Raw genomic sequence first — 71553 nt, forward strand, 5'->3', positions numbered from 1 at the left:
CATATCATAAGGCCATGTACGGATAAAGCAGGTATGTAGCCATATCTTAAAACGTATACGTATAATATACCTTATGTCGAGAGTTAAATTCCATCAAAATCCCACTTGTTGGCCAATTTTTGGCCCTCAGGTGGGCGCATCCGCCCACCTAAGTGACCCACCCATGAGGTTACAAGATGTCTTAAAAGGTATAAATAGCTATCATTATGTTTTTCCTTTTTTCTCATTTATGACACTCGGGCGTTTGGTGAGAAGAGTAAAGAGGAGAGAGAAAATAAGGGAAATAAGAGGAAAAGGGAAGGAAGAGGAAGAAGAAATGGATTTTAGCGGCGTCGAGGTTTAATCTTCCCATTTCGATGCTGGAAAAGTGATCTCCAATACGAGATCTACGTTTAGAGGTGAGCAAAGGTTAGGTTCCTTAAACTTTCACTATACCCAAATGAAACCCTTGATTTGGGTAGAGTTTCTTGAGGTCTCGTAAATCCCCCTTGAGATGATGAATCTAAGGTTTAATAGATGGTTTATGTGTTGATTTTGAAGGATTTGAATGAGTGTTTACAAGGTTGGAGGAGCATTGGTGATTTGAAGTGATTTGGGGTTTTGAAGGAGTTCTTGAGCAGAAAATGTAAGATGGCTTTCCATTCCTTAAATCTAACCTAGATCTATGTTAGAACCATCTTATGAGATTGAATGTGTGGAGAATGGGTTTGGAAAAGCCTCATTTGCTTTCCCAAAGGTTAGGGAAGGTTTTGGGGAAGAATGACATTTTTTCGCCAAGACCGGTGGGCCAACCGGTGGGCCGACCGACGGGCCAACCTGCCCGCCGATCTTAGCAGGGCCCTCGGGGCCAATCGACGGGCCCTACCAGCGGGCCAACCTGCTCGTCGATCATGACCGGTGGGTCGACCTACCCATCGGTCATGACTGGTGGGTCATGACAGGTGGGCTGTCCGACCCACCCGAGAGACTCCCAACGTGATTTTTAAGTCCGAAAGGACCCAAAACGGACTGCGACCTTCTTTTAGGATTCTAAACATGATTTTGTCATCAAATCTTGTTAGTTTTGACCTTAAAGTGGTGAAATGCTAACCCCATTCACTCATGATAGGTTCACCAAATCTTACACTTTTCGCATCGGATCTCACCCGTACCGAGCGTGAGTCTTCGTACACAAAAGGTAAGTGGGGAGAGGACGTTTGGCCTTGTTTCAAAGCTTGTTTGGCATTCATCTAATTGTATCTAGACTAGCCATGTCATTATGCAAATGCTATGTAACTTAGTCATCCTCATATCTTATGCCATGTGTGTTGGGTTTATTTCTCAATGCCAAATGATGATATGCTTATGTGATGAATGTTGACATCATTGTGCATGATGCATTAATAAACTAGATGCCGTAGTCAGCTTGGAAACGAGTGCATTGGTGGCCCGTGGAATGGGACGCGGTGGCACTATGCAATCGTACTATGTCATATAGGAGCATGCGGTTTAGGATTATCATCTTCCCGTGCTACGACCCTTCCCAACAGGGGTTGAGGTGTTGGGTTACCATTTTGGGGGGAAGCAGTGATCGCGGTTGTCGGGTCACTGTGGCGGTTAGACATACGCTCGGCTGGTCATTAGGACAGTCGGTAATTTCGATGATATATTCAAGATGGCCAATCGTACTGTTTTTAAATTGTTGGAGTCAGCACCTTTAATTTCTGTCATTTACTTTATGTTGAGAGTTGGTGGTCGGCATGTTTACTTTTCCGAGTACTCACGGTGGGCCTTCTCCGACAGCCCTATGGGCATATCGTTAGATGGAGTTCGCGACTCGTACCCGGAGTATACGCGCACTGTGGTTGTAGTAGCACTAAACCAAATACTTAGTAATGTTGTTTTGATGGATGTGATTAAAAATGAATTGCATAGCATGTAGTACATATGGTTGTGATTTGTTGTATGGATTGCTGTGCGGTCCTTCTTTTCACTTACTGAGCTAATGAGCTCATCCCACGTGTGTACCTCTTTTAGATGATTTTGCAGGGCATCAACTTGAAGAGCACGGGTCGGGCCCCACGGATGAATTCCCTCAATAGGATTGGTGGGTCCCCGAGGAATTAGAGCACGACACGAATTGCTCGTGCGAGGGCTGTGCTGCGGGACCGCAGTTTTGATACTGAGCTGAGCTTTAGTTTTGATACTGAGCTGAGCTTTACTTTTGATACAGAGCTGAGCTTTACCTTTTGATACCGAGCTGAGCTTTTCTTTTGATACTGAGCTGAGCTCTACTTTTGATACCGAGCTGAGCTGTACTCTGTGTTTTTGATAATCCCTTTGGTGTACTTGATATGTAAATCATATTCTTTTGTGTAAATATCATGCCTGCGGGCCCCCATGTACTTAACTATGTATTACAATTTGGGTATCAAGTATAATGGGAATATTTACAGGTAAATTAAGTCTTCCGCTGAACTGATGAACACTTTCTTAGTTGTGTGTATGCTGTGGTTGGATACTGTATCAGATGATCCTGGCAGGTTTGGGTTAACCGGTGTTAACCCGGTCACCGGTCCGATTCTGTGTGAACGGGGCGTGACAGTGCATGTGAAAGACTAGATAGATTAGACTTTAGATTGATTATATGGTATATTTCACCTACCTCAACCATGTGGTTAGTCATTTAAGAAAAGAAGAAAAAAAATTGTGATATACCACTTATTGTCTTTTCTTCATATTCTGCAATGCAAAGTTGATCTTCAAACCCTTTGTTTTTTTTTTAAAAGAAAATAGGTTGTTTCATGATAGTGATCATAAAGTTCAAATGGGCAATGGCAAACAGTGTTTTCACAAGACCAATGAGTGATTGTGGGACATATCGACTCAGACCCATAACCAGTTGACTCAAACGATGATGAGACAAGGGCTTCCTTCTACTAGGTTACCAACCCCATTGACTTTGTCACATATTACAAGAAGCATTTGGAAAGAAAAACACTACATTAGTAGATAGATAACATATTGAAAAAATTTGAACCTTAACAAAGTTGTCACATGACATATTACTCATTACTCATTGGGACCATCAAGGAAGTTTTGCTACATGTTATATTTCACCTAGCCTCTTCCTTGTTCATGTTAGAGGGAACATTATTATTATTTTTAAAATATATATTTTTTTAATAAACGCATGTGCAACACGCTGTACCTAGAAGTACTCAACTGCCCTCTCTGAGAGAGAGAGAGAGAGAGAGAGAGAGATTAGATATCCTCCTTAGTCATTAGTCACCAGTCACCATAGTATTAAGCGCTTCAAATCAGGGCTAAGAGGTGATAAGGCTTTAAATTACTATTTTTTTAATGTGGGAAACCTTATTTAATAGACAAGATAAAAAAAACACTTGGCAATGTAAGAGTCAAGGAGAGGAAAAAGGAGGCATATTTAATTTTGGAAACAACAAAACATCAATATTCAAGAAGCGAAAAAAAAAAATGATATGGTTTAAAATTTTCCTATGGCATTTTAAACGTGATAAAAAAAAAATGCAGTAAATGATTTGTAGGATAAAAGACCGTTTATATTCACAAATAGTATAATTATATTGCGTGGTGGTGAGATCATTAGGAGAAAATAACATGAAATTATTGCTTTATCCGTCAAATTAACTTTGTTCATTAAAAAAAAAGGGTAGTCAATTTTAATTTTGCAATAATAGGGTAAAAATCATACCGCCAAATACCCAAGTTTCAATTTATAAACACAAGAAATTGAAATAGAAACCGCACCAAATCAACTCTTAGCTCTTAAAGAAAAACACTCATGTGGAGGACAAAAAGCCGAACAAAATGCACCTCTTTTTTTTTTTTGTTGGGGAAACATGGATTTTTTAAAATCATATATGTCCATTTTTACCTTGAGACTCGATCTCATCCACCATGATATCAACATTTACTCTTAGCTTAATTAGTATCCACATTTGACCCATGACATCAATATAGGGGTCAGCATGTGAGACAAAGGAAGAGTCTCAGTTAATTTATAATAAAATTTGGATCCCTATGTAATTAACATTTTTTATATATCTAAAAAAAACATATTTAAATGATAATTACTGAAACTAAGAAGAACCCTGAAGGACTTGGAATAATTCAAGGGATATATATAATTCTCATTACCTATTGCTTTTGTGTACTCGCTATTGAAGAAGAAAAGCACATTTGTAAGAGTATATTAATAACATTAAATTTAGATATCTTTGCAAACTTATCCTAAGTGCTTTTCCCCCATTTTTTTAGAAAATGGCTATCAGCAATGCAAGCATGTAGGATATTCCATTGATGAAAAGTAAGAAACAAATTGGATATCCAAAGTCCTTATGTGGTGAGCCCTAACCATAATGAGTGATTGTGCACTTGTGGCCTTGTGCTACTATTATGAACATTACTAAAAAGGGACAATCAATGCTATTATTTTAGAACTTTATTTATTGGTTTAAAAAAAAAAATTTAGAACTTTATGAGTCAACTTGACAATATTCCACTTATGCTGATTTAAAATCTCAAGTAAAATATTCATTTAATTCAATGCCAAACAAACAGTATTGGATTGGTTGTACCGGTTGATTTGTATTGGTATTCATCGATACATTATACATATTGTTCTTTTTTGAAAAAAATACTATTTGATTTGAAATACAATTCAATATCATTAATAAATATAAATATCAATATCAGCAATGACCAATATCGTGAATCAAAATCCAAAATACATACATTTAATTATTGATTTCCAAATAACTTGGCAACTCAATCATGTTTTTGATTTTTCAAATACATAATTTGATAAATTCAAATTGTTACACAATTGCATAAGTACTAGCTCTAATACGATAAGTACTACTGCAGCCTATCTGAACCTTGGGGTAGATAACATGTTCATCTCATTGGCAACAAGTCAAATTTGATTGCCAAGCTTAATCATACGTTCCACTTTGCTTTTAAGATTTAATTTTTTATTTCCACTTGGAAAACCGGTGATTGTGAGGCAAGGAGGGGAGGCGAATCCAAGGTCCATTGGCGTAGGAAATTTATAGAAGGAGAACTTCTTGAAGTGACCATGGGCTATTTTTCTGTTCGGATTTTGACTACTTACTGACTATAATTTTTTATGTATAAATTGGAGATATGATATCAACGGCAGATGAACTTAAGGCTTACAGGGCTATGCAGGACAAATGCCGTTTTGTAAATTTCCTCTAATTTCCCTTTAAAGTCTCTCTTGTTTGAAAAAAAAAAAAAATTCTTAAACCATCTTTGTCTTTTTATTGACTTGTTTAAGAATTTCTCAGTGCTCTCTTTTGCAACGTTCCAAGGTCCATTGGGCTTGAAAATTTTAATGGTCAAAGAAGGGGGTATGTTCTACAAAAAACGAAAAGAAAAAAAGAAGGTAGGACTTGTTAAGTTTGTCTCGAATTCTTGACCCATTTTGAAAATTGATCCGATTCGATATATTTTGGTGGTGATTAGAATGGAAAATTTTCTGAGATCTGTGATGGAAGCAGAGGGATTAGACTGATAGACCCAAGCTCGGAGCCCATCATTGATCTCGTATGGGGGTGCGGGGGTAGCCCCATGGTATGGTTCGACCGGATCGACCGTGACCCAATGGGTCGACCCGCGATTTGGAGTATATATAATGTACTGTTGCTTGTTGAGAAAGTCATTGTATTTTGAGATTTTTCGAGTTAGGGTTTTAAGGCAAGTTTTTCCTCGCTGCTACTAGGGTGAAATTTTTCTTTTGAATAGTAAATCATTTTCTTCTTTGCTCGAAGACAAAGCACACCACCCTGGTATGTGAACCTCGTTAAATTTCTGTGTCGTACAAATCTATTATCTCTTTATTATTCATGTTTCTTGGTGTTTGATCTTACAGGATTTATATGTGATCTATCTGAATTGAGATCCTCTTCAACTACTCTCTAATCTCACACGAAGATTGTATGTTGATCACTTAAAAGATTTTGTGTACCCAAATATTGGATTACGCATGTATGAAAAGTTAGAAGTGGAATTAAAAGGAAAATTGTTGAAGAGTATCCAAATCCTTTATGAGGGGGAGTGGGGGAGGGGGGGTGGCGCTCCTATGTGGTGCAAAAGAGGTGGCAACACACATCCGACGGCCTAAAACACCCTGACACACACCAATATATTGGGATTTATGTCCAGATATTTTAAGCCATCGGATATGCGCTGCCTCCCCTGTTGGGTCACAGAGGAGCTGGATCCCTCTGTTTGTGCTTAAAGATGGCCAACACTGCGAGTGGGTACGGCCCTTTCCAATTCGAAGAATGGCTTACCGTCCACAAGTCCACAATTGAGTGCTTGAAGTTAGGAGTGCTAATTATGACGGATTGGACCTGATTATCAGGTACAATTTTAATATTAAGTCATCTCGGTGCGAAAACCCAAAGGAAACCAATCAGTTGATTTACAGTAAGGCAATTCGAAGTATATGAGAGGGATAAAACTGTATTTGCATAGTTCGCATTTCAGAACGACAAGTGGATGAAAAGCATAAAAGTCTACGTGGCCTACCTCAATTCAAGTTCCTTTACTGACAAGTCAGGACGCGCAGCCTAGCCGCGTGTACTACTCATCGTTAATGGAAGAATCGACGAAAGCTTCGGCAGCCGGCAGTCGGCACCAAGCCGTGAAGTAAATCTGAGTAGCTTGCGAATGAGAAAAAGCTAAATATTCTTAATTAAATCCACGTGGCTAAAAAAGAAGAAGAAAGAATTGGATACGATCATAAGAGCTATAAATAAGAATACCAGACAGGGATCGTTTCTTTGAGGTCGGCCTTCTAAGACGACGAAAGAAAACGGAGGACGCAGTACTGGAGAAGAGGAGAGGGACTGCGAATGTGAATCTCTATTTTCAGGTTCTCTTTACTCGCTTTCTCATATAAGAAAGAGTTAACTGCGCATAGTTCGAACTCAAAAGGTACGCTTCTTTTTGTCTTTAATCTCTTCCTTGATTAGATCTTTAATTTCTTCCTCCATTACTGTCTTTCGAGCTGAAATTAGCTATTCATAGTTCATTGTTCATAGTTCCATCACTCGATGATCATATATGATTCAATTCTCAGGTTGCAGTATAATTTTCCTTTTTGTTCCTTTTGATTTCTAGTTTTTAGATGATTTGTGCTTTATTTACCTGAGAAAATCGCAATGACTCGTTGCTTCTCTGAAATTTCATGGTGCCGTTGCTGTAAATATCAGAACATAATTACACTTTGTGAGGCATGGCGAACTTAGGTCATTGGATCCCAAAGTCCCAAAACATTCGATCTTATGAGATCTGTTCTGCAAATACGAATATCTGATCATCTCTTAACATAAAGAAATGAAAAAAAGAAGAAGAAGAAGAAGAAGAAGAAGAAGAAGAAAGAAACACGGCGTCACGATCCTCTGCAACTACATCGTAGAATAGTTCTGAAGTGACTGGAACAGAGGCAAACACAAATAGTATCTCCAGAGTTAAAGAGCATTTTCGCAAATCTAAAGTACTGAATCAGATTTATTTATTTTGGCATAAATTGATATCTTTTTGTACTGCGCCGAAGGATCCTTAGTTGGAAATGGAAAGGAATCAAGGATCATAGTCATGTGCATAACGGCCTTGTCCACAATACACGTAATGCAATTTGTGCTACTTATGGTTCATCCTTCAAATTTTAAATGTCTCCGACATGGCATATGACTATTGTGATCCAATTCGGCCTCCCAGCGTGGAAGTGCTGCCAAAACTATATGCGGATCCCCTTGGGGTGCGTGGCTGGCCGTAGGATGTATGCTGGAGAGATCTGATCCCTTCCCATGGTAAATTGCTGGTTAACGTCTGATTCCTTCATCGGGAGGTGTAGCTTCCACAGCTTAACTGCCAAATTTTAGTGTTAGGACCTTTGTTAAGACCTTTGTCCTCTCAATATCCTCGTCTCTCAAAAGGCATGTTGTTTGGGAAAATAGAGATACTTTTGAGGTTTCGGAGAAGCAGTTAGGGTTAACAACCCCCTCTTAAGCAGTATTATATCAGTATCGGTCTTAGTCTAATCCCAATTCCGATATGATCAAAAAATGAGGTTTTGATTTCGAATTGGATCGATTCAGCCGACAAATATCGATAATATATTAAGACGGATACAGTTAACTAAAACGTTACATCTAAGGCTATGCTTGTTATGCATTGTCGTAGTCTGGACCCATATGATATGCCAAGTTTCTTAGTCTAACAAAGGCTTAGACCAGCTGGTCCTTCGTATGTTCTTGTTACGAATTGTCATACGAATTGTTATACTGTACCTCTCATTGCAGTAACCACACCACTAACTCCACCGGACCATCGCAATGCCGCACCACGAAATATCTTGCTGTGGATAAGTTTTTTTTGGTAAGGAGAATTTAATTACCGTGTAAAACTCATGGAGTCCGAATAATAAATAGGACTGCAACCAAGATGTCACACACATTAATGACATAGCCTGGGATAAGTAAATAACTAATAAAAGATGAATGTGGAGATTGGAGACGATTTGGACCACCGATAAGCTGAAAATCTCATTAGCTCTTCTGTTGTGAATTGCGATTTGTAGATTTTGTTGGAAGCTAAAGGTAGGGGCTTGGTAGTCGGGGTGTAAAGCGACACGTCCCTGGGATTTGTTGAACAGTCGCTGTTGGACTCGGAAAGTGGGAATTGGCCTACCCTCATCTTAACTATCATTCTGGTGGGAAAAAATGTCTGGCAGAATACTATTATATCCTTTTCCACCACATGGAATATTGAATAATATTTTAATCTAGATTTGGAGGTGAATAAGTCCAAAATATGTTGGAAAATTAGGTTTGAACTAGGAAGAGTCCAGTCTTAGTTGAATTAAAAATTCTGATTATGATCCATGAGTTGGTTTTCTAGTAGGACTGTAAGGAGGTCTGGTTGGGTTGGGTTGGGCTAGCCCCGCCTTGACTTCCCTTAGCTTGCCCTAGAAAAGTTTAATTTTGACCTTATTAAGTGAAAGGCTAGGCTATCTGATCTTGATTGCCCTAACCATGAGGAGAGAAAAGAAAGATGCATGGGCGATTTATGGAATCTATGAATTTTTTTTTCTCTCTCTACGAGATTGGATATTAAGGATTTGTAATTGGATGTAATTTAAGTTCTTGCATTTGGTTAGACTCGCCAGTCCAGGTTGGAATTAATTGAGACCAATTTTGATTTCAGCAGTCCAGGTTGGAATTAATTGAGGCCAATTTTGATTTCAGTTGATCTTTGGCTCATTTACTTCTTATATGGAAGCTATGGATAGGGCATGTTTTCGCTAGTTTCAATCAATTTTTCATTAATCTTTGCAATTCCAATATAATCTAGGTTTTTAAACCTTGAAAGATTCCTATGAATTAATTTACTCTCTAGAATATTCCAAGGTTATTGTTTATTGGATTATATTATATTATTTGGAAAATCAGATTTGATTCGAGTAAGTCACCCAAATTGAGTTAAAAAAAAACAAAAATTAGTCAATAGTCATGACTCATGAACACTTGGGCACCCAAGTGTAAAAAATGATCAAATTAGGTCCGAGTTTTATTGACTCGGTGTTTTTGTCAAAGTCATGTGAAACTCACTGATTCTAATTTTTTATTAGGTTATAATGTTATATATCATAAGTTTGATCTACAACTAAACAAAACCATAGAAATTTTGTATGTTGTTTTCAATATTAACTTTTTTTTCTTGGAAAACAATCATAACCTCAATCACTCCTCAACTCGGAGGAAAAAAAGAAAAATATCAAAAAAATAAATTAATAATTTGCCTTGTAAGCTTTTACTCACATGTCTCGTCAGGTTTTGAAAATAACAAATTGAGTAAAAAATCTGATTTTTCAAACTATGAATTATATGATAAACCTAGTTGTGGCCTTGGCCGACCCTGCCACCCAATGATGTAAACACCTAAGATAGTTAAAAGAAGACGGGCTTGCCAGTTCTTTAGGATGCTCTAGATCAAACGGCTACCATTATCTGCATTATTGGACTTTCTCTAACTAGAGATCTCGAGGTGGTCCCATTTTAATCCTGGTTGGTCATGAATCTCGTGACCCAACATAATAATAATCTATTCCCGCCAGCCACTTGCTTAACATTTTAATGCTATTTCTAAACCTTTATTAACTAATAAGGAATCAGAAGAGTCAACCAGAGAGGGAGAGAGGGGAAAGAAGAAAAACTGGCTCAGCGCTTTCCTTGATTCAGAATGCGGTTGATAAGTTCCCTCGTTTCTTCCCTCCCCTTCCCACAGGACCGTTATTTTGCTACAACAGTGTCTATTTCGTCAGCCTACTCTCCTTCCCTCGACTTCACCAGCCACACTTCTCGTTTCAAGTTTTGCTATCTGTGGTATTCAGATCAGTGAGCATAAAGATAACCTAAGGTGGGCTTTTGCTCTTTGCATCTCTCTACTTTTCTCTGTCCTGCACAAAATGAAGCAGCCCCGGAGAAAACAAGCAGAGGTATTACTCTTTTGTCTTTTTCTCATTTTTGTTGATTTGGATTTCCAAAGACTTTAATGTTGTTTTCTTTTGTCCATTTCCTTTTTTTACTTCTAAATTGGAAAATTGCAGTCGACTTGGGTTGAAATCTTGTGTTTCGGTTGCACCTGCCTACAGCTTTTTTGGCCGAGAAGTGTTCTAAAGAAATGGCTCAACATCAGCTCCAGAGAGTCTGATTTCAGTGCTGATCCCGACGAAGGTGATAGCGGCTCCGATTTTGATGATGAAGGTAAGAGAATAAAAAACAAAGAAGATTACCCAGACCCAAATTTTTTCTTTAATTTGTAATTAAGGCTTGAGTTTTAATGGTTACTACTTCTTTATACAAGTGTAAAAACCCTATTTTAGATTTTGGTTCAATCAAACTTTTATTTGTGCAGATTTCTGTCGTTGGGGACGAGATTCGACCTTCGGAGTCCAAAAAGGCCAGTGCAGTGGTAATGCGTACAATATAATTGTGGATTTTGATTTTTCAATTCTGAGTGCCATTTATGTTTTCTGGTTGGACCTTGGTGCCCTATGAATAACATAATTTCACTTTTTTTTTTTGTGGGGAGAGGGGGGGGGTGTTGGTGGAACTTTTTTACGTTTTTTTAATCCTTGAAGGTTAACTGCTATAAAATTTTGATTTCCAGGAATGAGTGCTTTGTATAAAAATTACCCTCCCCGTTATGAGCATAAAACTACCTTTAGGGGGCCATTTTCAACATTGTTTGCCATTATAGAGGGAGGCATGGATGCTCCCATTTGAGTCTAGTTGATTTTTTATGTATTATTGAAACTAGGAAGGCAAATGGGCTGAACGGAGAAGGAAAAATTTAGTGTTCCTGAATGGACTTAGTGAATTTGAGACAATGCTAGAATCTATGGTGAATCTAATGGAAAGAGTAATGATCTATTCAAGTATATTTGGGATTTCCTTGGCCTTTGGAGCCAGTCTTGCAAAGAAAATTAAAGTCAAGATCTTTGGTATTCTGATAGGATAATAATTTTATTATCCCCCTTCCCTAATTATGTAAGCTTGAGATTCTCTGTTTCTCTTAAATTTCCTGAGTGTTGATGACTTAGGTTTTGGCCTTTTTGCGACATTTGGTTCCTTTTGTCTCCTTACCCTCTAGTTAATAACTCCCATAAAAAAAAGAAGGAAAAAAAGTATTAGTTGCCTTGTTTCCATGAACACATAAGACAACGCCTGTGCTTGTAATCTTATTCTTTTTATTGATATTCCATTAATTGACCCTTAAAATTATCCCAATAATCTGTCTAGTACAGTTGAAGGCTGGAGACATTTTCAATTAAGGGGAAAGGAAGCGCACGACGACAGTGTGCAAATTCTTGTGCGTGGCCTCTCAGATACCACCCATGGGTCCCAAAGTCTCTCTCCTCATTAAATGCCCACACCTATTGGATGATTCGTCACCCTCCCCTCCTACCATCACAAAGATGCATTCTGGTATCGTATGAAATTCTCTCTGTTAAATTAATAAACATAAAATAATTAGAAAGAATTGCTCCCACAACTTTGTCTACGATTACTTACTCATCATTGGAAATACTAGGATGTTGTGTTTCTATTTGGAAGACAGTATCATGTATCTGTTCATTCTCTTAATTGGTTACTTTGCCTACATGTCCACATGATTCTGTGATGTGCTTCCTTATGACTTATATTTAATTTTCTTTTTTGCATGCTTCCTTCTTGTTGGGTTTCTTTCTATTTATTGCCTCCATGGTGTTGCATTCTCCATTAATAACTTCATGGCCTTAATATATAGGGGCCTCTGAAAATCTTCCCAAGTTGAGGAGACGGCATTCAGAAACCCTTCGAGCTCAATACATAAACACCAAAGAACTCAGGCATGTTAGACAGCTTTTGAAGGAAGATGGGGGAGAATCACTTTACTCAGTTTTTTACATTTCATATGTTATGCTCTTATTGCTAACTCCAGTTTTGGAATTATTAGGATTTGTGTTGGGACCTGGAATGTTGGAGGTAAACTTCCGCCTGATGACCTAGATATATCAGATTGGCTAAAAACGGATGAGCCTGCCGATATGTATGTGATTGGGTAAGTTGATAGGCTGCTTCAATGGCAGTTCCATCCCTTCAAAAACTTGTGCCATTATATTTATTCTTCTTATTTTCCCACTTTTCAATTAAAGCAAAGTAGTTATGGCTTTTGTTTGCCCCCTTATATATCACAATCATTAATTGTATATTATTATCCAAAAATTTTCTGATTAAGTCCATTTTAGAGTGACAGTACTTTATCTTTGTAGTTTTCAGGAGATTGTCCCATTAAATGCTGGGAATATCTTTGGTGCTGAGGATAAGCGCCCAGTTCCAAAATGGGAAAATGTTATTCGTGAAACACTGAACAGATTTAGACCAGAGAAGCAAAAGTATAAATGCTACAGTGTTCCTCCTTCGCCATCAAGGTTCAAGCAATCAGAGGATGTCCCTGATATAGAAGATGAAATCCTTGCTGAAAGTGAGAGCGATAGAGATGAGGAAGTCTATCCATTGGATGACGAATTTAATGGTTCTGATGAAATCAAGGATGCTGCCACCACAAGTGAGGATGTATTTGTAAGATCTGAAGATTCAAACTCCAATGAAAATTCTGATATGGTATCATCAAGAGTACAGGTTCCACAAAGGCAGTTTTCTTCCTCAAAGAGATTCGATAGGTTAAATTGCTTTCAGACAGGTGATTCCATGTACAATGCAGAGACATCAACTCCCCACCAGAAAGGAATATTATCTAAAACACTAAGTGGGACAGAAAGGATTGGTTTGAACTGGCCCGAACCACCAATGGACCTGCTAACTAAGCATGTTTTAGAAAGACCAAATTCCTTCAAATCAGTCAAGTCTTTTAAAGCATCTCACTCTTTTAAGACATCTAGGTGTGGGGATTACAGAGGGGCATCAGAAACAGCTTTGCTAACCAATATTGATCTGGAAACCATTGTACGCCACAAAAGATCACCTTTTGTAAGGATAGTAAGTAAGCAAATGGTTGGGATTTTCCTTTCTATATGGGTTCGTAGAAGCTTGCGTAGGCATATTCAGAACTTGAAAGTTTCTACTGTTGGCGTTGGTATTATGGGCTACATTGGTAACAAGGTGAGTTCCTATCCTTGCAGTTTCATGCAGTGCTGCCTCCGTGTTATCAGTTATAACTATTTCCCATTCACAAGTCTTTCTGACAATTCTATTTCTGTGGCTGTAATTGATTGATTGCCTGTGTATATATATATATATATATATATACACACACACACACACACACATATAGTTTGGATTTTGGAAAGGATGATTATATTTTGACTAATAAATGAGAGTTCTTTTTTCTGCCAACTGCTCTTTTCTTCTTTGCCACTCTTGATGCATTAACTTCTCTCGTAAAAAGAATGCCACAGTGACTCATCAAGGTTTAAACAGTAGATGCATGTAGAACAATTATTTGAAAGCCGTAAGTAACTTGACTTGTTGCTTACTAGCAGGAATGGAAGTAGAGATATAGATGTACACGACCTGAACGTTGGAAAAGAATAAATTTTATGGAGGAATGTAACTATTGTTACTTCCTGTTGGTGACATCTAGAGAACTACAAGAATTTACTATGAGCAGCATCCTTAAGAACATAGTTGAATAAATGTAAGACTCCACTGTTAATGAAAATGACTGAAACCTAATTAAAATTTTCAACGTCTAGTCTAATAAGTTTCCTATTCATTTCAAAAGATTTTTTTTTTTTGGGGGGTTGGGGGTTCACCTTTTCCGGATATATTTATTCATTTAGTCATTTTCGAAACTGATCATGTTCCGTAGTGAGACTCGATTGAATTGATTATATTTTATTTTTTCCAATCGATAATTGTGATCTAAGAAGACAGGGCATTGAACATCCACATGCAAGCAACCATTTTGTAAATGTTTAACATCTTTGAAGCATCAGTTTGCTATCTTACATTTTTTCACCTAATTATTTTCATGTTTCTAAATTGACTACATTTCTCTACTAATGTTGATGTTTTAAGTAGTTGGTGAAAAATATATCCTCAGAGCTATAGAATGTTGCTGTTGTCAAAAGAAAATATCATTACAAATGGCATACATTTTAGAGGGTTAGTGATGCATTTCAAGAGAAACATCTGGAAATCATCCAAAAAATTGCAATAAGTAAACACTCCAGGAACTTAAACCCAACCTAATCCTTAACACTGAGTCAGAAAATGCATGACCTGTATAAAAAATGGAAGCTCCATTTTAAAATGGAAACTAAGATATAATGAGAGCAAATTAAGGAATGAAGATGGTAGACAGAGAGAGAGAGACTACAAAATATATCTTTGCATCGCCCTTAGATTTCTTTATGTAGGCAAACCTCCAGACACTTGACTCCTAGATGGAACTAGACCATTTGTCTCCTTGGTTGGATTTCTCTAGTTAGTAGTAAATTCATGAACCTTGGATCCTTTGCACTAAAGACTTTGTGACTAGATAGTTTGCGAAGCAATGAACATATTTTTGGCTTGGAGATTTTGATATTTCACCTTGATTATTAAAGTAAGAGACACACAAGAGGCCAGACCACTGTGTGCAAGAGGCACACTGCTTGAAGCTGAGGCTCCTGTGTATATCACAAGATAATGTGGATTATTAGTATTACAACTGACAAAGTGTCATAAACTCACAATAAAATCAAATGGCTGTTGAAATTCGCAAGCAGTTAGCATTAAGGGAATGACCAATGTGCTGAAAAGAAAATCCGAAACAATAAGTAGGGTTGCTAGGGCCAAACAGACAGAGAAGCTTCTGCTTTATTTGTTGGAAGAGAGCAACCCAGATGGAGAAGGGCACATCTCTGTGCATCACTTGTCTTGCAATTCCCTGGATTATTTTTCCATTTGACTCTTCAGCTTAAAAAGTTCGTTGCTTGCCACATCTTCTAGCATGCTCCATCGTTCATCTTTGGAGAGCATATAAAATATAAAAAAAAATTGAACAACTGGAACACATTGAACTTTTGTTTCTTCTTTAGTGCAAATCTAGTCTAAATGTCCAAAGGAAAGTGTCATTTGCTAATTATACCCATTTTATTAAGAGATTTAGATGGAACCAGACATTTTTTTTATCCCATTCTCGCATGCAACATGTTCTGATATTTTTGTTTGTATGACCAATAGGTTGTTTTATTATTCATTACACTTGAGCTATGTTAAGAAATAGATTTATTGTATGGTAATTTGGTGCTATCTTGACAATTTTTAATATTAATATTCCAGGGATCAGTTTCTGTGAGCATGTCTGTATATCAAACACTCTTTTGTTTTATCTGTAGTCACCTAACATCAGGTGAAAAGGAGGTGGATGAACTTAAAAGGAATGCCGATGTGCAAGAAATACATCGGAGGACACAGTTCAATCCGATTTCTGGTATTGGGTTCCCGAAGACCATCCTTGACCATGAGTAAGAGAAAAGTTCCTTCTTTTCTGCTGTAAAATAGATTATTATTAAGTGGAACTAGAAGGTGAAACCATAAACATGGACTTATACACTAGACTAGAAACAACCTAGACATATATGGATTTTCTTGTGTTCTTAACATGAAAAAGGCTACACAATTTTTTGCATTGGTTGCATTTATTATTAATAAAATTTTCTTTATTTGGAAATATCATGATTTTTTTACATATTTTTTCTTTTCTCTATTCTTTTAATCTGTTTTTTAGTATTACTTTAGGGAGGGGTTGGGCATGCCGCCAGCTTTCAGTAAGCTAGCAGCATGCACCAATCACAGAGCTGGACACTGGAGGGTAAGGGAGTCAAATTCGAAGGGGGGAGGAGAGAGGATGACACGCTGGGCACCCTGGTGGCTTTCCCAGCCATTTCTGATTACTTTATTAGAATCCAATTCATAGCCTCTTAAAAGATATTGGTATTTTTCAGAAGAAACAAGATCACAAAATACAAATTGTTTTCTTAATGCCTTAAAGCTCCCATGCAAGGTACTTGTCCAACAATCTGTCATGGTCATATATCATAATTCTAGGCAAACATGACCAAGGCACAGTAGTTTGACGTGGAGGATTGGCAGTGAACAACATGGCTCAGCCTTCATTAGTTGCCTATGCATGTGTGGGACTTGTGCGTGTCTTTCTTTGGGTCCACATGTTTGCACTTTTTATTGAGTTTGATTCTGCAGTTGTGATCTCTGTGAGTATTATGTTAGCAGATTCAGATAATTTTGATTTGAGGTTTGTTATGTAGATCTAGGCATCTTGGGGGTAGAAGCTTGCTCAGCCACCTATTATAGTATTATCATTTGATGGCTATTCCATGAAATGAGCAGCCATAATAAGTTGGTGAGTGCACTTTAGTGTGTTAAAGCGGTCACTATGGTTTAAAGGCTTGGATGTCATTAGGAAATGTGGGAGGTAAGAGTCTACATTGTGCAGAAAATCCAAGAGGTGGTAGGTATGGATTGACAATAGCATGATGCCATGATACATCGATGATAATCCATACATGACCAAGTGCACTTTTTTTAAGGCCATTGAGTCTCAAATCAGTCTTTGGCCGGAATTCAGCATCTTCCCTTATTGGATTGTATCGATCCGTATTGGTAAATACTATTTTTTTTGTGTTGTAAAATAAGTATCATATTGATATACACCAATACTGATATGTATTGGCCGATGCAATACTTAAAACACTTGCCTATCCATTGGAATATGAGTCCATAACGGGTGGAGGAGATCTCATCCATTCAGTTCTGTCAGTTTTTTTTTTGGTGTGTGTGTGTGTGTGTGTTTTCTTTCTGTCCTTGCATTGAGAGTGTTATGTGACAAACGCATGCCAGTCAAATTGGAGGGAAAATTTTACAGGACAGTAATACGACCAACAATGACTTATGGTGCGGAACGTTGGGTAGTCAAGAAGAGTAATTTGAATAAATTTGGTGTGGTGGAGATGAGGATGTTGAGAAGGATGTGCGACAAGACCAGGAGAGATAGAGTAAGGAATGGTTGTATTAGAAACGACTAGGGGGTTGTATTGATCCAGGACAAGCTCTGCGAGAGCCGGTTGATCCGGTATGGTCATGTACATCTGAGACTTGTAGATGCCCCAGTAAGGCAGATCGACCAAATTCATTTAGAAGGAGCAAGAAGAGGTAGGGGCAGGCCTAATGACTATTAACAAAGTGGTAAGAAAGGATATGCATACAGTAGGGCTCGATCCTAGTATGACTGTGGATAGAGTTATGTGGAGGGCTAGGACTTGTGTAGCCGACCCCTTGTAGGGGATGTTTTTGTGATGCTTTTTTTATTTCTTCTCTTACCTCATGTTACTTCCTTCTACCACCCTCTACTTCCATTTTGTTTTTTTCTTTCCTTATTATTTTTTTTTATACCATATTGGATCCATGTAGCTGACCCCATTTAGTTGGGATAAGGTTATGGTTGTTATTGTTGTCTTTCTGTCCTTGCATAAGAGTTTCTCCGTTAGTTTAAATTTGCAAACAGAGATCTTAGTTTGTTGAGTGTATCATTGTAATTTTTCTGATGCTCTTTTGACTTCTTTTACCTCATGTTACTTCCTTCTACCACCCTTTACTTCCCTTTTTTTTTTTTTTCTTATTAGTTTCTTTATACCATATTGGATCCATGTAGCTGACCCCGTTTAGCTGGGATAAGGTTATGGTTGTTATTGTTGTCTTTCTGTCCTTGCATTAGAGTTTCTCCATTAGTTTAAATTTGCAAACAGAGATCTTAGTTTGTTGAGTGTATCACTGTAATATAGGGATGACTAGACTTTATGTTTTCTAGTTCATATTACATTTATCAAATTCCGTGTGAATGTTTGACAGATTCTTGGATTAGTAACCTCTCAGGCCGTGCTGCTATGACCCCAACTTGGACCCTGCCGCCTTCTAACCTGCCTCATTAGCATCCCTGGTCTATGGGGACAAGTTCTCTCCAGCATGTGCACTCTACCTTACCTTCAATGATCTTAGGGACAGGTCTTGCAACATCATGTCAAGGGATTGTGAATGCCCAGCATTTTCTTCCCTGTATCGTAAGAGGTTAAAAAACATTTTTCCTGTGGTTCCATTAGAGGTGGTAAGTATAAAACTTGATTCAAGTGGATGCTTGTGTGGCATTGGGATCCATTGGACCATGCTGGCATTGGAAACTCTTAAGTGCAGTTAAAGTTGTTGGATCTTATGTTGAATGTGACTCACACAAAGTTGGAGCTTTAGGGCTCCTAGAAGGGCTTGAAATTTCATTATAGGAATTTGAGGGGCCTCTATTGAAGGTGACTCAAGTGGTTGGATGTCTGGGAAGAAGATGGGGCTTTTAACATCTCATTCCAACCGCCCACCCTCCAAAAAAAAAAAAAAAATGGCGTATACATATGTAAGCAAATATACTGTCAAAATATGCAAAGTGCTGTGGGAGGTTCTGGTTACAAAAAAATTATTGGGTAAGAGAATGCAACCTGCTTGTGCGGCCACTGTGCCAGCATACAGACCAATGGGAGGCAGCACAGAGGCATCTGCAGTGCATGGGGTGGCGGGCAGCACAGTCTTTTCACACCTGCCTGTGTCTAGGTGTAGACAGACACAAGCGGGTAGCTTTCTTTTTCCCAAAATTATTATATCAGAAGGTAAATTCCATATCGTAAATGTATATGATCAAAGAAACATCATACAAATGAAGAATAGACTACTTCCCAAAAGAAGCATCAATCCACATGTTTGTCGTGTGTAGCATTCTTGTATTGGAACTAACTCTTGTTGGACAAACTCTCCCACTCATTTTTGTATCAGCAAGGCTTTTGTATTCCAGTATCCTCACCATTATTCTCTTTACAGAAGAATTATCTGGTTTGGCGACCTAAATTATCGTATCAACTTATCATATGAGAAGATACGAGAACTCATATCCAAAAAAGAATGGCCTCAGTTGATTGAGAAGGACCAGGTAAGTTAATATTTTTTTTTTTTTTTTTTCATTGATGATGTCGATTATTCCTATGGTGTACTTCAGTTGTTCTGCTGTTGGAATTGTGTTGAATTGTCACCTGACAGATTTATGAATCACACTATTTGATTTAATAGTTGTTATGAGTACGTTTCTGCATCTTTATGTTCAGGAACCATAAATATTTTTCAACAAATTGTATATAGAGATATTATATGCAAATTTACTGACTTTTTACCAAACCAAGTCACCAACTAAAAAAATTGTCATAAACTCTGAGAACCCACTTCTGTGGAGGAAATATTCTTGATTCTTTTCAAAGATACCTGACACTAGTCATAAGTGTATGAGAATAGGACATATTCTTACGATAATATTGTTTCAGGGAATATCATTTGCGGCATAGACAATAGGTTCAATTGTTTCTTTCGTATTTTCCTTGCCACTCATGCATATTTTGTGCTACGAAGGGGGTAAAAAACTCAGAAAAGAAACTTAAATCATGTGTCTGGACTCTGCACTGATGTCTGCCAACAAGCCAGTGTTCAATATCAATGGGTAGAGCACCCAGTGACCTTGATCATGGAGTAGACAGAGAACCTCTTGGGTCCCAAATAATTTGCCAAATCTGTAATACAGACCATCCTAACTTGGATTCTTAATGCAAATATGTTACTTGTGCCACAGATTTCAAAATTTTCATGCTCCAAAAACTTTGCATTTTGTACAGAATTGAAAGTGATAAATAGGCCACTATTTAGCAATATTATGAAGTCATGGGAGATGAAATAACATTTTCGTTCAAGTTTTTTTGGCACCTTGATAACTGGGTAGTTCAGCCTTTTGCTGATTTGCTTTCTTTGGGTGCAACATTCTATATCGATGATACTAAGGCTGATAGGAGAGTATGGTGGGATCTAAATTCATGTTTTAACCCACTGACAGCATAAGTCTTCTTTATCTTTAAGATGACTTGGAAATGGGAGGGGTTCCAAGTAAGTTTCAGTTTTTTTGTGTGGTCTGTGGTCATAGATAAGATCCTGACCATTGATCAGTTAATGTACCAGGGGTGTTATGGAAATTCCTAAGTGTTTCTGTTTGAGTCTTCAGGGGAGGAGTCTATCCCCCATTTCTTATTGTCCTTGGGGTGTTGTTGCATCTATGTTTGGCTATTTTGAACTCCCTTCCCCAAAAGTGTTTTTATCTTGCCTCCAAGTTAGGACTAGGGCCTCAGCTGTCCAGGGAAGAACTACTGAGCGTTTTCTTTTAATCAGGATCTTGTGGAATTTTCCATCTGCTGTTTGTTGGACCATGTACGTGAAAATAATAGTCATCATGTGGCTTTGGGTTGCCAGTTGTGATGCATGTTGAGAGAGAGATGGAAGTACATACTACCAGTGAGCAAAATAATTGTTAAGATTCTGTATTTGTAGTTGTGTCGATGAGTGTCAAACATTCATTTTATCTATGTTGTGACCTTTTTAAAATCCAGGGTTGCAGATGCTTGTGCGGCTTGCACATAGCCTTGCAGACATCATCTTCATCATGCAAGCCTTGTTCGACTATATTTATTACCCCATGCTCAGATATTGATGACTCTCATGGTTTTATTATTTGTGACAGCTCATGAAAGAGCTGAGAAAAGGTCGAGCTTTTGATGGATGGTGGGAAGGTACTTTAAATTTTCCACCAACATACAAATACGAGTTTAATTCAGAGAAGTATTATGGGGAGGATCCAAAGGCTGGGAGGCGTAATCCAGCATGGTAAGAAATTCTGAATTCTATAATTTGTTTCAACATTGGGTTTGAATTCTTCATCCACTTAATTTTGTTTTTCTTCGCTATTGAATCATCTTTTACAAATGGCATGTCTTTGTTCATAACTGTGTCTGGTTTCTGTTCAATTTTGTCAATGTGAACTTTTCTTAAATAATGTTTTTGATACATCCATTTTGGTTGTCTGAGCCTACGTTATATGAAGAGAAAGGTAAGGACACTCCAGTGATGTGTTTGGAGGCTATTGAGTAGCAGAGTCAATGATCCCAGGAGGCCCAGGAAGTACTTATTGAAGAATTTTAGCTACGAGCATTTGAATAAGCAAATATGTGGTTTAAGATATTCCAAGGGTTCAGTTAGCTGAATCAATTAAAATGGACATGCTTGAGCACCCACAGGGAGTATGGAGGATGCCATACATCCCAAATAAAACCCTCTTAGCTAACAGTAGCTTCCACATTCGTGTTCTTAACACTATGGACTAGAGCTGATATTCTGCGGTTCTTCACTGCCAGCAGCCTTATAGGGCTACCCTTCTGCTTATTTGACCAACACTTATAATGACATCCAACACCTTAGCAATTGCTATGAACATATTACACTTTAGTCTGGCTATGCATATGTATGCTGAAAGTACAAACTCTAAAGATGACTCACACTAATAGTGATAATAAAGAGAGTGGCTTTTATTATGTCCTAGTTCCTGCACTTCAACCCTCATATATGGAAAATCAATTGCAAATGCTTCCAATATTATATGGGATTTTTGATACTCATATATGGGTCATAAATGCGTTTATCTTTCAGGTGCGACCGTGTCCTTTCACTTGGAAATGGAATGAGGCTATTGAAATACAAAAGGGTTGAGCATATGCTTTCTGATCACCGACCTGTGACTGCCATCTATGTGGCTGAGGTTGAGGTCTGCTGTCACAGGAAGCTCCAAAGAGCACTTACGTTCACAGATGCAGAGCTAGAAGATGAAGTTATAGCAGATATGGAATTTGATGTTGGGAAGAGCCAGCAAAGGGTTGAAGAGGTAATTACTTTCAAAAAAAAATCTTTATACTTAATTTCAGATCAATCAAAGCCCATACCCCCACCTCCTGCCCAAAAAAAAAAAAAAAAAGAGTTTTCCATTCTAGGAGGTCTAAAGTAATTTTTCAGCAGTTGCACGTTATTTTGCTCGATTTTATATTTATAATCCCCATCCATGGTCATGTATTAGTAATGGATGACCTTGATGCATTTGTATAACATAGTTTCATTTTTTGCAGTTTTGGTATAGTGAACTGTTCTACCAAAAAAAGAAGAAAAAAAGTATAGTGTACCGTGGCATTGTTATTATTTAATTTTTTTTTTAAAAGTCACATTAAACCCAAGGAAGAAGTAATTCAATTACTGTCTGAACATTTATGCTACAGTTGGTATGCATCCTAAGAAATAACACCAAACACAGCCTTATTCTTCCACCTATGATCTTACATCTGGACCCACTGTTTCTTTAACGTATATTTTTCATCTCATCTTCTCAACTTCAACATTTTGTGGGTTCCAAGCACCCTACTAATCTCAACTTTAAATTGTTGTTAAAGAGACTGAACTATACGGCTATACTTTAAATGAAATCGTACAGTGGACTTTTTGAAATTAAAGCTGCATTTGAAATTATTCCTTGGAATGTATTATCGACTTGGAAAGCATACCAAATGTAGCATTAGTCTTCTCTATCAGCTATTAAAAGGCAAGCTCATGTCTTGTTTGAAAATACACATGGATATATCATTTTTCTCTCTTATGGTACTCTTTTGGGCATCTTTCAGACTTTATCTCGAACACCACCACTCATTCTCAAACTGTATTCTCTGTTTTGTTATGTAGGGTATATCTGACTGGGAGCGATAAGAAACATGACATGCCGTGGAGTGATGACCCTTACATTCTTTAAGAAAGCGTTGGATGTGTTCCCTCTTATAATATTTTCACTCCTTTTTTTTCCCCAATTCTTTGGAATTTTTTGGGTAGAATGGCTATTCTTTGGATTGATTGCTGTAAATGTGTATATTGATTTGCCCAGTGGATAGCCTAAGGGTGAGTGAGAGATTGTCTTCCGTGTGGATGTCATGTATTTTAACTTGTAAAAGTGTCGTCCCATCTTTGAGACCCTCGTGTTAGCACTTCTTACTTGTACGTGTATACCATAGAAAATGTTATTTTTTCGGGGGTAGAAAAATAGAAAATGTATTGAAAAAATAGGAAATTGTGTATCTGATTCAGGCTATACAAAATAAAACCAATCCTCTATGGCTATTTTTTGACTGAAAAATGTTCTCTTTCGGTCTTGTATTCTTGATGAACTCCACCTCCTCACCACCCCAACCCCACTCCCCAAAAGAAAAAAAAAAAAAAGAAAGAAAAAGAGTAGAAGGAAAAAGAAGCTAATATTTAGCCATATAAAAGGGGAAGGGGAGGTGGAGATTTATTTGTTAAACGAAAAAATATAACTGTTTTTAGGAAAGTGTTTCTTATGTGGAGTGGGGCTTTTGTGCAGATACATGAAAGTCAATGAAGCATAATATTCATAAATATATTTTTTTATTTCATAAGAGACGGAACTGATCATTTCGATAGATCCTTGTGAAGGGGCAAGAAAGTCTGCTTGGATGACACTGCACTCTTGGCCTTGTTCAAAAAAAGAAATAAAGACTGGTTCAGAAGTAACAAGCACCTGAAAGATTGCAGCTTCCCAGGACTGGAAATGACATATTTGAGAAGGGTTCTTCACACTAGCGGCCTTGCCCCCCTTGTGTCTGAGCGTAAGGTCACACTTCTCCACACACTTTTTTTTGTTACTTGCAAATAAAGGTTTCTAAAGACTCCAAACCTAGCTGGAAGACTTGAGTAGATCGGAACTATAAATCAAAACTGAGTTTATTGAATCATTTTTCCAGTGGATTTTTAAATCGGATCGCACTAAAACCGATCAACACCAAATAGAACTTGGAAAAACTGAACCAAAACCGAGGTAGAAATATCTCAGAAAAGACCGTACAATGATTAGTTCCGAACGCCATGAACACAGCTCGAGGTGTCCCCTTCTCTCGCTCTCCATCTCTATGATGGCAAGCCCCAATCTCTCTCTCTCTCTCTCTCTCTCTCTCTCTGGTGAGCGTATGTGGATGGCCCATTCATCTATGGAAAGTCGGAAAAGTCCTCACCAATGTCATATTCCGAGCCTTGACCCTTGTGGTTGTGACCCTCGAATATTACGGGAATTGTACACGGAAAGCAAGGAATTTGAAGAAGGAGATGAAGATAGTGGCTGTGTCGTCTTCCACGTGGCAGATTTCGATACACAAAAATGGTAAAATGCAGAGAATGAATATGTAATCATCGTTTCGCGGAAGCTTTTGCAGAGACTGTAAAAGAACCAGGGTGTACGCATTGCGCCAATTGCGCTCGTTAGTGGGAAACTGGACTCCAAATTTCATATCTCCATTCCATTGGATTGCTAATATGTTCCTTGTCAAGGTAAATCATTACTGGGGCTTTTGATTGTATGAATCTTTGTTTTTCTCTCTTTTATTTTTTATTTTTATTTTTTTTAATGGTATTTAAATGAAATTGGGTGTTGCAGACATGGAGATCCACAGCTTTTGGTGTTTTCGGATACTTGAATTTCATGAAATCAGGTTTCAAGTGAGTTGGAGTGGAGTTCTATAATCTTATTCGGCAATTTTTTATGTTTTTCAGAAGTTTTTAGTTTTCTTGGTTCTGAATTTTTCATATTTAATCTAATTTTGCTTTATCGTTGAATGTATTTTATTTCTCTCTCTTGCTGGCCCCCCGATGAGAGGTTTTCCCTATTTGTTAAGATTTCATGTTCTGCATATTATATTTACTTGCCTTTTCAGAATTCAGATAAACTTACTGGAACTCTGTCTTATTCGATCAATAATTAATAGGTTTTGTTAAGTGGGCACCGAACTTAAATATTAGGTCATCCAAACTAATGGTCATATCCTTTCATTAGTTTGCTACTTAATTTACGATTTCATCTAATTATAATAATTTGTTGCAAGACTTTTTGCTTAAATTTTCCTGTGTCGCTAGCTACATGGTGAAAGCAGAACAATCAATTGATTAAAAGTTCTGATCTTTGGAGTGTATAGATAGACAGCTTTGTTATTGCCATCGTTATTTGGTTTCTCTATATTCTTTCATGCATTAACAACTAGTTGGTACATATTTTTCTCTTTCTTTTTTTTTTTTTTTTTAAGGTGTTCATTTGGTTTGAATACCAGTGTATTCACTTAAATTGAATAGAGTATTATACTTGAAATACATGGTTTATAATATTTCTCATGATGTCTACGGACTAAAGATTTGTGTTCACTTCTCAAAAGATTGTTTATCCAGGATGACTTATATTGTACCCATCTTTCAGGGAGCACTCCAAAAAATTTAAAACAGAAGACATGCAAATACAATTGGAAGGGAAAAATTGTGTAGTTACAGGAGCAAATTCTGGGATTGGCTTTGCCACTGCTGAGGGTCTTGCTTCACGGTGTTGGTTTTTGTTCTGTACCACAATATATTATCCATTTGTTCTAAGTTTACCAATTTCCTTTCAGTGAGCACATTTCTGATCAATGTATTTTACTCCATTTTTATTTCCAGTGGAGCAACCATCTATATGGTTTGTCGTAGTAAGGAGAGAGGAGAAGACGCTCTTTCTAAAATTCAGTCGAAGACGGGCAACCCTAATGTACACCTAGAGGTATTCTGGTCGCTTTTGGTTTTTTACTTTTGGAATTTTCCGCACAAAATTTTTTTAAGCTAGGTCTATTATTTTGGTATTTGTAATTTTTTTTTTTTTTGGCTTATAATGAGATTTTGTGTTTCTGGCCTTGATAACCTAGTGACAGTGTTTGCTGGGATTCTGTTTTAAGTTTTGATTGCATATGAAAATTTTCATGCAGATATGTGATCTCTCATCTGTCAGTGAAGTCAAGTCATTGGCATCTAGATTTTCTGCGCAGGGTCAACCTATACATGTCTTGGTAATGCATTCCCGTGTCCTTGTAGATTGACACTGCTTCTAGTTTAAGTGCCAAGGAAATCAATTTTTCAAGTGCAATTAATTTCAATCTTTCCACATGAATTGTTTATTATTAAGCTGGACTAACCTACTAATATTGTATGTATCTGTTAAATGTTTCTATCATAACTTCTGAAATTTCTGCAAAATAATGTATTTATATGTTAAATTACGTGTGGAGTATTTTCAAGCATACACTTTACTGGGTAACAAAGCCTGGTTTCTATGCTTTCTAAGTTCTCGGTCGGTTTATTTAAGATGTTATGTTTATGCAACAATGAGGTGCCATTGCTTAGAGCAATGGTAAAAGGTTTGGACAGCCAGGGTAAATGCCCGGGTTAGATTTTTGAGGACTGCCACTTTGCACAAAAATACCGAAGGTTGGGACCAACTCTAAACTCAACCTTCCCAGGACCCCGGATAGGCTGGACCAGCACTGGCTAATGGCCCTTTTTTCTTTTTATTTTATGTTTGTGCAACAATTCAAATCTGACAAGGTTCAAATTAAGTCTCGAGTTGCATATAGAGATACAGAACTCTCAAACTCAAATTGCTTTGCACTTAATAAATGAAATTAATGGCCAGCATAGTTCGTTTGGGTTGGTGCTTATCATTTTCTGAATACTATCCTGTTCTTGACTCGCTTAATTAGTTTTCAGACCTGCTAAATTGCTATTATAAGAATCTCTTGGACAATGATGGAAACTCTAATTTTGAAAATGTTTTGCTGCATTTAGGTTAATAATGCTGGCCTACTTGAGCATAACCGTATTACTACGTCAGAAGGGTGCATCCTCCATCTCATTCACTTGCAATTGTGTTCTCCCTTCTGCGTTATGAAGTTGATCAGTTTATAGCATATGATTGAATCATGTTTATATCTGGTCTGCCACGAAATTGATACCTTGCCTCCATTTTCCATCATATTACCAGGTTGGAGCTGAACTTTGCTGTAAATGTAGCTGGAACATATGCCATGACAGAATCAATGGTGCCTCTGCTGGAGAAAGCAGCACCTGATGCTCGAGTCATTACAGTTTCCTCTGGTGGCATGTATACAACTCCCTTGACTACAGACTTGCAGGTAAGTTATTGGGTATTTATGTTCACAACTGCAACTTGGATTGCTTGATCTACTTGTTGTTTGATAAAAATCTTGATCTAATTATTCTATTGCAGTTTAGTGAAAACCCCTTCGATGGGACAATGCAGTATGCTCGAAACAAACGAGTTCAGGTTAGTAAATTTGATATCCACTATAAAGCACCCAGTTAAGCATTCTTTGAACAAGAGTATGAGTTCTTTGAGAAATATGTGTTCTACTTATTAGGAAAGAGAAAATGTTCAATTTATTTTATTTTAATTATAAATTATGATTTATCTTAATTTCCATGGCATGTCTTTAGTTTTTGACTGATTAATATTTATGCTTATATAAAAATTAAAAATAAAAACCTTATCAATGATGCCTTTATTAATTGTACATGCAAATCATTATAATAGTTGATTTATGTTGTCTTTAATTATTGTTACAACCGCGTATGCCAAAAGCTCAAGCTGCGGAGGGCCACAATAATTTATGTCAACACAAAATACCTCCCCACATGTGCAGGTCCACGCACATGGCTCTGCGGGTGACACCACCATGTGGCACCAAGGGGGCACAACAACAAATAGCAGAAACTCCTCACACATATCAGGGATCGAACTCCCGAACTCCTAGCTTTGATACCATGTTATAACCATTTATCTCAAAGACCATTTATCCCAAAAACTCGAGCTGTTAAGGGCCACAACAATGAAAATCATCAACACTCAACAATTATAATAATTAAGATTTATGCTTTTACCAATATGATTTGTGGCATTTCTGATTAGAAGACTCGGCAGATTCTCTTATTAATTGTACATCTGCTTTCTTATATTACCACTGCTTGTGCCCAGTAAAATAGATGAACCAGGTAAAGGTAGTAGGAATAAGACCTACTGTATACGGTGTATTTGTTTAGTTATGGAATTTTCCTTTTCCGTACTACATTATTTTGTTAGAATGTGAAATTTAAAAAGGGGAAAGGCAGACCTATTTCCTTAATTGAACTTGAGAAATGATCTATGTTACTAGACTTGTTTTCACTCTGGTTTTTGGAGATCCTTAGGCCTTTGCTTGCTTTCAAGAATGGATCTCTCTTCATAAGTTCTGTGCCAACTTCTATCATTATCTATAGGCTTTCTGTATTGTTCATCGGGTACTTTCTTGTGGAACTTACTCTCCAAAACCTTTTAATTAATTTCATGGGTTATTATGTCCTTGCTAGGAGGCCTAATTAACTGATCAAGCAATACCAAAAATTCCAATTCTCCCAATTAGGAGGGCAGGCAGGCATAATAACCCTGTAGCAGGTCCATTGACATGACCAAGTGAACATATTACATATTAATAGATTCCACCTTGACAACAGAAAATCGCCCTCTAACCATTTGGTAAGTAGGTGCTCAATTGGACAGTAAGAATATAAATATGGCAAACATGAGGAAGAAATTTAAGAGATTAGATGGTTATATTCAATCAATAAGTTCTAATTTCTACACAGGATTTCCCTTGTGGCAACCATCAAATGGGTCACAAAGGGAACCATGGATGCATTATATGTTAACTAGGGCAGAACTAAAAGGATGTAGAGGAAGGTTTTCATCTTATTCTTCTTCTTCTTCTTTTATTTTTTATTTTTTTATTTAAATTATTAATTAAACATGGCTGATGTTTTTTCCCTTCTATCCCCTGTTTCGGATGAAATTTTAATCTATGGATAAAATAATACAAGTAACACATATGATGAGTTTCCAAAACATCCACGCTTCACGTAGAATATTGAAGAAAGAACATATCAAAACTTCTTTGCTTAAATTGTTCTTTTTAACTCCTTGCTTCTTGTCAGGTAGCGTTAACTGAAAAGTGGGCGGAAACCTACAGTAACAGAGGCATTGGATTCTACTCGATGCACCCTGGTTGGGCTGAGACACCAGGGGTTGCTAAAAGTTTACCCGGTTTTTCTAAATCGTAAGTAGAATTTTCCTGGCTAATTGTTTGGCTTACATTGCATGTTTTAGACCTTTACATTCTGTACTTGGCAATGCTTTTTAGATTATCAGGAAAGCTTAGAACAAGTGAGGAGGGCGCAGACACGGTTGTTTGGTTGGCATTACAGCCCAAGGAAAAGTTGGTATCAGGTGCATTTTACTTCGATAGGTCTGAAGCACCCAAACACCTGTTATTTTCTGCGACCAAGGGCTCCCACGCTGTAATCAACTCCATTGTGGACAGCCTTCGTTCCCTATGCAAGCTTTCTTGATGAAAATATGAATTATGAATGACCAACAGGCAATAACAAAAGGAGAGGGAGTGAACTTCTACTCTGATCAAATTGTCAATACTGTTTATTAATTTAAGATCCAGTTTTCACCTTCGGAATCACATTCATGTCTGGATATGGTTTCAACTGAACTGTAGCTTTCATTGGTAGATAATGTGTCATGAGATTTGTAGTATCTTTCAGATAAATTATTAATACTGTGGCCATTTTGATGATTCTTGCGATTATCTTTTTCTTCTGATTGAAAGGATTCTTGTAAATATCAGTTGAGAGGATGTTACTGATGAGCTAAAATCTTCATGAGGTCTGAAAAATTGATTCAGATCTGATAACCCAATCAATGATTGTTCTCTTTCTGTTCATAAGAATGCAACAGTTCTCTGGATCCCTTCCAAGGCGCCTTTAATGACTGTCATGTAACAGTTCAAAAAATGGTGGACCTACCAGCCCTATCCACTTGTCATGGAATTAGTTTAGAAGATAAGATTTTAGTTTAACTGGAGTGAAAAAAATAAACGTGCACCAGCCGGGAATCGAACCCGGGTCTGTACCGTGGCAGGGTACTATTCTACCACTAGACCACTGGTGCTTCGATATGTTTACCAAGTGACTTATATTAATTCATTTTTGTTTCGTTACTCAAATCTCAACCATATCCGACCTCAAATACAAATATGAGATATTGGCCAAGCAATCCTTCCCTCTCCAAAAGATTTCATTGTTGATTATGCAAAATCGAATGCTTTGTCATTGATCCACTATAAACAACAATTTAATTCAGTTTTATTCCAAACAAATGATGATAGGTATATAGGTTTTTTTTTTTTTCACAATCAATTTTATTTAAAGTTAGGCTTGTTATCAAAGTTTGATCCGATTGTAAATCCATGATTAATGTCATCTCTCATGTCAAGTCAATGGGTTGAAATCGTCTGCAATTCCGATCTCGTACAATTCCGTGCAATACCACCTTCAGGCGGTGACACATGTATTGATACCAATACAATGGTCTAGATCTGGTACAACTAATAGAACATTAAATCAGTGAAAATGCATTTAAATCAGATCTGGACCATTGCATTGGTATCAATACACGTGTCACCCCCTGAAGGTGGTATTTCACGGAATTGTACGAGATCGGAATTGCAGACGATTTTTTTCCCAAGTCAATAGATGTATCATGCAGAAGAAGAACCTCACTACTCATAAAGGGGGCCCACACATCTTTTTCCATTAAAGATCTAATTGGTTGTTTTAATAACTTGTGTTTTTAAGTTAATGTCACAAAAAAAAAAAAGATTGGAGAATTACTCTTTTAGCCTCTTTGGAAATAAATAGGGGTTAGGGTATACTTCATGTCTAGTGCTGTTGTCTAATCAGATGTGTTGTAAGGCAAATGCTATTATCCTTGGTAATAAGTGAACTGCTGTTAGCCTAATGCATCTCTTTCTCCTTAGGCCTCTTTTGCCTTGGAGCATTGTCCTATTTTACTTAATACATGTCCCTTCAGTTTTATTACAAAAAGATATTTCAATTTCAAGAGGCTTGGCTTAAGCATCTAGAGTTATTTCTTTTTTCGTCTTTCATTGTCAACCGGTTTGACTGTAAAATTTTTGTAGGTCTCCTTCTCAAATTTGTGCAACTGGACTATCACATATGAATTGAATTTCTCGTCACTTAAAGTGAAAGAAGAATCCCCTCACCATAGGCATAAAGACATCTGAATCCTCTTATTGAAACTAGGAAATATATTTCTAACCACAAATAATAGGGTGTGAGAGTTGATGCTGAACACAAAATCAAATCATAAAGTCTTATCAATGGTTTCAACTAAAATAATCAGATCGGCCAATCAATTGATGCGGATCAGAATTGGCTATGATCAATTCCAATTTTGGTCATTTTAGAACAGACAATTCTAGGGCAAGAGTCTAATCCAACCCCAATTCCCAGTTTGAAATTCTTGATCATCTTAGCACTACGCATGAAGGAAAACTTAGTCTTAGCATATTGTCAAAACAATGGTTTGGAAGAGTGGCTAGATAAATTTAGTACCTTGATAAAACAATGAGTATAGTCTAATTCATAATGAGCCATACAATTGTGAATGGCACTAAACTAGGCTTGTGTACCACCTAGAAGATACCTCATAAATGAAGATATTACACACTGGACACATAATCCACCTAATCCAACATCTCAACACTCCCCCTCACATTTAGCTTCAGTGTATTTGATGTCCACCTACAAACAACTTAGAGAGGCGACCTGGTTTCATATTGGAGAGTCGAACCCAAAACCCTAAGGACGCGTTTGGTTGTGTAAATCTATAGAAAGTCTTTATTTAGATTCACAATTTTTTGTTTTTTGAAGCATTTGGTTCGAGTAGAATGTCGTTCATGTGGGAGGGACATAGTTCTTAAGAATCACAAAATTGTAAAGGATGACGTTTAGGGTGAGTTTACCTCAGCACTTGAACTCATATATGGCATACATTTTTGGGCAATGGTATAAAACAGGTACTCCATGTATGAGTGAAAAATCGAGGGCTATTTCTCAAAACCAGAGGTCGCTCCATTACCTTCATACCTTCGAATGTTCCAGCCGAAGAAGGAAGCCGTCCACTGCCGACCTACCTGCTCACTCTCCCACCGTCGAAGGAATTCATTTCTCTCTCTCTCTCTCTCTCTCTCTCAATCTTACTAAATATTTTCTTCAAAACCTTGGATTTGTTGAAAGATCAGGGAGGCTGTTGTCAGTGGAAATCAAATGAGAATTTCTTTCCTATTTTATGAAATTAGGTAAAAAAATTGGTAGTTGCAGAGATTAAAGATTAAATGGGGATTTCTCTGTTATTGAGCATGTTCGAATGTTCTTGGTGGGATTCCCAGTGTTGCTAGGGTGTACCGAATGTTGCCCCAATTGTTTAAAACTGTGCAAGAGCAAACCAGGATGTCACCACCGGCTTGGATGGGCATACTTGATAACTTTGAGTATTGCGTGATATACGCATCATATATATACTTGGATTACAGTCTTGATGGTACAAAGAATTGGAAATATAAGATAGGGTAGGTATTTGTTTTGGGATAACAGTATTGTCATAGTTTTTTAAGAATGTTATTAACAGATTACTGATGCACATGAGGGTTTGAATATTAGGGAATTGATATTGCCATATAGAAGCATGCTTCTGATTTGATATTCTTCAACTTGTGGGGAAAATTCTAATTGTCTCTTGAATTCATTTTTTGTTTCAGCTATCCCGATCACTGTACCTGGATTTGGGATTTTAGTGAATTTTTTGAAGATTAAAAAGGGACATAGTTCAATCTTCTTTATAATTTTTTTTTCTGGTGACGTGGAAGAAATATTGCACTGGTAGGTAAGGGGGTGATATGGATAGTGAAAATGAATCACACAGAGAATGAGGATAACCAAACAGTTTTTTAAGAAGAAACATGTACCAGACTCTAGATAACCAAACGATTTTTCAGTTTCGAAGATTGTTCAAGAGAAAGTCTTTCAAAAGCTTGACATCCATGTTCGATACATGCACCATTAGATTTACACAACCAAATGCGCCCTAAGGCATTAGGTGGAGAGAGTTTCTCTAGTATATGATGGCATCAAGGATCTAAACAAACCGATATGAAACTACAAGTCTACAACTCCCAGAATCTCAAAACTTCAATCAGAATCACATCTCATGTACCAACAAAAACTATGGAAATTGCAGCTCCTATACACTAAGTTTCACCAAATCCCACTCGTCAGCGAGTGTGTGTGTGTGTGTGTGCTGGAGAGTCTTATTAGACCAATTACTCACATTAAGCTGTACATATTCATTTGACAACAGTTGGGAAGGATTTTAACCCAAGCCATGCAGCTGTAATTGAACTTCAATTGTTGAAAGCATGGAAGAAACCCTCTATTGAATACAAATTAAAGTATTACATCTCTGAATTAGTGGGTAGGCCTCAGCACAATGATAAGGTTGCTCAATTGTGACCTATTGGTCGTGAGTTTGAGTCAGGAAACAACCTCTCCATGAAGTGGGGATAAAGCTGCATACTTTATGTCTCTCCCCAGACCCTGCAGTGGCAGCAGCCTCGTTCACTAGGTATGCCTTTTTTTTTATCTCTGATTTATTGTTCTACAACAATACTCATACATGATACAACAGTCAGACAGGAAGAGAGGCGCCTGAATTATCCCAGAAGTGTGGATTTTCGTAGCCAGTATTGCTGAAACCTCTGCCTAGCATACTCCATGTAATTGAAATCGATTTCATTGACATGGTCCTGCAATAAAGGATTAACCATCAGATTAAATTTTAGAAGCCCAAAATTATATCCGACATATCATGCATGTACATAAAGGAAATACCATATATTGCCATCCTGCCTTGTTTACTTTTTTAACATTTTTAGAATTCTTCCCACTTCTCTCCCCCCCTCCCCCTAATTATATCCTTTGATCATCAAAAGGAACAAGCATTCCAGTGTGGATCTATTGTAGTCATCCTTTTGTGTGTGTGTGTGTGTGTGTGTGTGTTGTATAGTAACTACGAAAGGCTTAGGTGAGAAGTAGCTACCGAAATTATTCCCCACAAGCCCCAAAGCAGATGGCTTGCAAGAGTATACTTCTCGACGTCTTCAAGTACTTGCTCCACCTTGATGTCGGTAGGCTCTTCACCTATGAGATCAAGAGAATAAGTTTGATTAGAGAATTCATCATGCTCTTGGAAAATCACTATTTCAATGATGCAAAGCTTGAGCCTTTTAATAAAAGCTAGTCAAATCCATTTAAAATTTGCTGTTCTTCCCAGTGGAATGCAATGATTCACTGATGAAATAAAAGTGTTCTTCCTATGCTTAGATTGGAATTGGTATTCCTTCTCTGACTATATATTCATCAAAGCCATGTTATTGTATCTCATACAAGGTAAGAAAAGTGTCTTTACCTGAAGAACTGAGGTACATACAGACAAATCTCTGGCGCTCCTTTAAATCTGTTGAAGGGGCAGATCAAGAACACAACCTTTATTAGGCCTTTATTATAGTCATAAACTATAATAACAAAGAAGAGGTACAGAAACATTGGACAACAGAAACTGAACTGGAACCTACCTGGATATTGACCATAGTCTAAAATATGAGGTTCTTTGGAACTATAATCTGCAGCCATCTCACAGAAGTGATTCGCAAGATCATAAGCAACAGGGTTGTAACTTGCATACTCGTAATCCTGCAAATAATAAGCTCTCACTTCAGTTGAGCTTATAAAGTTCTAACCATTGCTGTTTCAGCTCAAATTTTGACATAGAGAACCTTAAATACTGATGCTAGACAAGCACATCATATTTTCCAGGCTCAATCATGCACTTCTATTCTTACCAAATGGAAATGTAGTAATTAAACACATAATTAGCTATACATATAGTTGGAATTTGGAAACTTACAATTATAGTGATCACTCTTGTTTCCTCATCCATCATAATGTTGCCATACTGCAAGTCATTGTGGCAAAATCCGATACGCTGATATTCCCCAGATAATGCCCTTTCCAGACTAAGAATTTCCTCCCTCAAACTATCCAAACCAAAACTCTTTGCTTCATCCGGAGAACACAAACCTTGAGCCACTTTAAGCCAATTTCTGAAAATACAAGGAGCTGTTCAGCTTAGTATCTTTAAAAAAACTGCAAATGAAAACTAGAAATTATCAATTACAAATATAAAAGAAAAGCATATTAATACTTCATTCTATCCCAGAGCTGGATATTCTTTGGGCTTGACATATCAAGATCATGGAAGTCCCTCAACTTAGCTGCTATAAGCGCAGATACTTCAGGATCCCTCAAGTCAATAGCTGATAATGTCTGAAATTCCAAAGTTAAAATGATATTAAACATCTGGATCAATGTTTGAATGATTTTTAGCAGAAGTTAGGAACAGGGTAAAGAGAATTCTTGAGAAACCAGAATAGTATTTACATACCCGTGCATGAATGAACTCTTCAATTCGTCCATTAGAAAACCTTGCGAGAAGACGAGGCCCCTGACCATGCTTTGACATACACTCAAAAGTTCTAATCTCATTCTCACGGTCAAAGAAGAGATCCACACCTTCACCATAAAGACGAACAAGAACCTTATGTAGGAGTTCCCCTGTTTCTGAAAACCAATTTATCTGAAAAACTTCATTGGTCATTGCACCCTTTAATGGAATCACTTGCAAGGAATTTGTATCAATCACATCACTACCACTCCAACTAGATGCCAATGATTTCAAAAGCTTCTTTACTTCTCCTGGTAGGTGATTTTCACTGCCGTTTTGGACAATATCATCTAGTACAGCCATTATAAAAAGAACCCAACAAGCCTCTGACTAGCAAATATAATCGCGAGAATCTGTTGAAAAGAAAAAAAAATAAGAGAAATTAATTGAGACCCGATTCTAATCTCTCTCTCGTCAACCAAGAGCTTCTCCTGTATAATTGGTGCTCAAGAAACTTTTAAATCCTCAATCTTTTGAAAAGAACACAGAACAAACTCGGGGCAACTGTTAGGTTGCTCAATTGTGACCTAGTGGTAGCGGGTTTCAATAGAGAAACAGCCTCTCCGCAAAGCTGAGATAACTGAATTTAGATTGAAGTCCTCAAAATCCCTATATTTACTAACTGAAAATCCGGTACACCTGCTGCCCTTCCTCTCTTTATCTCTCTGATATAATTGTTCAATCTCTCTGAAAAGAAGCGTATCTTAGCCTCAAAGCAACAGAAACCTAACCCAAATCTTCTGAATTCAATCTTTGACCGTAAAATAACAGATAAACTAAGGATCAAATAAATTCCTTCAAAATCTCAGTAAGTTCAGATAAAAATCCAGAACAAACTGATCAAATTTCAGAGAATTTAAGATCATAGAACTGAAACTAGAGCCTCAAAATCTATTTCAACTTCCAAAAAATCCCAGAATAACAGAAAGAGAGTCAAAATCAGTAAAATGAAAATAGTAGAAAGAGAGAGACTTTAACTTACGAGATCTGCAAAGAGAAACAAATTGAATCCAGAAAAAACTGAGCGAAACAGAACAGATCGTTTTGGGAAAGAAAAGTATTGAATTTTCCCAATTCAAAATTCCAGTAATTATGGAAAAATACGAGAAGAACAAGTCAGGGAATCCTTTTAAACACTAAACGTAGGTGAAGCTGTGAAGATCCCAATGAATTCCCATTCTCTCGTTACTCCTCTTTTTATAGATGTTTCAGACATTTGGGCTTCGGACAGATTCGTGCCAGAAATCAACGGATAAGATTGTGACAAGTAAGCAGATTCCTTACGTCATCTTACGTATGTAATTTTTAAATGGGTAAGGAAGCAGTGACATGGCTAAAAGCCTAAAATGATATATCTGTTACGCAACAGAAAATGGAAGGTCTCTGACTGTTACCGTGCTTGGTTTATTATCATCTAATGGAGGTTGGCCACGTGTTTACTAACCGCGTAAATGTCAATAAAGTGGGTCCCAGGTTTGGTTTCTTGTGAATTTAAAATCTGAAGAACGGAAAATGTCTTCCGCGTGCGTCACGAATTGGAAGCAAAAGTCCGCGATTACACGTTCGCACGTTTACGCGGGACGGAGAGACAGGTTTTGTGAGCCTTGGGCCCCTTGACCGTTATTTATTTTTTCAAAGAAAGAAAAAGACGATAACGTTTTAACCGTGAAACAATAACAGGAAAATTACAATATTTCACGGTAGTTTGTGAAGTCTGTAAATTCACAAGGTTTCGTTCGGTAAGTGCCGCAAGGCTCGGTGATCCAAATCCAGATACAGATCCGGATCCGGATCCATAGGATTTACATCTCCCACTGAGCTCGTTGGTGGTTCTTGATGTACACATTATCTAGGGTTGTCAAACAATCGGTTTCAGTCCACTTTTGCTTGGTTTAATTCAGTTCTATATATGTAAAGGGCCAAATTGAAAATGACCTGTTAAGGTGTTGTTCAATTTTGATCCGTTCTGATTGTTTTGGGTTCTTTTCAATTATCCTTAACGATCACTAACCTGAAGGGAATAGCTCAGTTGACAAGGGAGTTTTTCCTTAAATACGTGCGATTTTGAGTTTGACTCTTCTTATTTCTTTAGGATCATTCAAATAGGGGTGTTTCATACTGATTTTTTAACCCCTAATATTGTCGCCCCGTCTCTCTCAAATTATTAAGACCCTACAAATCAACATCAAATCATTGTCAATCCATTTCAATGAAAATCACGATACTTCAAAGGAAAAAAAAAATCTTCAAGCTAAGCTTTATAGTAATATGTCTTGAAAATGACACAAAGAAAAATACATATAATTAATAGGATGCCAAAGCCACTTGCAATGAGAACCTTTACTTTTAGTTTCATTTTCTTGGCTAAGAATTGTATTTGAACTTTAAAGTTAGTCATGGATACTTTGGGCCGGAATGATAATGATTAATCCTATCTCTTAGAGAAGCACAAGAATACCCTTGGATTAAAGAATATTGTTTTAAAAATCCATATCTATTTTTTATGTCAATTAAATCCATTAAAAAACAATCCTTTGATCCATATTAATAATTTTTAATTGCTTCAACTAATGAGGCAAAAGTATCCCAAAAATCATCATAGATATTAAATCTACCTTTCAAGAAGGATACATCATACCTAAATGCCAAGTATTGTTGGCAATACTTTATCTTTTGGCGGTGATGATTCTTTAATAGAAAACTACGGTAAAAGGAAAAAAAAAAAAAAAAAAAATCCATGAACCAACCAAATCATCTCTACCCTGAAAAAACTATAATTTCTATTCCAATGTATTATTATAAATTTTCTTATATCTATATTAATTAAAAAAAAAAAAATACACCAACAAATCTCTCACCTGAGATTTATGTTAATGGTATTTTGTTTGTTTAAAGCATAGCATGCTAGTATTTATGCCAGCAAGGGGTTGTCCTGGTTTGGCCACATTAGCCTTCCATGTGATATTGATCATAGAATGTTGATGTTTTTCATATTTTCTTATGGTTAATAATGTAGTCAATTTTTCGGTAAACTGGTGATTTGATCATAAAAAAATATGAAAGCTGAGAATTTATTCTATCCCAACTCTAAGTCTAGATACCAATCATTTATCCACTGGAAACCTTTTAATGGTGGACAAGGAGCCATGTTTCATTGGCAAAGTTTGTGGGTTTACTATAACCAAACTAGTTGCCTAATTAATGTGTCCTACCAAAACAAGTAATTAATTAAAAACAAAAACGTTTTACTAGGTCATGATTATATCTAGGAATTAATGTTATAAGAGTGTCATTCTAATTCAATCTATCTAACGCAAATAGCTATTTTCTAATACTTGATTAAAAATTATTAGTTATGGCTTGCAATGCAAACCAACTTGCTAATTCTTAAATTAAGTCAATATTGTAGGAGCAGTTTTTTTTGTACACTATGGATGGACATTATTCTTCCACATGGCAAGTTAAATGCGTTTAAAATTTTGTGGATTGTTAGAATCTCTTGCCTACAAATTGAGTTTTGAAATAAATAAAGTTGGTCAAAGCATTGAAAAATGTAAGACTACATAGATATGCCTACTAACTTATGAATTATTGAGAGGGTCCATGCAAATACATGGAAGGATATACATTTCATTATAACTGAGTTTAATTGATGCAAAAAATAATAATTTCTACAATTTGTAGCATATCAAGTATAATTAAATTGGATAGATTAGCTTATATATCGTAATTGTCAAACATGAAATTGACTTATTGTTTTAATTTAGACAAAACCACAATGTGTTCAACTTCAAAAAAAATAGAGAAAATTGCATTGCCACCCCTTGAACTTTAGTCCTTATTCAACGTCACCCCCTAGACTTTTCGAAACGTCAAAGCCACCCCCTAAAAATTCAAAAAATTTCAAATCGGTCCCTGCCGTTAGCCGACTGTGTTAAATGAATGAAAACCGATTAGTTTTTTTATAATATACCCAAAATACCCCCACATATTGTGAGAGGACAATATTGCCCTCTCTTTTATTTGCATCTTCTAAACCCATCTCCCATCTCTCATCTCACTCCTCTCTCTCACTCGGTCGGACAAGAAGAAGAAGACGACGACAGTACGGTAACCTACAACTCGATTCTCTTCCCTTCGGCATCCGATTCTCTTCCCTCCGGCGTGCAATTCTCCCCCCTCTGGCGTCCGAAGGTCTCCCCCTGAAGAATATTGGCTTCTTCTGTTCTATCTTCCCTTGTCAAATGTCGTCTATATCGCTTCATGTACTGACTTATTGTCTATCCTTTATCTCTCTGCCTTGATCTTAATGTTCTACAACATAAATTATAGAGGCTTCGGAGAGAAAACCCAGAGAGATAGAGAGTTACTCTTTAGTCTTTATCTTTCTCTCTCCGTGACTCTGCCCTTATCCTCACCAGATTCATCCGCAGTGAAAGAAATTTGTCTAGGTGGGCATGTGCTGAGGAAGCCATAAACAAGCCATGTACTCATTAGCTTCAGCCATAGTGAAAACAATTTGTCCAAAATCCACACGTTCCCAAAGTGATAATCATTGCCATAAGAGGAAGTAACCTGAGAACTCCATCGCCACCATCACTCTAAGGAANTTCCCTCCGGCTTGCGATTCTCCCCCCTCCGGCGTGCAAAGCTCTCCCCCCTCTGGCGTCCGAAGGTCTCCCCCTGAACAATATTGGCTTCATCTGTTCTATCTTCCCTTGTCCAATGTCGTCTATATCGCTTCATGTACTGACTTATTGTCTATCCTTTATCTTTCTGCCTTGATCCTAATGTTCTACAACATAAATTATAGAGGCTTCGGAGAGAAAACCCAGAGAGATAGAGAGTTATTCTTTAGTCTTTATCTTTCTCTCTCCACGACTCTGCCCTTATCCTCACCAGATTCATCCGCAGTGAAAGAAATTTGTCCAGGTGGGCATGTGCTGAGGAAGCCATAAACAAGCCATGTACTCATTAGCTTCAGCCATAGTGAAAGCAATTTGTCCAAAATCCTCACGTTCCCAAAGTGATAATCATTGCCATAAGAGGAAGTAACCTGAGAACTCCATCGCCACCATCACTCTAACCAAAACCAAACGGAGAAAGTTGATGAATTGCAAACAAATATTCATAAAAATTCAAACAAAACTGAGCTCAGGGACTTGGGCCATTATGATTTAACTTTAGATTGTTACCCTCACAGTGACCTTATGTGATTTGGTCAACAGGTACCCCTTTCTTCAAATTACAACACCTCACTTTCCGACTGTCCTAGCGTTGCTCTTGCTGGTACCTGAGGAAGCATGCACAACAGTAAACATCACAGATACAGTGTTGGATAGAGAAAATCAGAGATGCTCAACTGTGACAAGTTTTGATGATGCTGCAAACCTTCCTAGAAGCACCAATCCCTAAAATATTGTTCGGACGCCGGAGGGGGGAGAATCACACGCCGGAGGGAAGAGAATCGAGTTGCAGGTTACCGTACTGTTGTCGTCTTCTTCTTCTTGTCCGACCGAGTGAGTGAGAGGAGTGAGATGAGAGATGGGAGATGGGTTTAGAAGATGCAAATAAAAGAGAGGGCAATATTGTCCTCTCACAATAGGTGGGGGTATTTTGGGTATATTATAAAAAAACTAACCGGTTTTCATTCATTTAACACGGTCGGCTAACGGCAGGGACCGATTTGGAATTTTTTGAATTTTTAGGGGGTGGCTTTGACGTTTCGAAAAATCCAGGGGGTGGCGTAAAATAAGGACCAAAGTTCAGGGGGTGGCAATGCAATTTTCTCCAAATAACAATGACATTGTACTCTTACCATAATATCCCCTCAAGTCCTCTATACTCTAGCTCCTTTCTTTATTGAGGCAAATACACTTTCATAAGCTCCTAAATAGTGGGCCCCTTCACTTCTTCCCCAGCCTGCCCTACAATGTCTTAAAAATATTCCAATAGTAGGGTCTTTGGTGGCATGTGCTGGGATATTGTGGTAAAAGCAAAGATTAAAGTATTACTATTGGTCACCGTATCGACGGCTAAATTTAAGATATCTATTAGAGGGTAGCATATCGTATCAAAGATATGCTAAAAATCAAGGATTAAAGTATTAGTATCAATCACCATATCGGTCGGCTAAGTTTAAGATACGTATCAGAGATACTTTAAACCATAGGTAAAAGAACCAATTCAACACAACATCGCCCACTTTGCCCTTCCAGTCTGGCCACATGTGCTTTAACATTTTCTATCTATTGCTCCAAGTCTTGTAAAATGTAGGATCATATGTCACACCCAGCCTTCTCTTGGCACAGGTATGCCGGCATTGGATACGTTACCTCACCTAGTCAGCTTGATACTTCCCCAGGATCCAATTCTAGGAGAGTCCAAAACACCACAACCACCTATATCTAAAAGTCATGATCATCAGAGTATTTAGTGGATATATGAAAACAAATAAATAATTCATACTCACCCAGTGCTTCTATGTGATATTTGATATCATATGCATAATGATTCACAAGCTATTTACAACTGACAATTATGTTATAGTGATCCTAGTAAAAACATGTATACCTGTAGTCTGAACCATCAAAATTGTCATCCATATATATATATACACACAAAATATGACATCTTCCAAAAAGGCTCGGATCCTCAAAAAGTATGATTTTCGCGGAAGTATATATTTACACAAAAAGAATAGTCCCTGGTAAGTCTACTCCTTGGAAGTACTGGCCTCCATAGCTGCAGTCGTTGCATTTGCAGTCGAGTCCATAGTCAATTCCATTTTCTTGAAGATTGGCCAAGTTATCCATGGCTACTGTCTCATAATCAGAGTAGGAAGTCGGCAAAATATTGGTCTCAACCTCGACATCTAGGAGTAAATAAAAGGGATGAGCAAGCTCTCTCACAGCTATTTGAAGTTCCTAAAAATCAGAATTTATACATACATTTATTAAATAAATTTGTTAAGTTTAAATTTACCCTAATAGAGTCATTTTCTATTCCCTTATTAGCCCTACAGATCCTCTTTCAGACCTTTAATTCACTGTAAGAATTTGACGGCAAAACAGTCTCTGGAAGCCTAACCGGCTGAAGACTCTGGCCCGACCGGCCGGCCAGATGTCTCCAACCGATTGTCTTTCTCCTGCAGAATTTCGATTCTGCCGGTTTTCTGTAGAATTTCACCTCTATTTAAAGACTTTATTCCTATATTGACAGTTTAATACCTTTAATTCAACCCTTCTACTAGTCCATACATAAATTCCAGTTTTAATTTCTTAATTCATGCATGGAATTCAGCAGAAATTTTCAGATTTCTCTCAAATCAAACCATATTCTTATACAAGTTCATGAATTTAGGTGGGATTTCAAAATCTAGTATCTATATGATCTAACCTCAAATGGAGTTAGCATGCATATAATCCACCATATATTTCACTTTGCATGTGAAGGATCAAGCCTCTAAACATCTTGCATGTGCATTCTTAAACCTCAAACCAGTAAATAAAAATGGGATTTTATTTCATTTCAAGGATATTTTCCTGTTTTAAGAACTCAAGTGAGAATTCTCACATTTTAGTCCCAATCGGCCATAGTGCATGCAACCATTTACATAACTATATATATATATATATATTCCAATTAATCTATTAAAGAACAGAAAGATTAAACTCCATAAGGTCAAATTATTGCTGAAATTTTCAGATTTTCATTCATTTCTCATGTTCCAGCCAAATCGGTCCAAACCCCTTCCAATTTCTGAAATTTTCTCATAATCTAGATGCATGCAGGTGAGATTCTCCTTACCTGTTCACTGAATCTTCCAGCAGCAGCCTAAGTGAGTCTATCTCTTGATCTCCCTCTCTTCTCTTCTTCTCTTCTTCTCTTCTTCTCTTCTTCTCTTCTTCTCTTCTCTTCCTCTTTTTCTTCTTTCTCCTTGCTTCTTCTTTCTGTTCGAATGAGAAAATGAGGGAGAGAAATGGGGTGGTGGTGGCTATTTATAACCCCACTAAGTCTTAGTGGCCCACTACCTGTACTATTATGTAATACATATATGTATATGTCACTCCATATTACTTACACTAATTCCATTTTCAGATTATACATTCCACACCCATATTAAATTATAATTTTTAATTTCATAATTTTTCTTATTTAATATCTTATTATATATTTATATATATAGGGTACCATATGATTTACATTTCCATATTATTAATACTTATAGGTGCTCATCTTTACTTTATAAATTTTCATTCCATTATTTATTATTCATTTTTCTTAGTCACATCAGACTCATAGGAATAGGTCCACATGTCAATGCTTCCAAGAATGGGACCCATTTGGTCAAACCTAACCAATCTGTCCAATCAACAGGCCGGCCTGTCATTTCCAGAACTCTCCAACCTGTTGAGCCAGATTTGCTCTTTTAGAGTCTGTTTAGTCCCTTTTTATTATTGACCCTTATGAAAGGTTAATGAATACCTGTTGGCCCACTTTTCTTGCTGTTTCTTCCAACACTGTTGGCAGAAGGCATAGGTACATGTTGGGTCATCCCTTCCTTCCTGACACTCCACTGCTGCCAGCCAAGCTAGCATTGGCTTCTCTAGTCTGTTACTCTTGCCTATGCAATAGCCAATGTAAAGAGATGAGATTTGGGATGTTACAATTTCCCCCCTCACAAAAATTTCGTCCTCGAAATTTGCAATAGTTATCTGGTAGACCAAACAGTTCTGGGTGCTTCTCCTTCACTTCATCTTCTCTTTCCTAGGAAGCTTCTTGCTACGGATGGTTCTTCCACTTGATCTTCACATATGATATGGCTCGACTCTGGAGTTGATATTCCTTCCTATCATAGAATTCCCTCTGGCTGTTCTTCATAGCTCAAATCATCATCAAACTCCAAAGGTTCCACAACATGTGAAGGATCTAGAATATACTTCTTCAACATAGACAAATGGAAGATATTGTGAAATCTGTCCAGCTCTAGAGGTAATGTCAATTTATAGGTTGTCTTGCCAACCCGATTTAATATCTCAATGGGTCCTATATACCTTGGACTTAATTTACCTCTTTTTTCAAATCTCTTGATGCCTTTGATAGGTGAAACCTTCAGAAATACCTTTTCGCCCACCTCAAACTCTAGAGGCTTTCTCCTGTTGTCTGCATAACTTTTCTGCTTGGATTGAGTTGCTTTGATTCTTTTTCTGATCATATCTACTTTCTCACAAGTAGCTTGTACCAACTCAGGTCCCAAAATTCTCCTTTCTCCCACTTCATCCCAATACAATGGGGTTCTACATTTTCTCCCATACAAAGCTTTAAATGGTGCCATACCAATAGTTGATTGATAGTTGTTATTATATGCAAACTCAACTAGTGGTATATGCTCATCCCAACTATAGCTCATGTCAATAGCACAGGCCCTCAACTTATCCTCCAAGGTCTGAATTGTTCTTTCTGTCTGCCAATCTGTTTGAGGATGAAAGGCTATGCTATTTTTAGTTTTATTCCCATTGCCTTCTGTATACTTTCCCAGAATTTAGAAGTGAAGCGGGAATTACAGTCAGAAACAATACTGACAGGCACACCATGATATCTCACTTTATTATCAATGTACAATTGTGCTAACTTCTCTATGGAGTAAGATATCTTTATAGGTATAAAATGGGCTACCTTGGTCAACCTGTCAACAACTACCCATATAGTGTCATTCCCTCTTTTGTTTCTAGGTAATCTTGTCACAAAGTCCATAGTGACATGCTCCCATTTCCACTCTGGTACTGGGAGAGGTTGTAATAACCCATGTGGCCTCTATCTCAATGCTTTTACCAACTGGCAATTCATACATTTTGCCACATGTTTTGCTACATCAGTCTTCATACCATGCCACCAATAAGTTTTCTTCAGATCTCTATACATTTCTGTCAGGATGTACAGAGTAAGGTGTGCGGTGGGCTTCATTTAGAATCAACTCTATCAGCTTCTCTTCCCTTGGAACACACAATCTGTCACTGAACCATAGAATTCCATCTTTCACTGTGAACCTCAACTCTTTTTGTCGCCCACTATTTACAGCATTAATGGTCTTCCTTAACACATCATCTTTAAGTTGGGCTTCCTTGATCTGTTCAAGCAAAGAAGGCTTAATGGTCATTGTGGCAAGTGCTGTATCTTCAAGTGTCTCCACTTCCACAATTACCTCCAAACCCAACTCTCTTACTTCTTCAATCAACATAGGATTAGCAGTAAGTGCAGCTAATGTAGTAACTTTGTGTTTCCTACTGAGAGCATCTCCTACCACATTAGCTTTCCCTGGAGGGTAGTGAATAGTGCAATCATAGTCCTTCAGTAATTCCAGCCATCTTCTTTGCCCCATATTCAGTTCTTTCTGGGTGAAGAGATACTTAAGGCTTTTATGGTCATTATAAATTTCACATTTCTCTCCATACAAATAGTGGCGCCAAATTTTCAATGCAAAAATGACTGCTGCTAATTCCAGATCATGTGTAGGATAATTCTTTTCATAATCTTTCAATTGCTTAGAAGCATAAGCAATTACCCTGCCATTCTGCATTAACACACATCCTAAGCCCTGCTTGGATGCATCACTATATACAACCAATCCTGATGTACCATATGGAATAGCAAGGACTGGAGCTGTTACTAGTCGGTTCTTCAGTTCCTGAAAATTGTTTTCACATTCTTCAGTCCATTCAAACTTAACCCCTTTTCGAGTTAACCAGGTCATAGGAGCAGAAATCTGAGCAAAGTGCTCAAGAATCTTCTGTAATAACCTATAAGCCCAAAAAACTCTGAATTTCACTAACAGTCTTAGGAGACTCCCAATCCAACACTGCTTTCACCTTTCCAGGATCAGCCTCAATACCTCTAGCAGATACAATGCGTCCCAAGAAATTCACTTGTGATAACCAAAATTCACATTTACTAAACTTGGCATACAACTACTTCTCTCTCAACCTCTGTAATATTGACCTCAAATGAATCGCATGATCCTCTTTACTCTTGGAATAAAGTAAAATATCATCAATGAAGACAATCACATACTGATCCAACATATCATAAAACACTCTATTCATTAGTCCCATTGGTCAGTCCAAATGGCATAACCACAAATTCATAGTGGCCATACCTAGTCCTGAAAGCTGTCTTCTAGATATCACTTTCTTTGACCTTCAACTGATGATACCCTGACCTTAAATCAATCTTGTAGAACGTACTAGCTCCTTGCAACTGGTCAAACAAATCATCTATACGGGGAAGCGGATACCGGTTCTTAATTGTCAACTTGTTTAACTCCCGGTAGTCAATACACATTCGTAAACTCCCGTCTTTCTTCTTCACAAACAAGACTGGAGCTCCCCAAGGTGACACACTGGGTCTAATAAAACCCTTCTTGAACAAATCTTGCAACTGTTCCTTTAACTCCTTCAATTCAGCAGGAACCATTCTATAAGGTGCCCTTGACATTGGTGCTGCCCCAGGTATTAAATCAATACAAAATTCAGTTTCCCTATCTGGGGGTACACTACTCAGATCCTCTGGAAATACATCTGGGAACTCTTTGACTACTTCCAGTTCTTCCAATGTAGCAGTCTTCTTGGTAGTGTCTTGGACACACGCTAAATATGCTTCACATCCTTCATTTAGTAATTTCTGTACTTGGATAGCAGAAATCAATGTCTTCCTATTTTCCTTTGTGTCCTTGATATATAAACTCATCTCCATTCCTAGGTCTAAATAATATCTTCTTCTCAGCACAGAGCACACAAGCTCGATATGCTGACAGCCAATCCATTCCTAGTATGACATCAAAGTCCTTCATATCTATGCAAATCAAGTGGGCTATCATATTTCGCCCACATATCTAAATGATATAGGGTTCATACACATCTTCTAAGTCGACAGTAAATCCTGTAGGTGTACTAATCATCAACTGATAAGCTAACTTTTTAGATTTCACATCGAACTTTGAGCAAAGTTAGAAGACACAAATGAATGTGATGCATCAGAATCAAACAATACATGTGCTAGTATACTAGAGACAAGCACTATACCTGTCATTACTCCAGGTGCAGCCTCGGCTTCCTCGGCTGTCAGTGCGAAGACTTTCCCAGATGCCTGTGACTTCTTGGTAGATGCAGAAGAAGAAGCCACACTTTGCCCGCTTGGTTTCCTCTGAGGACAGAATGTTGCATAATGCCCTGGCTGCTGGCATACATAACATCTCACAATGATGGGCTGGACTGTAGAAACTGCTGGCTGAGACTATGCTGTGTCTGGGTAAAAGCTCGACTAGCCTCTCTCTGTCTGGATACTGGGGCAGAGGAAGAAGCTCCCCTTCCAAACCTTCCAAACTGCCCTGTGTTACCTGCCCTAGCCCTTCTTGCTGCCTGAATTTGGTAGCTTTCCCTTTGCTTGTCCTCAATGGACTTTGCAATCTGAACCACATCAGCATAGTTTTGGAGCCGGTGTGCTACTAGCATAGCCTCAATACTAGATCTCAGACCTTTCTTAAATTTCTGTGCCTTTGCACTGTCATTCTTCATATGTTTTGGGGTAAAATGGTACAAATCCTCAAATTACTGCTAGTACTCTAACACTGACTTAGGTCCTTGAAGCAAAGCCATGAATTCTGACACCTTCCTATCCCTCACACTGATAGGGAAATAGTTCTTATACAACACTTCCACAAACTGATCCCAGGTGGGATATGGATACATGGCTAACAGTATGGGTCTGGTAACCTTCCACTAGGCATTGGCCTCATTCTATAGCTGATGGGTAGCACACATAATCTTCTGCTCATCACTGCAATTCAACACCGCCAATGCCTTCTCAACTCCTTTTACCCATTTTGATGGTGCTAATGGGTCAGAACTCACACCACTGAAGTATGGGGGCCTATATTTCTGGAATTTCTCCATCAACTTGCTTGTGTCTGTCCATACTTGCACTATTGGTGGATTCTCTAAGCCTTATTGTCCTGCCTGAATACCGACAACTGGCACCACATGAGCTGCTTGCCCACTTGTAGTCTGGGGTGCTACTTGTGCAGGTGGAATTAGTAGTCCCTTGGCACGTAATGCTGTGGCCATTTCCTCGATCATTCTAATTTGTTGCTGCTGCTGTTGTTACTATTGCTTCATATTTTGTTGTATTGTTTGTTACAGCCCTTGTTGTATACCTTGGACCATATTGGTCACTATAGCTATTGCATCTTTGCTGTAAGTACTGGTGGTGCAGGAGGTGGCATTGATGCTGTTGCTACTGCTGTTGTAGGAGCAGGTGCAGGAACAGACTCATTAATTCTTGATGTGGCTTCACTCACTCTCCCATCCTCCCCAGACGCCATAGGGGGAGCTCTAGTAGTAGGCCGACCCTTTTCCGGTGCCTTGGTTTTTGTTGAGGTCGAGCCCGTTTTAGAGGGCATATTGGGAATTTCCTGAAAATCATAGCGTATCAATTCTCAATGCTCAACACAAATATATATTGTCGATAAGGATGAGTAATGCAGTAGCTGACCATGTACAAATTTAATATACAAATTTAATCATTCATATCCTAATCATATTTCTATCATACACAAACAATTCACAAAAATCAAGCTTTTATCTTGAAGCTTTTATTTCTTTACTTCCTATTGCACTGGATGATCCTAAGGTCATGTGGGTTGTCAGACTTCAGTCCTGGAGTTTGCTTTGATACCACTTTGTCACACCCAGCCTTCTCTTGGCACAGGTATGTTGGCATTGGATACGTTATTGCACCCAGTCAGCCTGATACTTCCCCAGGATCCAATTCTAGGAGAGTCCACAACACCATAGCCACATATATCTAAAAGTCATGATCATCAGAGTATTTAACGGATACATGAAAAAAAAAAAAATAATTCATACTCACCCAGTGCTTCTATATGATATCTGATATCATATGTACAATGATTCACAAGCTATTTACAATAGTCCATTATGTTGTAGTGATCCTGGTAAAAACATGTATAAATGTAGTCTGAACCATCAAAAACTGTCATCCATATATATATATATATATATATATACACACACACACACACACACACACACACACAAAATATAACATCTTCCAAAAAGGCTCGAATCCTCAAAAAGTATGATCTTCACGGAAGTATATATTTACACAAAAAGAATAGTCCCTGGTAAGTCTACTCCTCAGAAGTACTGGCCTTCGTAGGTGCAGTCGTTGCATTCGCAGTCGGGTCCATAGTCGATTCCATCTTCTTGAAGATTGGCCGAGTTATCTATGGCCACTGTCTCATAATCAGAGCAGGAAGTCGGCAAAATACTGGTCTCAACGTCGACATCTTGAAGGAGTAAATAAAAGGGGTGAGCACTGGTAATGCTCAGTGAGGGGTGGGGGAGAACAAGCACATACATCTATATGCAATGCATGATCCACGCAGAAAATGATGCTCATGAGTCCATTTAATTAGCTATTCCCATTCCCTAATCCATTACTAAGTCTTATAACCTATGGGTATAAGTGCTACCGACGCAGGTGGGATTCCCTACCCTGTACGTTGGGCCTCAAGAATACAAGCTACGCCGCAGGCATGAGCCAACCAGTGCCAATACGGGGCTCGGGCCACATCGGCTAACCCTTAAAAGTAACCCCGTATCATAAATATATCCACAGGCATACAGTACGTTGTATCCTGTCTCACATCCATAACTGATATCACACATCTCATCACAAGTGCACTGCTGATCAGGCAGCCACATAATTCGGGATTAGTCCGTAGCTAACCCACTACGGACAAGGGTTGTAGCACTTGGGGTTGTGATACCTAACCCAGCATTCTAAATGATGCACAACCAATCATTGCAATCACACATGCAAACATGGCACCTGCACGTGACCCATCTCACCTTTCTTACCTTTTTCATTTCCATTCCATCCCATTCTATCATATTAGTACCATCAAAGAATAAATGCAAGTAAATGCAAATGCACAAACACAAGCAATTTAATGCATGAACAACATTAAATAAACACACCAAAAGAATGGGGGATTGAGAAGGGCACCCACTCACCTTGACAATCAGATCCCACTATCTCTCCTCCAGATGCAGAACAAGTTGTCTCACAGTTATTTGAAGTTCCTAAAAATCAGAATTTATACATACATTTATTAAATGAATTTGTTTAGTTTAAACCTACCCTAATAAAGTCATTTTCTATTCCCTTATTAGCCCTACAGATCCTTTTTCAGGCCTCTAATTCACTATAAGAATCTGAGGACAAAACTGTCTTTGGAAGCCTAACCGGCTGAAGACTCTAGCCCAACCGGCCTGCCGGATGTCTCTCACCGATTGTCTTTCTCCTGCAGAATTTCAATTCTGCCGGTTTTCTGCAGAATTTCACCTTTCACTACAACAAAGGAGGCCTATAACTGTGGTTTTTTTGCAGTAAAAGGTCTAACAATCTGCAACAATAGGCTATAGTTGCGGATTGCCTGCGGTTTGCTATCCATAGCTACAAGTGCCGTCACCAAGTCTGTTGCTACGGATTTCACACCGCATGGACAAGGTACTCTATAGCTGTGGATATTTAACTACGAATATATCTGCAGCAAATCTATTGTTGAGGATTTTTAACTGTGAATTTTTTCCACAGCAAATTTATAGCCGCGAATGTTTCCGTTGTAAATCTATTGATGCGGATTTTTAACTGTGAATTTTTTTCACAGCAAATATATAGCTGCGAAAATGTAGCTGTGAATGTTTCCGCTGTAAATCTATTGCTACGGATTTTTAACTACGCTTTTTCCACAGTAAATCCATAGCTGCGAAATTTTTTGCCTCAATATTTATAACTACGCATTTGTAGTAGCATATTTTTTGCGTAGCAAAATCTGTAACTACGGATTTTACTGCGGAATTTTGTGCTCCAAAATTTGTAACTACGATTTTATAGTGATGAAATTTTTTGTGTAGCAAAATCTATAACTACGGAATTTAGATGTGCAGATTGTCACCTCAATTTGTAGCTACGCTTTTGTAATAACGAATATTTTGTGTCAAAAAATCTATAGCTGTAAATTTTAATTGTGAATATTTTATTTTAAAAACATAGATACAGGATTTTTGAGTGATGATAAATGTTACTGTTTCTTAGACCTATATAATCCATTCAATACACAATCCATAATAACATATATATATATATATATATATATCCTGCTTATCATTCAAATCACTTAAAAAAAAAAATGCACTCCACTAGTTTTTAAGTGCTTCTTGTTCAGGTCCAAGCCTCCCAAACTCTATATTTGAGTTTTTGAGTTATTTCCTGTAATAAAAAAAATATATATATATTTTATAATCAAATTATTAATACTCATAACAAAATCATTAATTGTGTATCACTTTACCTTATTGCGGTGACTCATTTTGACCATTAGAAATACCGGGTACCTATCACACAAATATAGATAACAATGGATTATCAGTAAGAAAAAGGGTTAAAAATGAAGATCACTAAATTATAAGTAGTTTAGTTTATCTGAGGTGGCCCAGAATCCCTGAATTCTAACAAAAGCAAGGAGAAAGGGAGAAAAAAAAGACCTTCATGTGCTCAACTAATGTCTGTGATCTAGTATGTTTTTCATATCCATCCAATAATAAACAAAAACAACAACAATAACAGTGGATAAACTTAGCACATATATTGGAATTTAACATATTAATGACCATTAGAGTTTAGAAGCAATGAACAAAGGCATGTTAGTTTCTTGAACAAATACTTTGCCTGTAACTACCAAAATCCGAAATAAGGATTCCAGTAACCATAGGGAAATTGAAGGGTCTCAAATATGCAATTCTGAAAGAGGCAACCTGAAGCTGTAAAGCCTATTGGCTGCCTCTTTTGGTCTCTCTTCAACTCTTTAACACTCCACATCCAGTGATTTAAAAACTTATAAGATGATGAGTCATTAATATTTAGATGTCTCCATGCCAGCCTAGGACTTTTTTTCTTATGGAAGCAGTAGCATAGGAGCCTAGGACAATTCAAATCTTGCACATACGTAGATGAAGAGCCACACTGGGTCCCTTCTCCATGACCTGAATCTGTAAGCCGTATTGGAAGTGAGAGGGCAGGCTGCTGCTAATGCACTAACTGGGCTATCCAAGTTAACAATAACCCCCCCCCCCTCCCTTCTATATCTCAGATGAAGATGACATGTAGTGAATACAATACTACTGAAGAGTTTTTCATATGATACTGGCCAGAGGGAATAATACCTTTTAAATATCTGAGAAAAAGATAGGTTTGATTTCAGCTTGGTCAAGTGGACTACTGGTAAAACAGTTTTTGCCAAGTTTGGAAGTGATCTGATGATCAGATTTACAAAGATGGAGTAATCCTACTGGGAATAAGAAAACTAAATTTCTGCACAATCACAGGACAGAGTCAGGGCTTTAAACCAGCATTCACATATGTCAACAAATACACATTGACTAGTGAACTGAAACCCAGAATACAGAATTCAGATTCAGTAAACCAGGAATTTAGGGAGTGTAACTGAAGTAGGTTTCCTGAAATCAACTAAAAAGTGTATCACAATAGAGATCCAATCTGGGCACAGCTGTCTTCCAATACTTGTATTCAATTGCATGAGCAGGAGTGTGTTCATCACCTTTTCATCCATTGTGGATTTGCATCTGAAGTGTGGGCTCACTTGCTAAATGAAGGAATGGAATGCAGAAGACATGGAGATACTTAGAAACTATGAAAATTCAGGTGCTTGTCCTTTTCACAATACTGTGGTCTATTTTTTTGGAAGGTAAGTGATGGTGGGACTTTTGAAAACCATTTGGAACTAGTTCATAGAGCAGCAGATAGGCTTAAGGTTTCATATTTTGTGGGCCTGTCAACAAAAGGAACTCAGAAACACTTCTATGAAAGGGCATTCATAAAATGATGCCTTTCCATCTTTGCTTTCTTTCCTCAATATTATAGCTTGTTCAGGTTTCCCCTTCATCAACAAATCTGCCATATCAGAAAAAAGGAAGCGAAAAAAAAGAAATGAAAATCATTTTGCTCCTTTCTCCCCACAGACCACATAAAAATAGCATCTGGCATCATTAGAGAACTCAACACATTGAGCCATAAGGAACAGCAACCTCACGTCTTAAGGACGTCTTAAGGAGCTACCCAATTGACTCTGAAAAGATGTCAGAATAGCTCAAAAAACTTGTAGACGCAATGTAATAGACGAATAAATATTTGTTCTTCTTTGAGCCCACACTGTTAGCATCTTGAATTTTGTAAGCCTCTCATGTCTATGCTAACAAACAGCACTCGTTATCATATCCATGGCACAAGTTACAGAAACAAGCATATTTAGAACAGAAGCATCTAATATAAAGAACAAATTGGGGAAATTTTGTAATGAAATTTTCTAATTAGCTTGATTCCATTATAAGCAGCAGTAGAGTAGCCTGGGGCGAGAGTCATATCTTGCCAAATCGACCAAGCCCCTTGCAAAGATCAAATAGTCACCCCAAATCCTGGAATCCCTACTAAAGAAAGTTATGAATCACAGTTTTGCAATCAGCATGAGAGAATCATACCTCAAACTCAGTCAGGACTTCTTAACTACACCTGTCGACAGAAACTAAAACTCCAAACAATTTATAATGCAGTAAAGAACAAAACTTTCCAGTTTGAATCTTGTTAAAGAACCTAGGTTTCACCAAGCTTCACCAACTTCCCTGAGATTCAGCAGCACCACCAAGCGCTCCATTTGAGTGAGAGAGAGAGAGAGAGAGCACAAGGACTGAAAGGCAGAGATGAGAAATCAAAGAGATTGAAAGCGAGATGAATAATACAGGAGAGATTGACTTACTAGGGTTTTGTACCACAATTTCGTTTTCTGCGGGAATGAAAAGTGGTAGAGCGTGGGGGTTTTATTTCCCAATAAATTTAAATTTTTAGGGAATGAAAAGGATTTCTATTATTAAAAAAAGAAAAGAAAAAAAGGAATGAAAAGGGTAATAATCTTGGATTGAATTGTTTAGAGACCATTCATATTTGAACTAGAATCGGTCTAATCCAATAGGTTCTTGGGTATTTTGTGGTGAAAAACATAGTTTTTAAGGCGGTAAGGCGACAGAGGCGTTTGAGGGCCTTAGCAATAAGGCGGGCATAAAGAGTCACCTTATCGACTAAAGCGTTCCTATGTAACATTTTTATAAAACCAATCTATTTGGCTCAAATCCTGGTTGAATCCTATTACTCATATGTTAAATAAATATTAAAGGTTCATATTCATACCAATGTAAGATATTATCAAGAAAACAAATCAATAAAGTGAATAAACTAAGTTCATCTTCATCAATCATCAATCATTAATCACTATAATATATTAATATATAATATAAATACATAATTATGAAACAAAATTATAAATATAAAGAAAAGAAGACATAAAAAATACAAGTATTTATTATACTTACCTCTATGATGCCAAAATGAGTGCCTATGTCCTAAGGTCATCCATTATATTTCTACTCCCGTCAAAGAAGAATGAAGCTCACCCTGCCGGAGCAAAATGGTCGCCTGGATCAGTGGTTCTTCCTTGTTCCTTGATTCCTTCTCAAAGCCCTTTCTTAAAACCCTGGACAAAATCCAAACCCTGTTTATGAATCATGTTTTTGTTTTGTTTGTTTTGGTTATTTTTGATGGAGTAAAATTGATCCCATACATCTCAAGTGTTAACAAAACCATACACCTACCAATAAAAAATCTATATTTGGAATCTTCATCAAGTAATTTTAAAATGTGTTAAAAAAAAAAAAACCCCCATAAGGCGGAGAACTGCCTTACCATCTCTAGACCGCATCAGTGCCAAGGCGCTAGTAAGGCGGCCTTAAAAACTATGGTGAAAAATATAATTGGCTCAGGTTTTGGGAATCGGCTCATGAAACTATCCAATTCAAGGAATTGATTCAGATTTAGTAATGGTTAGATATGGTGGAAATTGGGATTGTTGTCAGTCGTTCCCAATCTGAATCGGCTGATTCATCAATCCAATCCCCAATTTTAGAAACCCTGGTGTCAAAAAGTCGGTTCAGTTTGATTTCTGTCGAGTTGAATCGATTTGGTTTAGTAGTGAATGATTCTAACACCAAACAGTTAAGGAACTTCAGTTCTTAATTGATAGTTTCGATCTAGTACAACATTTTAAAAATTGGGGATCGGTCTCAACCAATATTGATATGGATTGGATGGGTCTCAATCCGGATAGGACGGATTTACCCTTGTTTATTTAAGAAAATAAGATTTTGGACCATTTTACCCTTATACCTTACCACTTACCAGTGGATAATCAGTATGGATCGGTAAGGATTGGACCCATATCGAGGATTGGTCTTGGCTGATCCTGATTGATCCTGACTGCTTTTAAACCATGACTTGGATTAGATTAATTTCCTACATTTTTTTTAAACCTTATGAAGATTAGTATATATATATATATATATCTTATAACTAAATAGGATCTCTTAAAATTACTGGCTTACCATTATCCCAAGTTGGGAGAAATTGCTTATCTTCCATTAACCGGTTTTATATACCTCAATAAAAAAAAAAATGATCCGATAAGGATTGGTTCAGTTCGGTCTGAGTTTTCTGAGTCGATTTTGATCGTTAGTAAAAAAATTAGAGAAATACAACAAAATTATATTTAAAAAAAAAAACACATGAACATCAAGTTCTTATTCATGAAATTTTTGGTAGAAATTTCTTGAGGCAGATGTTTTATACATTATGAATTAACTGTTCATCAAAATTTTTTATTTATAAGGGAATTAATAATGATTCATCAATGGGGGAAAACATAAATGGAATCTCCCCTCATGTCCACCCCCTAAGAAACAAAAATCCTAAACCTTAGCTTATACCTTGAACCTTGAACCTTGAACCTTGAACCCTGAAACCCTTCCATAAACTAATGTATCTCAACAAAGGGCTTAAAACCATACAAAATTAAAAATATTAGGTCTAAACCACTTAATTTTGAAAAGGGATCCAATGATAGTGATATTAGGTCAATCGAGGCTCCAGGTGAAAATTTTTTATTTCAAGGGTCCTCATTGCCTGACAATGTTAGGACCATAAAATAGTATGGGACCATGTAAATTGAAAATCTTAGGTCTAAACCATTTAACATTTCAAGCGGGATCCGATGACACTGATATTAGGTCAATCCGAGTTTTAGATGAAAAGATACCCTTTCAAAGTCCATTGACTGACAATGGTACGATCTCTTACTACGATTTTAAATACTGCAACAATATAAGTAAGCTCTCAATTTTAATTGTAGTTTTATTTCCGTAGTTACAAGATTTCTTGTTACTACGATTTTTAATAGCATTTTTATTTCTGCAGTTACAAGGTTTTCTGTTACTGCAGTTTTAATTACCGCAGCAATAAGTATTCCATATTATTGTGCTTTTTAACTGCGATTTTGTTTCTGCTGTTATAAGGATTTCTGTTACTACAATCGTAACTACTGCAGCAATAAGTATCCCTTATTACTGCATTTTTTAACTGTGGTTTTATTTTCGCAGTTACAAGATTTTCTGTTACTACGCTTTTTTATTGTGATTTTGTTTCCACAGTTACAAGATTTCTGTAACTACGGTTTTAATTCGGCATTTACAAGTATCCCATATTACTGCGATTTGTAGCTGCAATTTTGTTTCTGTAGTTACAGGGTTCTCTGTCACTGCGGTTTTTAAATACCCCAGGCATAAGTATCTCATATTACTACACATGAAGAAACCGCAGTTATAGGATATTTATAGCTGCGGTTTTTTAAAGCGCAGTTAAATATCCGTAGCTACAAGTGTATTTTGTTGTAGTGTCTATTTAAAGACTTTATTCCCATATTGACAATTTAATACCTTTAATTCAACCCTTCTACTAGTCCATACATAAATTCCAGTTTTAATTTCTTAACTCATGCATGGAATTCAGCAGAAATTTCCAGATTTCCCTCAAATTAAACCATATTCTTATACAAGATCATGAATTTAGGTGGGATTTCAAAATCCAGTCTCTAGTTTGATGATCTAACATCAAATGGAATTAGCATGCACATAATCCACCATATATTTCACTTTGCATGTGAAGGATCAAGCCTCTAAACATCTTGCATGTGCATTATTGAACCTCAAATCAGTAAATAAAAATGGGATTTTATTTCATTTCAAGGATATTTTCCTGTTTTAAGAACTCAAGTGAGAATTCTCACATTTTAGTCCCAATCGGCCATAGTGCATTCAACCATTTACATAACTTTATATATATATATATATATATAATTTTTTTTTTCTTTCCAATTATTCCATCAAAGAACAGAAAGATTAAACTCCATAAGGTCAAATTATTGCTGAAATTTCCAGATTTTCATTCATTCCTCATGTTCCAGCCAAATCAGTCCAAACCCCTTTCAATTTCTGAAATTTTTTCATAATCTAGATGTATGCAGGTGAGATTCTCTTTACCTGTTCACTGAATCTTCCAGCAGCAGCCTAAGTGAGTCTATCTCTCTCTTGATCTCCCTCTCTTCTCTTCTCTTCTCTTCTTCTTCTTTCTTTCCGAATGAGAAAATGAGGGAGAGAAATGGGGTAGTGTTGGCTATTTATAACCCCACTAAGTCTTAGTGGCCCACTACCTATACTATTATGTAATACATATAATATATGTATATATCACTCCGTATTACTTATACTAATTCCAATTTCAGATTATACATTCCACACCCATATTAAATTATAATTTCTAATTTCATAAATTTTCTTATTTAACTTATTTTAATATATCCACTATCTTATTATATATATAATATTATATATTCAGATATATATATACCATATTATTAATACTTATACGTACCCATCTTTACTTATAAATTTTAATTCTATTATTTATTATTCATTCTTTTTAGTCACATCAGACTCATAGGAATAGGTCCACATGTCAAGGCTTCCAAGAATGGGACTCATTCGGTCCAACTTGACCAATCTGTCCAATCAACAGGCCGGCCTGTCATTTTCAAAACTCTCCAATCTGTTGAGCCAGATTTGCTCTTTTAGAGCCTGTTTAGTCCCTTTTTATTACTGACCCTTATGAAAGGTTAATGAATACCTGTTGGCCCACTTTGCTTGCTGTTTCTTCAAACACTGTTGGCAGAAGGCGTAGGTACATGTTGGGTCATCCCTTCCTGACACTCCACTGCTGCTAGCCAAGCTAGCATTGGCTTCTCCAGTCTGTTACTCTTGCCTGTGCACAGCCAATGTAAAGTGGTGAGATTTGGGGTGTTACATCCTACTCAAGAATTTCAATGACATCCTCAACTATTGGGATTGGGGCTCCCCTCACACTATGAGATCTTTGGTTGGGCAACTCTCTTTGTTTTTGTCTCTGTCTTTACCCTTTGCAAAAAAACCACTAGGATTAGTGTGACACCCAAGAGTATGACAAGTACCACGGGGTTTGGGAGATCGGTGAGGGTGTGTAAACTTCAGTCTCACATCCCTAGGGAGAGGTTGCTGGGCTAGGTAATAACCTCTAGTCCCATATCCCTAGAGAGAGGTTGCTAGGCTAGGCATAGTGTGTTTTAAGGCCTTGATGCCTATGGGCCAAATAAGACAATATTGTGCTAAGGTTAATGGGGCTGGGATGTTACAAATGGTATCAAAGCGGACCTGGGCAGTGTGTGGGCCATAGCGGGGATGTTGTGCCAAAAGGGAGGAAGATTGTGACACCCAAGAATACGGCAAGTACTAGACCCACCTGGGAGATCGGTGAGGATGTGTAAACTTTAGTCTCACATTGCCTAGGGAGAGGTTGTTGGGTTAGTTAATAACCTGTAGCCTCCTTAACATGACACAACGCGTTTTAAAGCCTTAAGGCCTATGGGCCAAAGAGGACAATCTTGTGCCAAGATTAGTGCCAAGGTGTTACAATTAGACTAAAGTGGCATCTAGCAGGTGGATGCAGGTTGTGGCCAAATAACCTAGGGTCCCTAGTGAGGTGCAGAAGGCCATGGTTGCACTCATGAGGGGAGGAATACAAAGGATGTCAGATAAGCAAAAAACAAGGGAAGAGTTTGATGGAGGTAGTTCTAGAGAAATAGCCAAAAGCAAACGATGACTCTGATTCTGATAGTTATGATTACATTTTTGCTGATATGGAGACAGAGACAGAGACAGAGACAGAGACAGAGACAGAGGCAGAGGCTGAGGCGAAACAAATACTGCTTGCTATGGCAGCGAGCTGAGTTACACATATGTAGGAACAGGGTAGGTTAAGAAAGATAGGGAGAGGAGTTGGTTCCTATAGAGTAGTTGCATCAAAGGCTAATTGACCTAAGAATGCTGCAATTACTAGACACGCTTAGGAGATAGGTGAGGTGTTCCCACTAAGAATACGGCAAGTACTAGGGGGTTTGGGAGATCGGTAAGGATGTACAAACTTTAGTCCCACATTGCCTAGAGAGAGGTTATTGGGCTAGTTAATAACCTCAACGAATATGATATCCACATGGATGGATATGAGTATTTATGCATGTATTTAATTCGATCTCTATATATTGATGTTGTCTTATAGGCGAACTATTGTGATTGATTTTGGGCTGGTTCAAGAAGGATCTTAGTAGGAAGTGGAACTTAGAAAAAATTTTAGATTCAAAGTTTTACTATCGAGCATTGTTATAGTGGCTTATGTATCTGAGGTGAATGCTTTTTGTTCTACGTGAAAAAAGTAAACAATGTGGCACTCCTTATTAATGTTCGTCATTGATTGAAAACTGACTTCAAGTCGTCGCCTTTGCTGGGCAGTGGCCCTAGTGTTAGAGTGATTTTAATGTTAAGGTCATACTTTGTGGATATTTCCTCGATGCGTTGGAGGCATCAATGTGAATTTTTTTTTTTTTTTTTTTGACATACAGTATTTTTGTAACCCAAGTGCTCCTTATTCATTCCCTTTGAGTTTTGATCAATTGGTTTTATTATAATTTTGTTTTATATGTTATTTAAGAATCATCTTGTATTTTCTCAGTCTACAGTTAATTTATTGCACCACTGGACGGTTTTGCGTGCAACCTCACATTTCTTTGGTGACTTCATATGTTTTAAAATTTTATTTTATTTTTTGTTTGTTCATTTATGACTTTAGATTGGAGTGAAATACTTTGGTGGTTGTGCCATATGGTGGAGAGAGAATGCTAATAACCTTCATTTTCTTTTGATTTATTATTTCCCGTATATTTTTATATGAAGTTATGCCTTCACATGGCTAATGTTGTTTTCCATTTTATTTCATTTCGTTTTTCTATGTTAAATCTTCTTGTATGGGGAACGGATTATTCTCTGAGGTTAAATGGTTTTCAAATGCCATTTTGATTTTTTGTGATGAGCTTGTGTTGTATCTTTTATTATTTCTTTTGCATTAAGTTGAGCTTTTATCACCATTACGATCTTCCATGATTTTCTTTGCTTCTTTTATTGTTTTATGTAATATTATTTTATCTAAAGTATTTTTCCTATTTTGGAATCTATCTTTTGGTTTCCACCATGGTGCTTTCCTTGTCGTTTGGTTCAACATCATTTGGGACAGTTAGCTCTTAATAGCCCATTGTTCTCATGTCGTAATTATTTTTTTTAGGTCAATTTGTGAAATTTCGAGAACAAATTTTTTATAAAGGAGGGGAGAATGTAGCACCCCAAAATTTGAAGGTGATCTTGATTGACTGATTTAACTAAGTTTAAATATGTATTTTTGTTCAAATTGGTTTAGTGGTTCAGATTGAACCCAACTTAATCTCTAGTTGTAAGAATAGTATATACAGTCCAAGTATTTATAACTGTTCAGCGATCCAAGTTTGTAAATTTCGAGGATGAAATTTTGTAAGGTGGGAAGAATGCAATATCCATACCTGAAATGGGGGTTAGTTTAGACTTTTCAGTGTTGTAGTAGGTTCTTAGTCCACGGCCAATTGAGGACTATGACTTTAATGCTCAAATCACTTGTTTCGAGGTGGGTTATTGATCCAATGAGCTGGTTGGCGTTCTTACGTTATGGTAGGTTCATGGTTGTAGTAAGGGCTTACTTTATATTTTGACGATGTAGCAGTGTTTAAGTTAAAAATTAATTTTTGTGGATTTAATAAACAAACCTATAATTGGCTTAGTGGTTATGACTTCAATGATGGGGAGGTTTAGGGTTTAAGCTTGCTTGCTTGCAATTTAGGAGATTTTATAATTGGGGATTTTATTTTACTCCTTAAATCTTAGTGGACCCCACAATACAACTATCAACTTTGGGAATGGGGATTTGTACGCATAGAAGTGGAGAATCTTCTTCTCGATGTTAGAATTTAGGAGTTATGACAAAATGTGGAGGTTTTAAAATAAATATCTAGTAATTTGGAAGGAGATAAAGTAGGAAAATAAAACAAGATAAAGAAACATAACTGGGGACGATTTAAATTGGAGATTTAGTTAAGGAAAAAAAAGTATAATAGTAATAAATATATATATACTAAAACTTGAACCCTTAAATCGTGCGCTGTCTTACTTGATGAAATTTCAATAGTGGGAGTATTATTTGGGGATTAGGGTTAAGAGTTAAGACACAACCCACAATTTGAGGGTTCTAGTTTTAGTATATTTAATTATTATTATACTTTTTTTTCCTTAACTAAATCTCCAATTTAAATCGTCCCCCGTTATGTTTTCTTATCTTTATTTTCCTACTTTATCTCCTTCCAAATTACTAAATATTTATTTAAAAACCTCCACCTTTTGTCATAACTCCTAAATTCTAGCATCAAGAAGAAGATTCTCCACTTCTATGCTTACAACTCCCCATTCCCAAAGTTGTTAGTTGTATTGTGGTCTCCACCAAGATTTAAGGAGTAATATAAAATCCCCAAGTATAAAATCTCCTAAATTGCAAGCAAGGAAGCTTGAACCCTAAACCTCCCCATCATTGAAGCCATAATCACTAAGCCAATTATAGGCTTGTTTATGCACTGTCAAAATATAAAGTAAGTCCTTACTACGACCATGCACCTATCATAACAACAAACGCATAAGAACACAATCCAGCTCATCGGATCAGCAACCCACCTTGAAACAAGTAATTTGAGCATCAACTTCATGGTCCTCAGTTGGCCGCCAGCTAAGAATCTACAACAATAGTGAAAGATCTAAACTAACCCTCATTTCAGGTACGGGTGCTACATTCCTCCCACCTTATAAAAATTTTGTTCTCGAAATTTACATACTTGGATTGCTGAACAGTTATAAATACTTGGACAGTATATACAATTCTTACAACTAGAAATTAATTTGGGTTAAATCTGAACCACTAAGCCAATTTGAACAAAAATACATATTTAAACTTAGTTAAATCAGTCAATCAATATCACCTTCAAATTTTGGGGTGCTACACTAATGGCCCCACCTCCAATGACCTTCTTCCCATAATAGTTGTGGTATGATTTATGACATCTTTTTATTATTTCCAATGGGTACGCAATGCTTCCATGTTGTCTACTCCTCCATCCTCTCCCTTCAGCCATTGTATAATCTTCTTATATTGTTGCAACAGAAAGTGCACATGATTAACTTTTCTACATCAACTAAAACTCTTATGAAAACAATAAAGTTATTTCCTAATTTTTACTTAACTCTCATTCTTTTTGTTCGAATTAAAACTAATTTCATAAAATAATAATAACCTAATAAACCGAAATTTAAGTATGGAACAGCACATTAATCACTGCTTCAGTTGAAAAGACAAAACAGTGCTTTCAGAAATTTTCATGACTTTTTCAGACCAGTTTCAAACCGATACAGAATATGTTTTCCTCTTTTTTTTTTTTTTTTTTTTAATTTTAATTTCACCTAGAAGAAAAAAAAGCGACACCATGTAGAATGACCAATGGTGTCTATTAACTTTGTAAATTGAGCCCCAACCAATGTATATTAACTTTTGCAAAATTTTATACGAAGAAAATGATTTTTTTAAACTAGAAAAAATAAAAATAATTTAAAAACAGATTAAATCTGACTCCACGAAATCGTTGATCGGCCTACAATGTCTGACATATAAAAAATTGACGGCCACCACTAAATATTTATCCTTTTTTTTTTCAAAAATTAATTTTAAGAGGAAAAGGGTATACCTCAAAGTTTGAATCTTTAACCAATCTTGCTTAAATTCCGTATATTGTCACTGTAGATGTGTTGTAGTCTCTAACACATTGTTTTACCTTGATTTGTGGGCATTTTGGCCAAAAAACACAAAAACTACGGCTATCTGGCAAGTTCCTCTCTCCATGTTGAAACTACAGAACCCAGCGAAGATTGACATTTTGAATTTAAACCAGAGGCTACAGTTATGCCTAATCAATACGAGAGGCTATAGTTATGCTTAATCAATACGAGATGTCTCAATGAAACCAAAATTTTGACCGAAATGTTAAAATTTTGACTGAAACTTGTATACTTACAGGGTCGACTAAGGTTTTGTTTTGACCTGTTTCAAAACTAAAATAATTCGCGAAATCTCAGTGTTTTTGACTTAGATTTCAAACCATGATTCATTTGGTGGACAACCGACACAGCCTGATTTAAGTGTATTTTGATAAAGTTCCATTAACCATTGGGCTGGGATTGGATTAATGCCATTTTGTCTTTATGGTACCTGAAACATAGCAATATGAAACATCAGGAACCTTGGCCAGGGATGGTGCCAGTTCAAGGAACCTCAGGGTTAATTTGTCCTTTTTTATTGGTAAACTATCCATGTGCTTTCCAAGATCTTTTGCCATCCTGTTTTTGTACCAATTTCATAAAGAATCCACTTTTGTCTCCTGTCTTATCCAGAAAAAGATGAGTTACTGTTTAGCCAATTTCTTTGTCCTGTCCTAGCTGCTCTGGCTGAGAAGATTAATTTTATAAAAAAAATAGGGATGTATTGAATTATAGCTGAGTTTTTTATTGTGTTTATCAAGTTGTCTACTTCATAGGTTTGAGACGTCCAATTTGCTAATGAGATGGAAAGTAGTACTTTTATTTCATTCATGTTTTGTCTGATTCATATTTAGGAATTCTCTTACCAGATACTTGAAAATTATGAAATCAGAAGGACTGGAGATATCTCAGCCAGCTTTGGACCCTAATTCAACAGAGATACATCACAGAATTACCATCCGGAAAAGAACAAAGAAGGTCCATAGGTGAATGAAATTCCTCTTAAAGAATTTGTGCTGTATCATTATGTCTGACATGAATGATAATTGCCAAATATGCTATTCTTACTTTATGCAGAAGAGTCTATGACACTCGTGGCAATGTGAAGTGTTCAGAGGCTAGCAATGAACCACCATGCACTGGGTATGCTATTGTACATGCTTACAACTTTGTTTTTCACCTGTTGCAGATATATGGTTTATCCTTAGGTTAAATGCATTCCAGTTTTTAATTGTTTTGATCATAATGCTGCATACCCAAATGAAAGTGCTTTATTACTAAAGATGTAACCTAAATCTTTGTCTGCCTGATTACAATACTGCTGCTGTAAAAAGTTATTCCTTCCATGTTTCTACTATATGGCTATAATGATTGTGGTTCTGTGTTCGACTTATAGATTTGTGGAGGGTATGGCGCCAGTGTTTTCACGGTCTGCTTGGCGTTGTGCTTGGCACCTTATCCAGGTAAAATGAATTTTCCCTAGTATTGTTGTGTAACTTTTAGAAATCTCTTTATCAAGTTATTACTTAAGTGAGGACAGCTCTATTGCCTGTCCTTGTTGGACAATGCGCTTTCTTTCCAAGCCTTGGTGAGTGGTCTTTGCTAGCTGGGAACTAATATTATGTTGTAGCAAGTTCTAGACTATTAGTGAATGGTCATTAATAGCTAAGGACACTATTGCTATCATGCTATGTTGTCTTTTGTTCTACAACTTCAACCTGCATTTTCTGTTTGTCTGCTAAATGCTGGAAGCTTCTCTTTGTTATCCTGAAACTTTGTACATGTTAATCTTTGCTGAAATTTTCCCTGACGTTAGAGCTTTCGACAAAAATGTTAATTCTTATTTATGTGGAGAGAAGAACAGAGAAAATAGATGCCAATGTGATAATCTTTACTCCTGCTAAGTAGTATTAATCATTCATTGTATTGTTGGATCTTTGTTATCGAATGATCCAAAAATTTACATGTCATTGTATTATCTAACATTGATCAAATCATTATCAGTTGACAAAAAAATTTGAATGATTATATTATGTAATATTGATGAATTATTTTTTTATTCAGTATTGTCATATGAAACATGAGATCATATACAATGCCCATGTAAATTTGGGTAAAACTTCAAAATTTCACAAAGAAATTGTAAACTTTTGTCTAACAGGAAAAAAAATATTTTACTGAAATCCCAATACTGTTTGGGGGTAAATAAAAAGGTCTTCACCTTAAGGACCAAAACAACACAATTTTATTATTTTCAAGCATCAATTTCCATACATTTATATATTCATGAAGAAAAATGAGTGTGCCCACTAGCAATAGTACAATGCATTAAGAATCTTTATTTGTTTATGCTTCATAACGAGTTGCTTCCTCATGGTTATGTTACTTTGGATTTATGCAGAATGATCTTGTTCATGGTTGGGGCATGGATATGAAACTTGGTTACTGTGCTCAGGTGAGATTTCTTTGGAGATTAATTGCAACTGCTCGGGGATGTGATATCCATGAGATTGCCAATTTCTGTGCCCGATTTCTTCTTTCTGTGTACTTTGCCAGCCTTCCTTCTTTATTTGTATGGTTAACCCCGTGACACAAATTTGTCTAAAGAAGCATACAAATATTGATCTCTCTTTTCACTTATTTTGCAACAGTTGTTTTCACTGCATATTCTTAGCTGGGTCTATTGGAGAATCATTGCTAATCCATAGAATAATTTAGCTTTTTCGTTATTTATTTATTATGAATGTCACTGCTATACAGATCCATAGTGTATGTAAATTCTCACACTTAAAGTATTCTTATATATGTTTTTCACCAATCTGGTTGAAGTGATCTTAACTTTTCCTAGTACTATTCTTCCAAAAAAGATTTTCTCCCTTTTTTGAATTTTGAACAATTGAAAGTTAGTTCTTCAATAGCATAAGTAAGAGGACATTATATGGGAAATCCTACATTGGGAAACAAATTGTAAGATCTCACTGCATGTGAATATAAGAATGCCAAGTTGATACATTTCTTAAAATGTAAAACCTCAGACACTCACGTCCTCAAAAACACACATCCACACGGAGAGATTTAATGCTGCATGCCATTTAATGCCTCCCCCCCTCTTTTCCATGCTATTGAAAAACAAACAAAAATTTTCACTTCTGTTAATGGGAAAATTTTATGAGGTGATTTGTTGCCTTTATAATTCTTTCTCATTTCTATTTCTTTCTCCCATTATATACTGGACCAAACATATTTTGGTTTTTGAGTCGCCTGTCCCTATCTTGGGCATCTACAGGGTGATCGAACAGAAAAAGTGGGAGTCATTGATAGCGAATTCATTGTCCATCAAGGAATACAAACCCTCGGAGGAAGTAATGACAAAAAGGTCAGTTGTCTTCATACTAATTTTAACCTTAACTCCCCAATTCCCTGGATTTCTTGAACTCTCTAGGCATGGTTTGGTTATAAGTCAAGTGAAACAAGATTTTCATGGGTAATGTGAAACAAAAGGAAAAAAAGGTAAAAGGAAATTTTTAATGGGATGTTTTGTTGTAAGTAAAGTGAAAAATTGGTTGATTTTACTTCAGTTCCAGTCACTTAACCATAATTGTCAATGCGGCTCCTAGACGCTGCCTAGGCATCCAGGCTTCTTTTTGGGTCCAAGGTGACAGCACACTCCTTATTGGCACTTCACTTGTTTATGTTGATTTATGTTTATATTTTTGTTTTTCAATGAATATGCTTATATTATATCCTATGCTTTGTTAATTATATTTTGGCTTTCTCATATTAAGTTATTACTGGCATAATTATATCATATTGACTTGATATGGCTTCTATGTTGCATATAAGCATCATTATATAAAATTATCAATTGCTATATTACATATAGTCATATACTGCAGGCACCTTGTCACATAGTTGATGCAGTTCAAGTCCTATGATTGGGCATCAAGTCAGTTTCAATCCTGGTCCATATTTTTGAACCATCGAACCGGCCTGTTCAAGTCTGTCAATTCTGCCAAAATATGCCACCAACCTGCAGAACTATGTTCCAGATTTAGATGGAAATCTAGGGAGAATCAAATCCTGCCCAAGATAGGCCATCGACCAGCTTATTCCATTGAAGATTTTCTCCTGATTCAGTAGCCCATCATGTGCTGAATTGTAGGGGATCTTGAACAGATATCCTTGGTGCCTAGGAGGACAGCTATTAACCAGCCTGGACAGCTGTCGACCAGCTGAGTTGTAGGAGAGGTTAATTCCCAGAATTGGAAAGATATCAATTACATTGCTTAAAAGCATATCCTTTGATTTATTTGGAGATATCCTCCAGCTATAAAGGAGGAGATTATTCCAATTCCATGGTCCCATGCCAGCTAGGTGAGATCAATTGAAGACTAATATAGTAACAATCAATCAGCCTTATTTGGAAGCAATATCCATCGTACAAGAAAGGAATTACAAGAGATATTATATGTTTCTTTATTCAATTATTTCTTACTTTTTTGTTTTTTGGGGGCGGGGGAAAAATACTAAATTAATTAAACAAACTCAGCTATGGAATAATTCATGCCGAGGAAAGACATGTTTACAAGAAATAAAGGGGGGGTAGGCCACCATGTTCTAGAGAGGTGAACTTGGCAGCCCCACCCGCAAGAAAATGTGAGGATCTAGGAATGAAATTGAACACAACCAAAGTAAATTCTAAAGCTAAAACTAAAATATCATCCACAATTGAGCATGTTGCCCAATCCAATGATGAGGACATCCCATTCAGGGCCCCAATTAGACCTTTGCAGTCTGAAAACACTGCAACCTTCAAGAAACCAACACTTCGGGCAAGCAGTAGGGCGTCCCAAGCTCCTTCAGCTTCAACTGTAGTTGCTGAAGATCCCCAACCGAACTTGCATTTAATGTAATAGCTATTAGGCTAGTTTGTAATCAGGAATAGGAGTTTCAATGTTATAAATAAATGTGGCTGGACAGAAGAAGACTAAGAATGAAAGAAAAGAAAAGAGAGCTATAGCTTGAAGCTGTAAGAGGCAGTGACTGTGAGATGCCGTGTGTGAGAGAACCTAGTCTGAGATAGATTACCTTTATCCCCCATTCCCTACCCCCTCCTTACCTTTTCTCTATTTTTTTATTTTGTTCTCAGTTTATATGTAATTTTGAGACTTTGATTAATAAAGTTACTGCTGTGCGTTGAACAATTTCAATCCTACTGTGGGGTTGGTTCTATTTGAACTAGCTCCTACATTACTAGGCATCTACAATGTGTTGGGTCATATGGTCTCCATGACAACTATGCACTTGACTTCTTACCAATTGGACCCTTGGTTTCTCCTCAGCAGTCAAAATTCAGAAATTAGGCAGGCACGCTAGTTATCTCTACGATGGATAAGGATATAGTGAAAATTGAGGAGAGATACCATAAATGATCATTTTAGATATTTGGGGTCAACCATAAAAAAAGAAGGTGACATTGAGGATGATGTTTCACAGAGAATTAAAGTGACATGGATGAAGTGGAGAGGTGTGTGACTGACGTATTCCTTTAAAGCTTAAAGAAAATTCTATAGGACAAATCGTATGTATGGCTATGTTGTATGGGGCTGAATGTTGGGTAGTTAAGAAGTGTCATATGGATAAGCTATGTGCAGAGATGAGGGTGTTGAGATAATGTGTGGCAAAACTAGGAATGATAAAGTAAAGAATGACCATATTAGAGCTGATTTGGGAGTTGCCTCGATTCATATAAGCGCCGAGAAAGTCGTTTGAGGTGGCATGGCCATGTTCAATGGAGGCCTTGGGATGCACCAGTAAGGAGTAATTTGATTTAGATTGAAGGATCTAAAATAGCTAGGGACAGGCCTAAAATGACCATGGGAGAAGTGGTGAGGAAAGACATGCACAGTGTATGACTTGTCCTAGGTACGACCTCGAATAGAGCTGATTAGTGGGCTAGGATCTATGTAGCCGACCCAATGTAAGTGGGTTTTTTTCTGAATAGTAGTTGTGCTCCTCTCCTTTTACGTTCTTTCGACTTTTATTTTTCTTTTCGGCTTTGCACGAATCCATGTTGCCGATCCCATTAAGTTGGGATAAGGTTGAGTTGTTGTTGTTGCTTTGTCTTCTTTCCTCCTCTCTTCTGTTCTTTTTCCTTGCTGGTTCTCTAACCTTTGATATTATCACAACTATCTAGAATATTGCAGAGGTAGGGACCACACTTGGAATCAGGATCTGAATTGTACTTCGAAGGCAAAAAAATCAGAAAACTGAACAAAATTCAGAATTTAATGTACTTCGGAAGAAAATCCAGTTATTGAGGTGCTCATCAAACACTACTGAAAGGTTATTTTTAGTATAGTCAATACTTTTGAGATTTCAGAGTTTAGAAAGGAAAAGTTAAAGGTAAACATGTACTAGAATCCTAGTGATGTAAGGCTAGATCACATAGGACCTAAATTCTGGCTGAATAGGGATGAATTGAGAGAGTTTTATAGCTCAGAAAGTAGAAGGGCTATGGGACTAAAGCACCTGGTTTATTGATGCTTGGAATGGGGTCGATCTTCCAGATCTCCGGTTCACGGGTGTCCTATAGAGAGGCAGCTACAGCAAGTAGAAACCAGGCAGACTAGGGTTTAGAGAGGCTGAAAGGGAGAAATCCTGCTGCAATCACACCAGGCCTGCAAGCCTGGTCGAGTGCTTCTTTAATGGGATAGAGCAGACCCTCCAAAGGCCAGGTCTGTCAGTCCACAGAATTGGGAGATCTGGTACTCAAGTCAAGAAAAGGATACTTGTAAAACCTCAGTTGAAAACTTGTCTTCAGAAGATCAAAATACTCTATTCCAGCACTCAAATCACTCTCTCACAACAGAAGAATACAGAAGAAAATAAAAGAGAAGAATATGACGGTTGAGAAAGGGGAAGTAGAATGAAGGTTTGGGTTGGGCATCTCACCCCTCAGGTTTAGGCATCTCACCTCTCAAGTTTGGGCATCTGATTTAGCTCTCTCAGCCACGAGTTAAATCTCAAATTTTCATTAATTCAATCTCTCCACATTATGAGCTGGCAGTGGATCCCATGAAGGCTGTTTAGTTATGATCTATATTGGTTACTGTTCACGTGGGATACTGTTCACATGAACTATAACTTGTGAAGAGTAGAAAAAAAACTCTCCTTTTTTCTTTCCGTTGATTCTCGTCCTCTTCTTCACAGGCTTTGATCTGCATCACCGAGGCTGTAGCTCTTTAGAAACCGTGTAAATCAAGCTGTAACTTGACTGATGGAGTCACTCAAGCCAGGAAAAAATTGTAATAACATA

General features: G+C 37.1%; 5 protein-coding genes and 1 non-coding gene across 9 annotated transcripts in view; 3 read left to right on the forward strand and 3 right to left on the reverse strand.

Moving 5' to 3' along the window:
* Positions 1-6810: 6810 nt before the first annotated feature.
* LOC122074465 (type IV inositol polyphosphate 5-phosphatase 3-like) lies at positions 6811-23691 on the forward strand. 4 transcript variants are annotated; one of them, XM_042639286.1, is made up of 12 exons: positions 6811-6984; positions 10339-10549; positions 10661-10817; positions 10969-11025; positions 12364-12445; positions 12553-12657; positions 12869-13718; positions 15885-16069; positions 19479-19587; positions 21211-21353; positions 22173-22404; positions 23247-23691. In XM_042639286.1, exons 2-12 carry the CDS (start codon positions 10520-10522, stop codon positions 23268-23270), a joined length of 1974 nt encoding a protein of 657 aa, XP_042495220.1. In that variant the 5' UTR covers positions 6811-6984; positions 10339-10519; the 3' UTR covers positions 23271-23691. The 4 variants fall into 4 exon arrangements, with proteins under 4 accessions (XP_042495220.1, XP_042495219.1, XP_042495221.1 ...); XM_042639285.1 differs by lacking the exon at positions 6811-6984 and having other exon boundaries at positions 9737-10549; XM_042639287.1 differs by lacking the exon at positions 6811-6984 and having other exon boundaries at positions 9740-10549; positions 10706-10817.
* A 725-nt stretch (positions 23692-24416) lies between these two features.
* On the forward strand, positions 24417-30052 carry LOC122074466 (dehydrogenase/reductase SDR family member 12). The gene is made up of 10 exons (XM_042639289.1): positions 24417-24896; positions 25003-25064; positions 25813-25932; positions 26046-26145; positions 26348-26428; positions 27204-27253; positions 27400-27550; positions 27646-27702; positions 29403-29524; positions 29609-30052. Exons 1-10 carry the CDS (start codon positions 24882-24884, stop codon positions 29814-29816), a joined length of 966 nt encoding a protein of 321 aa, XP_042495223.1. The 5' UTR covers positions 24417-24881; the 3' UTR covers positions 29817-30052.
* Positions 30053-30355: 303 nt separating this feature from the next.
* Positions 30356-30426, reverse strand: TRNAG-GCC. The gene has a single exon. It is a non-coding gene; the product is annotated as a tRNA-Gly (tRNA).
* Positions 30427-33743: 3317 nt separating this feature from the next.
* Positions 33744-37057, reverse strand: LOC122073223 (probable choline kinase 2). The gene is made up of 8 exons (XM_042637764.1): positions 36881-37057; positions 35839-36251; positions 35599-35720; positions 35302-35497; positions 34970-35087; positions 34804-34851; positions 34435-34535; positions 33744-34141 (listed from the first exon to the last, which is right to left on the reverse strand). Exons 2-8 carry the CDS (start codon positions 36199-36201, stop codon positions 34049-34051), a joined length of 1041 nt encoding a protein of 346 aa, XP_042493698.1. The 5' UTR covers positions 36202-36251; positions 36881-37057; the 3' UTR covers positions 33744-34048.
* A 10823-nt stretch (positions 37058-47880) lies between these two features.
* Positions 47881-48470, reverse strand: LOC122074370. The gene is made up of 2 exons (XM_042639194.1): positions 48240-48470; positions 47881-48132 (listed from the first exon to the last, which is right to left on the reverse strand). The coding sequence occupies exons 1-2, from the start codon at positions 48468-48470 to the stop codon at positions 47881-47883; spliced, it is 483 nt and encodes a 160-aa protein (XP_042495128.1).
* Positions 48471-51388: 2918 nt separating this feature from the next.
* The window catches only part of LOC122073937, a 29583-nt gene continuing 9418 nt past the window's right edge, over positions 51389-71553 (forward strand). Inside the window, exons 1-6 of the mRNA XM_042638666.1 lie at positions 51389-51489; positions 65105-65221; positions 65313-65378; positions 65632-65698; positions 66637-66690; positions 67522-67611. Coding sequence (XP_042494600.1) covers positions 65118-65221; positions 65313-65378; positions 65632-65698; positions 66637-66690; positions 67522-67611 — 381 coding nt within the window. The 5' untranslated portion in view covers positions 51389-51489; positions 65105-65117. The remainder of the gene's footprint in view (positions 51490-65104; positions 65222-65312; positions 65379-65631; positions 65699-66636; positions 66691-67521; positions 67612-71553) is intronic.

This window comes from Macadamia integrifolia, chromosome 3 (genome assembly GCF_013358625.1).
Source record: "Macadamia integrifolia cultivar HAES 741 chromosome 3, SCU_Mint_v3, whole genome shotgun sequence".
NCBI lineage: Eukaryota > Viridiplantae > Streptophyta > Magnoliopsida > Proteales > Proteaceae > Macadamia > Macadamia integrifolia.

Bases quoted from the DNA above. Each gene is read 5' to 3' on its own strand.
- LOC122074465 (XM_042639286.1), top strand. From the start codon at position 10,520: ATGAAGCAGCCCCGGAGAAAACAAGCAGAG. The intron at 10,818-10,968 runs GTAAGAGAATAA...TTATTTGTGCAG, and splicing joins CTCCGATTTTGATGATGAAG to ATTTCTGTCGTTGGGGACGA. The intron at 11,026-12,363 runs GTAATGCGTACA...CTTAATATATAG, and splicing joins CCAAAAAGGCCAGTGCAGTG to GGGCCTCTGAAAATCTTCCC.
- LOC122074466 (XM_042639289.1), top strand. The intron at 25,065-25,812 runs GTGAGTTGGAGT...CCCATCTTTCAG, and splicing joins TTCATGAAATCAGGTTTCAA to GGAGCACTCCAAAAAATTTA. The intron at 27,551-27,645 runs GTAAGTTATTGG...ATTCTATTGCAG, and splicing joins CCTTGACTACAGACTTGCAG to TTTAGTGAAAACCCCTTCGA.
- LOC122073223 (XM_042637764.1), bottom strand. From the start codon at position 36,201: ATGGCTGTACTAGATGATATTGTCCAAAACGGCAGTGAAAATCACCTA. The intron at 35,498-35,598 runs GTATTAATATGC...TTGTATTTTCAG, and splicing joins CAGCTCTGGGATAGAATGAA to AAATTGGCTTAAAGTGGCTC. The intron at 34,852-34,969 runs GTAGGTTCCAGT...CCCCTTCAACAG, and splicing joins AGACTATGGTCAATATCCAG to ATTTAAAGGAGCGCCAGAGA.
- LOC122074370 (XM_042639194.1), bottom strand. From the start codon at position 48,470: ATGAAGAATGACAGTGCAAAGGCACAGAAATTTAAGAAAGGTCTGAGA. The intron at 48,133-48,239 runs GTATCCAGACAG...TATGTATGCCAG, and splicing joins GAGCTTCTTCCTCTGCCCCA to CAGCCAGGGCATTATGCAAC.